Source organism: Salmo trutta, chromosome 6, assembly GCF_901001165.1.
Source record: "Salmo trutta chromosome 6, fSalTru1.1, whole genome shotgun sequence".
Classification (NCBI taxonomy): Eukaryota; Metazoa; Chordata; class Actinopteri; order Salmoniformes; family Salmonidae; genus Salmo; species Salmo trutta.
In genome coordinates, this window is record NC_042962.1 from 44,708,935 (window position 1) to 44,781,023 (window position 72,089).

The 72,089-nt window shown below is 42.3% G+C and overlaps 1 protein-coding gene across 1 annotated transcript; it reads right to left on the bottom strand.

The window, feature by feature from the left end:
• Positions 1-6,788: 6,788 nt before the first annotated feature.
• On the bottom strand, positions 6,789-29,883 carry LOC115196000 (cAMP-dependent protein kinase catalytic subunit PRKX). Its single transcript, XM_029756431.1, has 8 exons — positions 29,120-29,883; positions 25,768-25,936; positions 24,217-24,480; positions 19,879-19,998; positions 13,798-13,893; positions 10,702-10,759; positions 9,093-9,170; positions 6,789-8,898 (listed from the first exon to the last, which is right to left on the bottom strand). Exons 1-8 carry the CDS (start codon positions 29,283-29,285, stop codon positions 8,773-8,775), a joined length of 1,077 nt encoding a protein of 358 aa, XP_029612291.1. The 5' UTR covers positions 29,286-29,883; the 3' UTR covers positions 6,789-8,772.
• Positions 29,884-72,089: the final 42,206 nt, after the last annotated feature.

A 72,089-nucleotide genomic window follows, 5' to 3' on the forward strand; every position in this document is an offset into this window, starting at 1 on the left:
TAAGGGGTTAAATATGTGTCCAAAAAGTATTCCCTGAGGTTTTTATATCTCCTAGACATAGGACAGACACTTCAAAACCTTATTCCTTATGATTTATTTTTTTCACTGTCTTTTTTCCCATTTATGAATGTGTTATTCAGTGTGTTTCTATGGGCTACAGTACTAAATTTCCAAGATGGCGTAGCAGTCAGATATCTTTGTCTTGTCATGTACATATCTTTTTATCTTTTTTTTCTTCGCATATATTTTTAAAATAGTTTTCCTAACCTCAACTTCAACATACTCTCCTGCAATCCGCCTCACCCAATGTGGTATGGATCTGCTATTTTCTTTACTTTTGAACCGGAACCCCCAACAGCAGCTAGCCAGCTAAATAACTACTAGCTAGTAGTCAGCTAGCGGTCATCAGCTAACCTTTAGCCCGGACAACTCTTGCCAGTCTGTGCAGCACGATTCAAACCAGAGCAAATCGGACTTATTTTTCTCCATATCTCCGGATTCCTACCGCAAGCTCTGAACCTTTTCACCTGGATCATCGCAGCTAGCTAGCTGCTATCCGAGTGGCCACTCCTGGCTAACATTTCTGTCCCGAAGCAAGAACCAATTAACCTGGAGCTAGCCTTTGCTAGGCCCATCCCCTTGCTAGCCGAAGAGGTCCATCAGCCACTCCTTGGGCTACATACCTATTTTGCCAATTGGCCTGGACCCCTTTTACTGCCGACATGGAGCCCCGCCGATCCATCATGACTGGACTACCAACGTAATCTGCCCTTAGGATTTGTTCAACTGGTTCCTCCTTCATAACGTCCCCTGAATGCCCATCTGCTAGCCGCGGCCCGCTAGCTGTCTAGAGCATATCGGACTGTTAGCTGAAGAGGCCCATCGGACAAATTCTTTAGCCATTATACCTATTTTGCCAATTGGCCTGGTCCTTTTACCATACGGAGCCCTGCTGATCCATCACGACTGGTCTTCAGATGTAACAGCACAAGGGGGCTACAACAGACTTCTACCGTCACAAAGTCCCTCTAAGGCCCTTCTGCTAGCTTGCTAGCCCCGGCCCGCTAGCTTTCTGAATCGCCGTGTCTACAGCCCGTCGAGCTACTCACTGGACCCCTATGATCACTTGGCTACGCATGCCTCTCCCTAATGTCAATATGCCTTGTCCATTGCTGTTTTAGTGATTATTGCCTTATTTCACTGTAGAGCCTCTAGCCCTGCTCAATACGCCTTAGCTAACCCTTTAGTTCCACCTCCCACACATGCAGTGACCTCACCTGGTTTAAATGATGTTTCTAGAGACAATATCTCTCTCATTGTCACTCAATGCATAGGTTTACCTCCACTGTATTCACATCGTACCATACCTTTGTCTGTACATTATGCCTTGAATCTATTCTACCGTGCCGAGAAATCTGCTCCTTTTACTCTCTGTTCCGAACGTACTAGACAACCAGTTCTTATAGCTTTTAGCCGTACCCTTATCCTACTCCTCGTCTGTTCATTTCTTGTCATTTTTTTAAAACATTTTAGTCATTTAGCAGACGCTCTTATCCAGAGCGACTTACAGTAGTGAATGCATACATTTCATACATTTTTCTTGTCTTTTTTAAAATTATTTTTATTTTTTTCCCGTACTGGTCCCCCGTGGGAATCGAACCCACAACCCTGGCGTTGCAAACACCATGCTCTACCAACTGAGCCGCCCTGGACACCATTTGTGAATTGATTGCCCCCCATCTATCTTCAGAGCTCGTGCTGTTAGCTGACCTGTTCCTCTGGTGATGTAGAGGTTAATTCAGGCCCTGCAGTGCCTAACTCCACTCCCACTCCCCAGGCGCTCTCATTTGTTGACTTCTGTAACCGTAAAATCCTTGGTTTCATGCATGTTAACATTAGAAGCCTACTCCCTAAGTTTGTTTTATTCACTGCTTTAGCACACTCTGCCAACCAAGATGTCCTAGCCGAGTCTGTATCCTGGCTTAGGAAGACCACCAAAACCCTGAAATTTCCATCCCTAACTATAACATTTCCCAACAAGATAGAACTGCCAAAGGGGAGGGGGTTGCAATCTACTGCAAAGATAGCCTGCAGAGTTCTGTCATACTATCCAGGTCTGTGCCCAAACAATTTGAGCTTTTAAAAATCCACAAAAAATTACTTGTGTCATGCACAAAGTAGATGTCCTAACCAACTTGCAAAAGTACAGTTTGTTAACAAGAAATTTGTGGAGTGGTTGAAAAATGAGTTTTAATGACTCCAACCTAAGTGTATGTCAACTTCCGACTCCAACTGTGTCACTCGTGTTTAATTGCTTTTTGTATTTATTTAGCCAATATGGCCTATTTAATGCCTCACCTCCCTTATCCTACCTCATTTGCACACACTGTATATACACTTTTTCTATTGTATTATTGACTATGTTTGTTCCTTCCATGTGTAACTCTGTGTTGTTGTTTGTGTCGCACTGCTTTGCTTTATCTTGGCCAGGTCGCAGTTGTAAATGAGAACTTGTTCTCAACTTGCCTACCTGGTTAAATAAAGGTGAAAAAAAGGCTAAATTCAATATTTTATCAAATAATGTTTTTTTATCTATTTTGGGGATACCTAAAGGGATCCTAAAATTCTAAATCAAACAGCTAAATGATCCAAAATCAAATAACTAAACTATCCATGGTATGATCATATTAAAACAATGTCATATGTTAGCTTAGCTTGAGAGAGACAGCGGTGGAGGAGAGGGGAGAGGGAGAAGACAGTAGGCAGAAGAGAGGCCAGGCAGGCTGTGTTTGGACCTGTTCCTTGCCTGAGGGATGATACATTTCACTGCTGTCTTCCAGCCATCAGGCTCTGTTTAATGTTTCTTTCCTCCGTGCCAGAAAGATGTATCTTGGAGATGATTCCAAATCATGCTTGACATTTATACATTGCACCGATGCCAGGGCGGTAGCCAAAACTGCTCATTTAGTGTGTCAATAGGTTAAAAAACTACATAGCTTTAACTCGCAACAAGCATGTATGAACAACCAAACATTTCTGCAGTCGCTGTCTGAGCACCGTCTAACGTAAGAACTGATAAAAATAACCAATCAAAACTATGAAAGTAGACCTCAACTAATAAGGATAACTGTGCTGGAATTATATGCCAATATTTCAAAACACATTGAGATTCGAGGTATTTGGGGTTGTGAAGGATTTAGCGCCATTGTGAAGCGCTCCAATATGGGCCTTCAGCACCAGAGGACGTATCGTAGGGACAAGACTTTGTGAGACACAATCACATCCAGCTGTTCAGCTGTTATGTTGATGAATGATTGATTGAATGAAGGATTCTTTTGTGAAGCATATGTATCCATTTACTAGTGAAAGATTTATGGCAAAATAGTTACACATATGCTCTCTATCTCCTCTACCCCTCTCTCACTTTATTAGGATAGGAATAAACTTGAAGAGAGAGTGAGAGTAAATAAATGCCACTAAATATGGTAAGATTTCAAACTATGTAGCAAGCAAAAAACACAATGTATATCTACTGAACAAAAATATAAACGCAACATGTAAAGTGTTGGTCTCATGTTTCATGAGCTGAAGTAAATAATCCCAGAAATGTTCCATTCCCACAAAAAGCGTATTTCTCTAAAATATTGTACACAAATTTGTTTACATCCCTGTTAGTGAGCATTTCTCCTTTGCAAAGATAATCCATCCACCTGACAGGTGTGGCATATCAAGAAGCAGATTAAACAGCATGATCATTACACAGGTGCACCTTGTGCTGTGGACAATAAAAGGCCACTCTAAAATGTGCAGTTTTGTCACACAACACAATGCCACAGGTGTCTGAAGTTTTGAGGGAGCGTGCAATTGGCATGCTGACTGCAGGAATGTCCACCATAGCTGTTGCCAGAGAATTTAATGCTCATTTCTCTACCATAAGACGCTTCCGACGTAATTTTAGAGAATTTGTTAGTATGTCCAACTGGCCTCACAACCGCAGACCTCGTGTATGGTGTCGTGTGGGCGAGCTTTGCAGATGCCAACGTTGTGAACAGAGTGCCCCATGGTAGCGGTGGGGTTATGGTGTGGGCAAGCATAAGACAATGAACACGATTGTATTTTATCGATGGCAATTTGAATGCACAGAGATACCGTGACGAGATCCTGAGGCCCATTGTCGTGCCATTCATCCTCCGTCATCACCTCATGTTTCAGCATTATCATGCACGGCCCCATGTCGCAAGGATCTGTACACAATTCCTGGAAGCTGAAAATGTCCCAGTTCATCAATGGCCTGCATACTCACCAGACATGTTACCCATTGAGCATGTTTGGGATAATCTGGATTGACGCATACGACATCGTGTTCCAGGTCCCGCCCATATCCAGCAACTTCGCACAGCCTGTTCAACTCTATGCGTCACGCTGCATGAGGCAAATGGTAGTCACACCAGATACTGACTGACTGGTTTTCTGATCCACACCCCTACTTTTCTTTTTTTAAGGTATCTGTGACCAACAGATGCATATTTGTATGCCCAGTCATGTGAAATCCATAGATTAGGGCCTAATGAATTTATTTCAATTGACTGATTTCCTTATATGAACTGTAACTCATGAAAATCTTAGAAATTGTTGCATGTTGAGTTTATATTTTTGTTCAGTTTTTTTTTTATCCACCAACCTCTGAATAGTGATACTACCTGGGTGGTGAATCCTTATACATTTTTACATTTTAGTCATTTAGCAGACGCTCTTATCCAGAGTGACTTACAGTAGTGAATGCATACATTTCATACATTTATTTTTCTTCCCTGTACTGGTCCCCCGTGGGAATCGAACCCACAACCTTGGTGTTGCAAACGCCATGCTCTACCAACTGAGCCACACGGGACATATGTCATGTAATTCAAATTCAGACCCTTCTTAGGCCATTAACTGCTTGGCTATTGGCCCAAACATACGCTTCCTCTAAAATTAAAGTGGTTCCTGCTCCGTGCTCCCACTAAAAGACCCCTGTAATTAAGGTCATTTGCTAGCTCAGTCCTCCGTCTCAGGTATTCTTTCACAACTGGCTGACTCTGCATTCATCCACCACCAGGAGACCTAGCAGCCATCCTAAACTGCCGGCTAAGTCATAGTGAGTGCACCGCCTATAGGCTGCTATCACCAGAGACACAAGACCTAGTCTTCTTGCTGCGTTCATTCAGTGGTTAACTCAAGTATAGCGTTGACGAGGGTACATGTACTTGCTAGAACCTCTCAATAAGGCAGTGTCACAAGGCAATGCTGAACTGATGACATGTGACGTTGACAATCTGACATAACAACAATGTTTAAAGTGCCGTCAGAAAGGACCTCTGCTTGTCATTAAGGGGTGGGTGGGGGATGCTTTGAGGAGACTCTAGTCTTTTACTTGGTGGTCAGGCGTCCAGGCGGGGCTCCTGTTTACGACCGCCCGGAGGCGATAGGTTAACACTAAAGTGTGTTGTTAGGGCTCTAGCATTGTATCAATGACAGAGCAGAGGTACCTCACAGCACTTACTGTCCTAAGGCTTGAATTTGCTGAATGTAATGGTTTTTTTAAGGGTTTAATTCAATTAACTTATTCTCAATCATTCGTAATGAAGGAATGATTCAGAGAGTTAATTTCCTTCAATGCCTTATGGGTGTCTACAGTAAGACTGTGATATGGTTGAGTCGTTGTGGTCGACTGGATCCCCTCGCCCCAGTCAAACACGAGACACCGTTAGCATCTGCTGAACAACACAGAAACATAAATGGTAAACACAGATGTACAAACATCTTCACACATCCATTACAGAAAATAACAGGACATGAGCTGCACTGTGCAGCGGGTAGAAGGTGTGATATTCACTGTGGAACACACACAGCTTTCCTGGGATGTCAGGGAAAGAGTGTCAGTCTCTCAATTGGCACCCTATTCTCTATATAGTGCACTACTCTTGACCCAAGCCCTATGGGCCCTGATCAAAAGTAGTGCACTATATAGGGAACAGAGTGCCATTTGAAAAACAGCCGCGGAGTCTCAGTGGAGTCTCTCTGATCATAAGGGATTCATTAGTCAGTTATTACCGAGGCTGCTCCACTCGGCGTCTCCGCAGCAGCCTCAGATGTCATGCAACACAAGGAGGTCCAGACAACACGAGTCACTTTCCACTGTTATCACTAATTACTTTCTTGAAATTATACCTTTTAGATTCATTTGGATGAATGAGAGCCTTTAAGGGAGGGGATAATGAAGCTCCAAAATCGATGACTGCTGTGCGGTTTAAAGTGTTCACGCACACACAACTCAATTACAATGTTGGGTAGATACAGACTAGGCCGGTGAACTTGTAGACAAATTACCAACCGACGGAAACACTCCGAAGCTCATTTGTCTGATGACTTGAAATAGTGGTAGCTAATACTTCTAAGGCCAGCTAAGAGCTGTTGAATCATAGAGAAGATTAAAGGTTTTGATATTCTAATAGTGTTTGGCCAACCAGACAACCGTCAGTCACATGACTTACATGTCACCTACAGTACATACAAAACCAATGTGGAAATAGAAAATCCCATCCTATGCTGAATTACAAATCTAACCCTGGCTCCTACCACCCGAAGTACTCTGATACATCTGAAACGATTACATAGATGTAAGCAATATGGAGACAATTCTACCGAGCCTATCAGAAAGCAAAGTATAGCAATTACCAAATTGTTAACACTATTAATACATCACAATATGTTATAATCACACTTCTGAGAGGAAAGAGAATCAGTTGTTGAGTCAGTGGATAGGAGGTGTTTTTAATCCTGGTTGTGTGGATCTTTTAAACAGTATCTCAAGAAGTTAAATACAGTACTGCAACATTAACCATATGAAAAGGCCATACAAAGTTTGTAAGGTAGGCTGTTAAATAATAATAAAAAAAATCTAGACACTTTGACAAAAGGCATTGGTAAAATGGTATTGGGTATAAAATATCATATGCTTGTATTGACCTAAAAGTACAGTATTTCTTCTTTCATATTCGTTTTCTTTTTGCTAATACATAAACTAAAACAACATCTTAAAAAAAGGCAAAAGGCTGAGGATTGTAAAGCAAATTCCCTAGATACACACTTAGATCCCTAGATACACACAAATTCCCTAGATACACAAAAAAGACGCAAAAAAAACAATACATGCGTTGACCAAAAGTCCTAATTATTCGGTCCATTTAGTGTAAACTCACACTGAGTATTGTTTCATAATTGGTTATTAAGAAAACTACATAAAACATTACATACAAGCAATCAAATTGTTCAATTCAAATAATTTAAGTTGACTAAAAGGGACACGAATGACTTCAGTGTTACTAAGTAAGTGTGAGAGACAGTTTGTGATTGTACTATGATGTGTCTAGTCATGATGTGCTTTCTACTGGCCAGTGATATGATTGGTGGAGAGAAGACAAGTTTATTGGCTGCCTGAAGCAAATGGCCAAGCATCTTGCTGAGACAACTTCCTGCTTGGCTATACATGAAACCAGCTGGAGATCTGTATTCTACAGTTCTTTATAGTACGTGAAAGAGACCTAGAGAAAGATAGACATACCAGTCAATATACAAGGACAATTTTTGTTATTGCGTGAACAGCAAAATAGGACAAAGTGGACGGAAGAAAAAGATGGGAGAAACCCCGATTCCACATATAGCAACTAGCTACACTTCTTCCGCACAACAACTATTCCACGTATATTATTATTAACAGTCAACGTTTTCAACAGCACAGCTCAAGTATAAACAGTGTGTGTGATATAAATAAAGTTGAAAAAGTACCACTAGCTTGTCAGGAGAAAAGAAGAAGACATACAATATGTCACATCCAAAGGCACCGTTTACAAGTGCTTTCTGGTCTGGCCTTGATGCACACGTGCACGGAAGTCTGGCCGATAGATAACCAAGTACTTACAGCTCAAAATGACAAGTTTAACAGCCTATTTGACTAGCGGCCACTTGGCATGATATTGTACTACGTTCCTGTACAAGTTTTCTACTTTCTCATTGACACATATCCTGTACAATCTACTAAGTAAGGATATAGTAACCACATATCTAAATTCCATTTACTGTACAGCTCAATACTGAGTCTACTGTATGCGTGATAATTTTTGGATCATAAGCTTTGCTCGGTTGGTTGAGTCCCACAAGTTCCAACAAAGAAAACTGGAACCTTTTTGGCCCAACAAAATATAAAATTCCTGATTATTGCATTTTAAACATATTCATTTCAGTAACAATGTCCTTTGGTTCAAAGAGGACCATAATTTTATTTTTTGCATAACAGGAGAAGGCTCAGAGAAACAAAGAAACTGAGGACAGAGGATTGAGGTTTTAGTTAAGTGAAAAAAAACTCTTTCAAACAAAAATAAATTAATGATAGATAAATATTGTGGTGATATGATGATGCTTTTAGTTCTTTTTTAGGTCAATTCTGTCCTGCTCTTCCACCCAATGTGGAACACATCAATGTCTTCAAGCAAGATAAAGTTCTGGGACTTGGAAGCTTAGAAGTTCTCTTGCTGACCATACAATGGTGACATCTCAGATGATTTACCAGTCGTTCTGTTATTCAGCAAGATCCAGAAGTCTTTCTATATTTTTTCAACATCTAGAAGTTGGACTCACCTTTTCCAAGATCTAAAAGTTCTTGAGTCTTTCTCTACAAGACCTATATGTTTTCGAAGTATTTCTCTCGTTACTTCCGCCTTTTAAAATTTTTTTTTAGAAGTTCTTGAAGATTTCTAAATCCTTCGCAGGCACAGGTGCATCTTTCTTCCACTCGTCCTCGGGGTAGGCATCAAAGTTCGACGTGTCACCTTCGTGGGACACCTTGGGAACTATGGGTGGCTGAGGGAACAAAAAAAATGTGACGCTGGATACATCAAAGAGCTAAAAAAGCAGGCGTTTTCAAAAAAGTATATCAACTCTAAATGGTGAGTTTAATGAAAACAGTATATGCTGAAAGTAAAGTGTATGTTTTACGAGCGTTCCCATTGATGTGTCTGGATGATCGTGTGTGTAATATAGCCAACGTGACAGACCTTCAGTTTTCTCAGAGGTACGCCATCCCAGTCTATAGACTTGAACCATCTGTGCTTTTTCACATCGTCTGCTCCGTTCTGCAAGAGAAGACATTGTGCATCAGAGCCGTCTGTGGGCGGTCTACTCGACACAATCTGGAATCAGGATAAATAAGGTTCTTCTCGTCTGGAATAAATGGTTTGAAATAATAATAATTAGAGCAAAACACTTCATTCTTTCTAAACGCTTTGTGGTGTCTGTGGCGATTCACCCTGTATACTGGGAGTGTGTGGCTAGACCACTCCATGAGTCAGCTAGCTAGTCAGCTAACTAGCACATTTTCCTCAGAAAACCCTTTGAGGAACAAGTCAATAACAGACTGTGTGCCAAATTATGTTTATTTAATCATTGTGCTTACCAACAGTTGTTTTATTGAAAAGAGCCTTCATATACTCCCACATTGACTCTTATGCCTTTGAACAGTGTAATTCAAAACACTCAGACATTATCCTTCGATTGAACGTGAGTGCCAGATACATACATGATTCCAATGAATTAATCATAAAATGTCGGTAGACTACAGGGAATAGAAGTCTGAAACAGATAAATACAAATTTTGTTTCTTTCACTCTGTCTTTCCATCTTAGGTGGATGAGTAAAAACCAGGCCTGCAGTGTTCCTGAGGCATACATATACTGCACACAACGGTGGCAAGCAAACAAGGAACAATCAGCTCGCCATTGAGAGTTAAGATGTGCATGGCGCCTACTTTGGACCGCTCAGTGTCTAGCAGAATGGGCAGTATTGTGCAGTTCAAAAATAAAATCCCTCCTGTTATGACGGAGAGCCAATTCATCACAGTGGTGTAAAAATACATTATTTCACGCAAGAGGAATTACAGATCACTCCACTGAGTGACACAGCGACCCAAACGGAACCCTATTCCCTACATAGTGCACTACTTTCGGCCAGAGCCCTATGGTCCCTGTTCAAAGCTAGTGCACTATAAAAGGGAATATGGCGTTACCAAGAGACCGTGTTCATTGTGGAGGGAGACTCCATTTCTCACCGTGCAAACACAGCTTCTCTGTTGCCTCCTATACATTTCCTGTGCAGATGGCTTGTGCATACTGGCTTCACTCCTACTACTACAGTGGACATCCTGGCTACCAAAGGGGGCATCTTTTCAGCAAGATATAATTCATATTTGCATAGAATGCCCAGTCATGCTGAAATGGCAGGACTAAGTAATGAACTGACTGACTTACTGACAGTGCATAGGAAGGGGAAATAGGTTTTTCTGTGATCCACCCTAAACCCCTGCCGTCCCCTCCCACCCCTTCAACGGTGCAAACTACCTCTACAACAACTTCCTCTATGTATCCAGCTAATTGGAACCAAATGCAGACATTCAGTCACTTCCTAGGCTTTTTCCTTTCCCGTCTCAGTGTTGAGAGTGTGACGTCAAACTGCAAAAGACTCACTCCACAACCTACCGAGTGAACAAAATACTTGGAATTCTGTTTAATTAGTACTGTGTATCTGTTCTCATGTAATGTTTTAGTATAGCTTGGGACAATAAACATTTCTGAAATGGAATCCCAATAATTATTTGATCTTGAAACTCACCTTCATATTGCCTAACCTCCTGGCTCGGTCAATGACGAGGAACTTCTTGATGAGATCTCTGGAAAACAATAGAAAGACAGTCAGAGAGAGAGAGTTACAATGAGTTCACACTGACAATCTATCTCCAGACAGCAGTGTGTGTGTGTGTGTGTGTTCAGACAGCAGATCTACTGCAGGTCTGCAGTTTCAGTCAGAAGCCAAGAAGTCCGTTTCCATCCAAAAGCTGACAACAAGATGGAGGAGCTTGGCAATTGGAACAATAGATAACCTGACGGACTCATAAAGGTGCCATCGGGTAACAGAGCGGTACATCCTGTGTGTGTGTGTGTGTGTGTGTGTGTGTGTGTGTGTGTGTGTATGTATATATATATATATATATATATATATATATATATATATATATATATATATATGTGAGGTGCATCCTGACAGAAACATCTCTCTCGCTCTTGCCCTTTCACTCCCTCTCTTTTAATTGAGGGAAAGTGACAGGTTTTAAAGTGAAACTTTTCACAACTATGAAGATGCTGGAGTAAGCATACTTTAGGGATGAATTCGTCTTTAAAATGAGTGTAAGTTTTCCGATGATATGCGGCCGGCGCTGACAGAGTGAGCTTTCAATAAAGCTGACGTATATCTCACAACCAACGAGATGCCAGCACAGACGTAAATATACTATCCGATTATCGAAAGTCTGCATTTTAGTGTCTTAAACCCTCCCAACTAACAACAACTTCACAATCCGACAGCCTCCGCTCTCATTCAGTGCCCTCTTTTACAGTTCCTAGGGCAAGGACTGAAATGGGGAAACAATCCTACTCCTATAATACTCCTTGGTCCTGGAACGAACTACAAAAGACTTTAAAGACTTTAATCAGAGTTTAAAGCAATGATTAAAAGAAAATGTCAATGACCATTGTAATTGTATGTACACACTGGCTACTTCCTGCTGACTTCTCGCTAGGTCTCCCTCACAAAAGACATTTCTAACATCAACAGTTTTTTTTCCTGGGGAAATGCAACTTTCCTTAACCCCAATTGATTGCCCAATCTGAGACAATTCTATTTTATGCAATATGCAAGCGACAAACAATGTCACTGTACATTTCTATGGAAATATACCACACAGCAGGGCTTTTTTTCTGGATCAAAATGGGGCTTAGGTGGTGGGAATGGCCAATGGTGAAGTCACCGACCAACATTTTTGTGGAATTCTACACATTTTGCCTTGTGGCGGAGATCATTTGTTTTGTTGAAGTTTTAAAGCACATTTCCTGCAAATTTACACGACTTAGGCTGAGTGACTCAAACATTATAACAAAATCAAATGGGGGCCCCATGCCATGACAAAAATACTCCTAAATGCAGTGTTTTGGGAATTTTTGATTCTCGTTTTTATTTTGGTGATTGTTAGTCGACAGTTCTCTTATTTAAAAATACATAGGCCCATTATCTTTTCTTCATAGTTTATATCTGGTTTTAGTCATTTAAGTTTACACTGAAAACATTTTGTATCTTTCTTTCTTTCTGTCTGTTTGGATTAAGGCGGCCTGAAAAAACACTTTGCACCCCCCCAAGACTTTTCTATGCAGAAAGCCCTGCACAGTGACGTTACTAACTACAGCATATTTAGAATGGCGTATTTGAACGGCATATAACACTTTACAATAAGTTGGTCTTACACCTGTTCAGTAATACTGTAACACGTCTTATCTTCTCTGCGATAGAAAAGAGTTACTGCAATGGACAGACAAACAGAGCCAGAGCCACGCAACTCTGCCTCAGGTTCTACCCATCGGTTCTGATGGATGGATGGGAGTGGGTCAAAGTGACTGTGATATAGCTGGAGGGAATATTAAAAAAAGAAAACCCTTCTGTCTGTCTGGTGGCCAAAAGATAGACGGCTTAAGTGTTTGGGGGCTCTATTGTTAGTGTGTTATGTAGCAGTGGGACTGTGTGTGTGTGTGTGTGTGTGTGTGGTAGCAGCGGGACTGTGTGTGTATGTGCGTTAGGTAACACTGTGTGTGTGTGTGTTTGGTAGCAGTGGGACTGTGTGTGTGTGTGTGTGTGTGTGTGTGTGGTAGCAGCGGGACTGTGTGTGTATGTGCGTTAGGTAACACTGTGTGTGTGTGTGTGTGTGTGTGTGTGTGTGTGTGTGTGTGTGTGTGTGTGTGTGTGTTTGGTAGCAGCGGGACTGTGTGTGTATGTGCGTTAGGTAACACTGTGTGTGTGTGGCCTCTCCCAGGTATCCGGTTGGGCCAGTGTGTCAGGGCTGATTGAGTGCGTCCCAGGACCTCTCCTCCTAAAGCTGGTAATCTCCTCACATTACTCCAACCCCCAGCTGTTCTGAGGAGCAGTGTGACGGTTGTGATGGGTTTAAAAGGACGAGTTCCAACTCAGCAGGGTGTGTCATTAGTGAGGGTCCACACCCCACATTCAGCGTAGCTAGCTCTTCATCTTCTGCATGGGAGGCTGATTGACCTGGTCGTTTGGGAGGATGGTTGCTCTGTGTGACGCAGCCGTTAGCGCACACACGTAGATCCGTTGTCTGTGTGCGCGGGCAGGCACACACACGGTCTCACACACACACACACACACACACGTCTACACTGGAGAGATAGGTTAAATATAGGATATAGTACATTCCCAGATGCACATACACAACTAAAGGTATTCACAATGCACCTCTGACAAATTCCAATTGTCAGGTCCTAATCATGAGTATTGGTAATAATGCATTTCCAAAACACACTGTTTGTTATGGGTAGAGAGAGTGTGGTGGATGCGGTTGTTTCCAATTACAGTCTGGAGAAGGACTTATCTCAGGAACATTTTGTTTCCTGCATGCCAAGACCTAAATCTAAAAATCTGATTGAAATGTGATGTGAAAAACAACTTCCATAAATTCTCCTCTCACGTTGAAATGATATAAGATGGCTTATCGTATATTATGTATCATAATGGAATACATTTGTGCCGAGGTAGTGGTAGACTTTGGGTACTTTCCCTACATTATTTCACGCACAATCCCCTGTGCTTGGGTGTGTGCTTGTGCGCGTGTGTGTGTGTGTGTATGTGTGTGTGTGTCCGACTTACTTTACATAGAAATCCAGATGCCGCGGGAATTCCAGCTTTCCGGCGAGGATCTTCTGATAAATACCAAAAGGATTGTCATCAAAAAATGGTGGGTACCTGGAGGGAAAAATAAAAGAACATGTCAGAAAACAGTCATCTCTCCTCAACCGGTGATTACTTACAAACTCCTTCAAAATGTTTGCTCCTATTGGCAAACACTAAAAAAAACGTAATCAAATGAAATCACCAGGTAAAAATAGCATCAAAAGCCAGGTTTCCATCCAACCTATTTATGCGAGTCAAGTACGTCAGATTAAAATGTCACGACAGGCTTGATGGAAACGGCAAATTTGTCGGTAAACTTTCTAAATGTCCGCCAAGCAAAATACGCTATACAAGATGTGTCTGTTAAATTGATTGGGCGAGAAATGGCAGTGGAAATGCATTTATGCGCAAATATTGACAACCATTATGCTGAAGTAAACTTAGTGTCACACGTTGATATTTTGTGTGGTTCCGTGTGGCTCAGTTGGTAGAGCGTGGCGCTTGCAACGGCAGGGCTGTGGGTTCGATCCCCACAGAGGTCCAGTATGAAAGTTTATGTACCCACTACTGTAAATCACTCTGGATCGTCTGCTAAATTATGTAAAATGTTGAAATGTCCTCCCACTACGACATGGGAAAGCATGCAGTTTATTAGGTTACAGATGAAGTAAGTTATGATGAACTTCACAAGGTGGTGATGCTTGGCTGCTGTTTGACAAATAATCTATTTTTTTGTCCATTACAATCTCATCATTTTGTTGCCTACCCGCCATCTGTGAGCTGTTGACTAGAGCCCAGCTGTCAAGACCAGAGTAGGCACATTTGCTATATAAAACAATTTTTTTTTGTGACAAAACCATCAGTAGGGTTGAAAATGAGATGGAAACCCATTTACCGGTATTTATTTTTCGGTACATGGGAATTTAACCGCAAAAGTTATTTTGATATGTCCTACGTCACCACACACAGCTTTTTATCCGCAACAAATCAATTTGATGGAAAAACATCTGTGGTGGGAAAATGCCTATATTATTTTGATTCAGATTTTTGACGGATAGAAACCTAGCTATAAACAGAAAATTGAAAGGGCTGCACTAAAGTACACGACAACACAAAGCATTGAAACACGTGACCCTACAGTTTAAATAACTCATCTGGTGACCTGTGTGTGCCGTTTGACCCTGTGTGTGTGTGTATGTAGTGTGTCTGCGCACATGTATGAACACACTCGCCTACGTGTCTCTGTGTAGTACAGAGCTGTAGTTCCTCAGACAAAATCAACTGCATTCTGGTGACTCCGATGGTTTAACGGTGAATGCTTCGCCAGCACTGCTCCAGCCTGGACAAGCCATTAACCGTGCAGACCGCGTTACATAATGGGCCAGGCTAGCCTAGCTAAATACATTACACATGCAGCAGACAGCCGGATAATCACACCAGTTTGTCACAGGGGGCTGCCGAGGAGTCAGACACCTCTGCCCGTGGAATGGGGGCCTGGAGGCTGTTAGATGTGTAACACAGACCAAACGTAAACGCAGGCCAACTAATGTTGAATACCTATCGTTACTAGTGAGATTCCAGTAATCAAACACATTATACTATATTGCTATGTTTAAGTTGACAGCGATTACAAATCAGCTGCCGGAAGCTGCATGGCGAGCAGTTTATTGTGAGCCTATCAAAACTCAGTATTCTCTTAGTCCCTCTCCTAACCTCACGCTATACATCAGTTGGCCCCAATATGCAAAAAAAAAAGAAAATAAAAAAAAGAAAAGAGCTAGAACGGAACGTTCTTCCATTCCATGGAAGAAAAACTACGTTTCAAATTCTGAACTAAAAAGAGAGAACTGGATATTAACACTCACTTATCTATACGAACGTGCTGTGAAGGGATTGAGGGAAAGATTGACGCCAGGATTTGGTCAGGTTTTTTTGAGTATGGATTCAGTTCCACCAAGGATGGCGAGCCGCCCGAACCCAGGACATCAATAAGAAGATTTGCATGCGAATATTTCTTTTCCTTGGAGAACACTGAATTTGCACTGCCAACTATAGTGTGGTAGGATTTTTCTTGCAAGACATTATTGCATCATACATTGCAGTGGGATTGTTATAAGCACATGCTACACTCTGATAGGCACAGTCACATTTCATTCCATGTCATAGTGGTTTATAAGTCAGTATTTGTGAATTGGGTTGTGTTTTTCTGTGGATTCATGTTTATTGTATTTCTATTGAACAATGAAATCGGAGAGACCCTTGGGTGGGCCCTAGTAAACTATAGGCAGGATGTATGGCCGATATCTACGTCTATTGTACTATAGATGTATTTCATTCATATTGAGCTCATCGTACAAATTTCACAGATCAATATTTACTTAAGGCGATTGATTTTTTTGTAAGCATTTTTACTTATACAAGCCAGCATTCTTTTCCTAAATTATTCAGTTGTGTGGTTTTCATTTCTCCGTACTGCTCCAGTAGCAAACCAGGTCCAATAGAGTTTAAGCTTAAACATACAGTAGCCCATCGTGTTAAGCAATTGTTAAGTAAGACGGTAAGACATATTACCAACGATCACGGTCAAAGGTGAACTGCATCAGTGGATGACGGCACGCATCAGTCAAAACCTGTCAATAAACTGAAATGACTAATACGGACAGGATAAGGAAGGGATAAATAGTGCCTGGTAATGATTTTTGGTCATGACCTGAGATCAGAATAAAATCCTCGTTGTCAAGGGGAATGTAATGTCTTTAGCAGGGACAGGTCTCTACAGTGAATGTCAGAGCAGAAGGGAGGGGGGGGGAAAAAAGAAGAAGAGTCTGGGCGTTGGTAGAATACGAGGGGAGCCAAAGGATGAACCAACAGAGAGCTGCTGTCCTGATGGGTCCTCCTCTTACTGGATGGTAGAGAGGGAGGGAGGCCAAGTGCAGACTACTCCCCCCCCAGGCTACCACCCCGCTCCCCCAGGTACCCCCGCCAGTAGATTAGTGGTAGAATTAAACTAGCACAGCTACAGCAAGAATGGACAAGAGTACTCTCAAGAATATCCATCTTCCATATGTTGTAGAAAAACAGTTAGGCCTATAAGTTCAGAAATTAAAACTGTTTCCGGTTCACATGGAACTGGAATCGGCTACATTGACCAGATAAGATGTTGCGATGTGAGTGGGAGGGAGGGAGGGAGGACCACACACAAAGACAGGGCTGTTGTCATTAAGGAGAGCAGGCTCCCCCTCCAGGCAGGATTAGATACATGATGATACAAGCCTACTGGCCTGTCTATGTGTGTCGGTGTGTGTTAGTGTGTGTGTCGGTGTGTGTATGTAAGACACGGGAGGGCTGGACTGAGTGTGTGTGGAGCTAAGTGCACAGGTGAACTCACCACGATTACTCCCAGAAGTCAGGACCCTGGGGCGGATGGATGTCTGAGTGCGTAAACCTACCCCACCGCGTAACTTTCAGTAGCCCCCCCCTCTACATTCTTCCACTACGGAAGCTACAGGACCTTTGACAAAACAGTTACGCGGCAGTCAACCTTTAGGTCGTGTTGTTCAGAAGGGAGCTTTGTCTCCCGGAGCGCCGAGTGTGTGCGCACACTTCAAAGGCCAGTGTGACGAATGCTATGGAGAAGGTCACATTTTTCTTCACTAGAAGCCAAAGCCACTGAATTCTCCACTGGCAGATGAAGACTAGAGTGAGGTGAAGAGGCACGTACAGAAAGACCTCTGATTCACTGACAACTTCACTACCACTCTTGTCCAGTCGCACGTATCTATATTCCATATAGATTTAATCAATATGTAAAATACAAAAAACATTTAATAAAATTAACATTCTAGGCCTATCAACTTTGATTTTATTCGAAAGGCGTAGATATGAAGTCTAATCTCAGATTTAACATTTTGACCCACTCTGGGGGATAAGGGCTGTGCTACATTTCCATAGCAAAACAAAAACACACACCCAAACCCATCCTGTGTACTGTACCAAGGTCATAATAACTAGCGCCCTCTAGGGGCGACTAATTCACATGATCGAAAAAAGGTTGGGAACGACTGCCTGTTACTGTACCACCAACTGAATTTTGCTCTGCTGGAGTACACGTGATTTACCTCCTCATGTGCATTTTACCAGTATGCCTACGGTCTCCTGAGTCTTCTTAAGTACCCCCCGTGGATAGGCAAAGTACCCCCAGGGGTCCTAGTACCCCTGGTTGGGAACCTCTGTGATAGTGTTATGTTCAGTACGCTATCAGAGCCCTTCTCGCTTGCTTCCATGGATTGTATGAGCCAACGCATTGTCTATGTAATATTATAAACTGGGTGGTTCGAGCCCTGAATGCTGATTGGCTGACAGCCATGGTATATCAGACCGTATACCATGGGTATGACAAAACATTTATTTTTACTGCTTTAATTACGTTGGTAACCAGTTTATAACAGCAATAAGGCACCTCAGGGGTTAGTGATATGGCCAATATACCACGGCTAAAGGCTGTAAGAACAGCCCTTAGCCGTGGTATATTGGCCATATAGGCCATATACCACACTCCCTCATGCTTTATTGCTTAATAATATGGCACTTGGCAGACACTTATCGACTCACAGTTCAGTGAGTGCATACATAGGCTAGGCCCTACATATTTAGCCTAGTATATGTAGCCTTTGTGATGCCTGCAGAAATGCATGTGGATTATAAGCAAAAAGCAAGCACTTAACTCATGTGTAGGCTGGGCTCTATAGAACAAATCATTTAACTTGGTGCACTCGTCTCAAAGAGGAGTGGAAGAGCAGCCGGCCACATGAGTGATGCTATATGTTGCTAGCAGACATCCACTCAGTCAGTGAGTCATTTATTCATTCATTAATTCAAGGCCAGTGTACTCTACAGAAGCACTGCTGAATTAGGATTTCTATAAACACCAGGCCGCAGATGTACCATAGCTAAACGGCCCAGCGCCACTGTCTGTGTTCCAAAGGGCACCCTATTCCCAATGTAGTGCACTACGTTTGACCAGGATTCTGTTCAAAAGTAGTGCACTACATAGGGAATAGGATACCATTTGGAACACATTTCCGGTGTCGTTAAGCTATGGTACAACTACGGTCTGTCTATAGAAATCCTATTTCAGCAGTGCTTCTGTAGGCCTTGAATTAATGAGTGACTGAGTGGGGTTCTCAGACGAGAGAGCATAGCTTTAAGGCACCAGAGTTTGTTATTATGAAACCTTGGTCTCCACAGATCAGACACGTGGGAATGTGTCAGAATAAGTTACCTTTGACCTTTCTTCAATCTGTAACCTTCCTTTCATCCTTATGACCGTCCACCTCTGTCATCACAGAAACACAAGGCAGACTGGTCTTGGAATTGAGCCCACTACAGAGTGACGTAACCTCATGAGGTCAACTCTCTGAATAACAGCACACTTGTCTCACCATTGACTCGCCACAGACATTCTGCTGGATACTACCCAATGTTCATAGACAGAGCCCATTGTCCATAGATGATAGCCACTCTTCATACATACTACTACACTAGGAAGGGGTCAATTCTATTTCAAATTCAGGAAGTAAACTGTAATTCCGATTCCAATATTTTTTATTAAAAATCAATGAGGAGAAATGGAATGTTAGTTTACTTTCTGAATATAAATGAAATTGACCCAAAACCCTGCTACTAACACCCAGTCATCTTGTCCTCTGGTGAACAGGGCCCCCCTGGTGTTGAACCCTGCTCTGTCAGGGGACATTACAGTATTCAGTTAAACCCCTGCTACTAACACACAATCATCTTGTCCTCTGGTGGACTGGGGCCCCTGGTGTTGAACCCTGCCCTGTCAGGGGACATTACAGTATTCAGTTAAACCCCTGCTACTAACACACAGTCATCTTGTCCTCTGGTGAACTGGGGCCCCCTGGTGTTGAACCCTGCCCTGTCAGGGGACATTACAGTATTCAGTTAAACCCCTGCCCAGTCAGGACTCATGACACTAGTGTCCAGCTCAACACCAGTCCTTCCCTTTCAGTCATAGGACAGGACACTACTACTCACCCAGCCAGCATCTCAAAGATGAGGATCCCCAGGGCCCACCAGTCCACCGCCCGGCCATGACCTTTGCTCTGGATGACCTCTGGGGCCAGGTACTCCGGGGTTCCACACAGTGTCCACGTCCTGGATGGAGCGATGGAGAGAGACCGAAAGAGACATAAAAGAGAAACAATACCAGTTTGAACTATTTCAATTCTAGATGTTACGTTACTACAACAGAACACAGGAACACGCGCACACATACAACGTTTATTTTGGCTGTGTGGCCAATCATGTCTGACTGATGATCCTTCTAAGCCTAGGTTTCCCCAAGGGTCACCCTGTACGCAGCACACACTGCACATTCCAATGAGTTTACCCTAGAAGAGGAGACTTCTGTTACATACAGGGAAAGAGTACCCCAGTCTTGTAAAGTAATCACCCTGCCGTTTATAGTAGTGTCCTGTATGTAGGTTGCTCTCATAATAGTATCAGCTGTCAGTCGACTGGTCCTTCAGTCAGTAGTAGTGTAGCTTATGCAGGCTGATCTCAAAGTAGTATGTACACTGATATGGTATAACTAATAAAACGTGTGTAGCCCGATCTCACAGTACTATCGGATGGTATTTGGATCCAACAGAGTGACGGAGCTTTAGTTTGCTGGAAGTTCTGGTTGTGTTATAGGTAGATCAATGTCTTTGGTTCAATTGTATACAGCTGGTTAACACTGTATGGAGGACATATAAAACCCTTGACCACTATTGTCTGGCCAGGGAGAAAATCTGAAGTGGGGAGCAGAATATGACACAACAAATTATAATTTTTATCAGATGTTTTAATGTTCTGAATAAAAAATGTATAAAGAAATGGCCCTCTGGAAAATAACTCTTGTTCAGTTGCCGTGGTGATGGTTCATTTGTATGCAAATGGTTACTCTGTTTAAGGGGCAGGCTCAAGGTCCCTGATTTCATTTCCATCTTTATTATACATTTTGAAGTGAACGAGAACGGGACACTTTGGTTGCAATGTGGAAAATGTAGCTTGCATTGTAATTGTAGATTTTTTGTCGCATTGCAACCTTTATCAGATAGGCATACAGTACCTACCTCAGACTCAGAGTACTCTCTGGACAGAGTGCTGCTCTACGACTGGAAAAGTTAGTCTAATAAACCAGTAACCTCTGAGCACATCCTAGAACCTAAAGCAGGTCCATTCTATTGTGCCACTAGGTGGCACTGTGGAAGCATCAACAGTGTGGTGTGATAATGTTCCACCTTCTAAACTAATCACACATACGCACGCACGCACGCACACACACGCACGCACACACGCACACACGCACGCACGCACACACGCACACACACACACACGCACACACACACGAGGAACCCCACCAGTGGCAAGGCAGCCAGCTCGCTCATTCGTTTGTTCTTCACACTCTCGCCGCATTCGAGGCAATTTCTTTTGCCGTCCATTTCTTTAAGTGGGTCACAAGTTGCACATCAGAGACACATCTACTCGAACTCTGTTTTACTCTCCCGGCCAGAGAAAATGTAATCTTAGTCCATTCTGTTTACATGTCAGTGGGTCAGGTTTGTGTTCAGCGAGGCTCCCTGCAAAACACCAGCGCTACTGCAGTATCACTACACTACTGCACTGCAGATACAGAACTCTTTTAATCCGAGTGCTGCAGCTTTCCAATCCTACGGAGGTTACCGAAGAGGACTAGCTGCTTGTAACGCTAATTTAAAAACAAAACAACGGCAATTTCATCTCAGCTTTGCATTTTTTTCCTCATGTTTTGGGATTCCGTCTTAGATAGAGCGAGGATTCCCCTCCATACATTCTGTGAATATTATATGGACGTGTAATATGGCAACTCCCGGAAGGATATCTATATCCCTACTAGAGGTCGACCGATTATGATTTTTCAACGCCGATACAGATACACCGATTATTGGAGGACCAAAAAGCCGCTACCGATTAAATCGGCCGATTTATTATTTATTTATTTGTAATAATGACAATTACAACAATAATTAATTAATATATTTATATATTAATATAATACATCAATAAAATCAATTTAGCCTCAAATAATGAAACATGTTCAATTTTTTTAAATAATGCAAAAACAAAGTGTTGGAGAATAAAGTAAAAGTGCAATATGTGCCATGTAAGAAAGCTAACGTTTAAGTTCCTTGCTCAAAACATGAGAACATATGAAAGCTGGTGGTTCCTTTTAACATGAGTCTTCAATATTCCCAGGTAAGAAGTTTTAGGTTGTAGTTATTATAGGAATTATAGGACTATTTCTCTCTATACGATTTGTATTTCATATACCTTTGACTATTGGATGTTCTTATAAGCACTTTAGTATTGCCAGTCTAACAGTATAGCTTCCATCCCTCTCCTCGCTCCTAACCTGGGCTCGAACCAGGAACACATCGACAACAGCCACCCTCGAAGCAGCGTTACCCATGCAGAGCAAGTGACGTTTGAAACGCTATTAGTGCGCATCCCACTAACTAGCTAGCCATTTCACATGGGTTACACCAGCCTAATCTCGGGAGTTGATAGGCTTGAAGTCATAAACAGCGCAATGCTTGAAGCATTGTGAAAAGCTGCTGGCAAAACGCACGAAAGTGCTGTTTGAATGAATGCTTACGAGCCTGCTGGTGCCTACCATCGCTCAGTCAGACTGCTCTATCAAATCATAGACTTAATTATAACATAATAACACACAGAAATACGAGCCTTAGGTCATTAATATGGTCGAATACGGAAACTATCACGTTTATTCTTTCAGTGAAATATGGAACCGTTCCATATTTTATCTTATGGGTGGCATCCATAAGTGTAAATATTCCTGTTACATTGCACAACCTTCAATGTTATGTCATAATTACGTAAAATTCTGGCAAATTAGTTCGCAACGAGCCAGGCGGCCCAAACTGTTGCATATACCCTGACTCTGCGTGCAATGAACGCAAGAGAAGTGACACAATTTCACCTGGTTAATATTGCCTGCTAACCTGGATTTCTTTTAGCTAAATATGCAGGTTTAAAAATATATACTTCTGTGTATTGATTTTAAGAAAGGCATTGATGTTTATGTTTAGGTACATTCGTGCAACGATTGTGCTTTTTTCACAAATGCGCTTTTGTTAAATCATCCCCCGTTTGGCGAAGTCGGCTGTCTTTGTTAGGAAGAAATAGTCTTCTCAGTTCGCAACGAGCCAGGCGGCCCAAACTGCTGCATATACCCTGACTCTGTTGCAAGAGAAGTGACACATTTTCCCTAGTTAAAAGAAATTCATGTTAGCAGGCAATATTAACTAAATATGCAGGTTTAAAAATATATATTTGTGTATTGATTTTAAGAAAGGCATTGATGTTTATGGTTAGGTACACGTTGGAGCAACGTGTACCTAAGCGATTATATGCAACGCAGGACAGGCTAGATAAACTAGTAATATCATCAACCATGTGTAGTTAACTAGTGATTATGATTGATTGATTGTTTTTTATAAAGATAAGTTTAATGCTAGCTAGCAACTTACCTTAGCTTCTTACTGCATTCGCGTAACAGGCAGGCTCCTCGTGGAGTGCAATGTAAAGCAGGTGGTTAGAGCGTTGGACTAGTTAATGGTAAGGTTGCAAGATTGAATCCCCGAGCTGACAAGGTAAAAATCTGTCGTTCTGCCCCTGAACAAGGCAGTTAACCCATCGTTCCTAGGCCATCATTGAAAATAAGAATGTGTTCTTAACTGACTTGCCTAGTTAAATAAAAGGTGTACATTTTTTTTATTTTTTTAAGAATGTATAATTTTTAAAAATTATAATAATCTGCCAAATCGGCGTCCAAAAATACCGATTTCCGATTGTTATGAAAACTTGAAATCGGCCATTCCGATTAATCGGTTGACCTCTAATCCCTACTGTACCAATCAGGCAAATATGTCTGTATGGCTACAATTCCTAAACGTGTTATAGTCTTACAATGAGACAGAAAAACAAACAGCATTCACTCCCACAATTAACATGGCAATCTAATAACATCTTGATTATGACTTGTTAGGGGGCATAATGCCTAACAATTAAGGATGTCCTGGCTGTGCAGTACACCTGCTCCCAGATGGGATGATACCTGTAGGGACGAACAGCTCATACGGGACGCTGCTCTGCGGCTGACCCTGTGCTGCTTCCAGTCTCTAGTGTGTGTTTCTCTGTGTGTGTGTGTGTGTGTGTGTGTGTGTGTGTGCGCGGTCTCAGGGAGGTTGGAAATATAATAACACAGTCCAAAGAGACATTTCCGTTTCGACGGACAACAAAGTTGCACTCTACGGCATTACATCATACCTGTCCGAGAGCTTCTTAGCGAAGCCGAAGTCTGTGAGGCGGATGTGTCCCTCGCTGTCCAGCAGTATATTCTCCGGCTTCAGGTCTCGGTAGACGATCTCTTTGGAGTGGAGGTACTCGATGGCACACACGATCTCCGTGGAGTAGAAGAGGCCCGTGGTGTTGCTGAAGCGCCCGCGGCTACGGAGGTAACTGAACAGCTCGCCACCTGGAACGTAGTCCATCAGCATGTATAGTAAACAATCGTCATGGTGGGTCCAGAACCTGGAAGGTATAAACAGGAAATAAACACACCAGTACATTTGAACAAGGTGACTCTATTCAAACACAAATATTTGTCGGGCAACAGTGGTTGGATGTAGAGAGTTAAACAACATGGTAGTCTGGGCAGTGTTTGCTTAGCTTACAGTACGTGGCATTGGCCTTGTCAAAACAGTTGTAGAGGACAAGTGGAAAGTGGCGTGGAAAGTGTTTTCTAATTAACAATTAGCCTTTTAAAATGATAAACTTGGATTAGCTGCGTAGCACCATTAGGTGCAAAAACTTGACTTACCCAGTTGCGGCCCACTTTTTGGAAGCAAACCACTCGATTTCGTCTCTGCGTTATATTGGCATCGAACATGTCACCCTCCCTGGGAGAGGAGGTGACCTTGATAATTTATTGTTAAAACGAGAGGATGCCTGGATCTTTAATTTAAAGACCCTTGCACTCTTTGGTCTCAACATAGACTTTGATCTTAAGCCATTCTTGTGATTATTGTGACTTTGCCATTGTAATTGTTTGTAAGCTTGTGTAGTCTAAAATGAATCTATGATCGTATGCTATCCATTTGTTTTTTTGTATGCTGTTCTTTGTATGCCATATTTATATTTGAGAATTAACCAATGATATTAGGCCACACTTGGCCATGATTACAGACACCTGCGTGTCTTTTGACAATATATAAACGAGTCATCTCGCAGTGTTTGTGATCAGACCCTGATGAAGACAGCTTGGCTGTCGAAACGTTGGATATTACATTTTTGCATCTGAGCTCCTAGAGTGTGCGGCTCTCCCTTATTTTCAAGTTTTCTACTCCGTTAGCCAGCACCTCGCCTTAAATAGGTGTGCGTTTCTTTTTCTTCTAAACTTCGATTAGCTAACACATCTTTCCATTGGAAAACAGGGGTGGGCCTCTGTACGCCTATGTACATATTCCATAAAAATCTGCCGTTTCCAGCTACAATAGTCATTTACAACATTAACAATGTCTACACTGTATTTCTGATCAATGTGATGGTATTTTAACGGACACATTTTTTTTGCTTTTCTTTCAAAAACAAGGACATTTCTAAGTGACCCGAAACTTTTGAACGGTAGTGTATATTTCATCCACCTCCAACAGATCTGTGGCTGATGATGGCGGTAGTGTTGAGGTGATCAGACACTCACAGTCTAATGAGGAAAGGGAGGTTGACTTCGGTCAGGACTTCCTTCTCTTTATGTTATGATAACATAACTTAAAACATAGCATAAATGGCTATGTGGTGTTGAGATGATCAGACACTCACAGTCTGATGAGGAAGGGGTGGTTGACTTCCGTCAGCACTTCCTTCTCGTTGTGGACGTGCTGCTCCTGCTTCAGCCGGATCACGTCGGGGATCTTCATAGCCTTCAGAGCGTAGAACGCCCTGCTCTTCTTGTCTTTCACCAGGAACACCCTGCCAAAGGTCCCTGTGCCTGAAGCAAGGAGAGAGGGGAACAGTCATTAGACAAGGCGTTAAGTTCTCTGTCACACACACCCACATGTCATAGAGCAACATTCAATTCAGATTATTTCTGCAACAAATCAACCACAATTATTTTTTACTTAACACTTATTTTTCTTAATACTGCATTGCTGGTTAAGGGCTTGTAAGAAAGCATTTCACTGTAAGGTTTACACACCTGTTGTATTCGGCACAAATACAATTTGATTTGATAATCAAGAAGAGATCTGTGGTTAAGTCAGATCATGAAACCAGAATGCTATATTTGCGTTGTTTTTGACATTCAATTATCTCTGACATGTCTTCAACCCTTCCATCAATTAAAGAGGTCGAATCTGGAAGAACTGTCCAAGATTCCTTGAGTTGTCTTCTCACTCTTTTACAAGTCTGAGGTCATTATTTCGGTCAACAATTCAAATTATTTCTCTATTCCCATCTCCTGGTCAAGAGGAGTACAAAATAACACCCTATGCCTAGTCATATTTCACTGTGAGTAAGGAGAGAGGGAGTAGACAAACAGAGAGAACAGAGAGATGGACTCACAATCCCCCGATAGAGTCATGGAATGTTGGCTTCTAGCACATTTGGGCTTACTTCATACAAGGGATCTGTGTCCTTCCCTGTTCTCAGTCTCCATGGTAATCTAATAGGAGCAAGCAAGCAAGCAAACAAAGCCCAAACCCTTTGTCTTTTTACTCATCATATGATAACACAGAGGTTAGATAACGGTCAGGTTTGACTCTGAGCTCAGCTGCACTACCATATCTGAAAACATTGCTGGTGTAATATTTCGCCTCAAGGCAGATATGTTCTAGTACACTCAGCACAATCAGATGGATATTCTATGGATTTTTGTCCTCTCCTCGTGGGCCTAGTACTACTTATCTAGAGATTCCCAACAAGCAGGCCTTAGGCCTACACTACTAAAGCATGAAAAACAGCAAAAGAAAATCTTTTGGCAAACATAGTGAGCACCTTGCTCAATATAAATGAGCTAATAATGACATGTGCGTCGTCTTTAGGCAACAGCTCTATCAATATTTTTTTGTATTCAGAAGGAACCCTTGCTGCAGAAGCCAACTGTCTAGAGAGATTAGGCCTAGTACCTGTCAGCACAGTAAAGACATATGGTAATGTCCTTTTCCGATCACCGTTTGTTGTTCCCTCAAGTAGCCTAATCTTCTTGTGGAAGCAGCAAACTGACATTTTTCTTCCTGCTGATTTTGTAGCTCCTGTTGCATTTTTAGATGTGTGCATGTATATACTATTTTCATCATATTGAGTGATTACCACCAGAAATGTCCCATGATTTAATTTGGCCATGTGACATAGGTTTTCCCCTGCAAGTGGGTCAAACCTGATTTGTCCTTTTCTCCCCAATAGAGCAACGCCTGAGGTAAAGTGATATGCACCAAATACTGCACTGATTACTTTGCATGGTGTACTGAATACTGAATAGTGTTTCCAAAAAAAGAAAAACAGCTAGGCTATATGATAACAAATGGCACAAAATGGATGCTTCTCTCAACACCAACGTGAGGTATTTTTCATGGAAACAAACCAGAGATCTAGCTAACTTGGAAAAGAAGGGTAAAATAGCTGACCTATTTTTGCTCCAGACCTGAATTGAATCAATTAGAGTGAGAAAAAGTGACACTTATTTTCACAGCTAAGGTGTTTAATTTTGTCAGATTCTTGGTTTGCTGGATGCTAGCCTACATGTATTTGAATAGAATACAGAATGTTTCTTGTTCTAATTTTGTGGGAGCAGAACTAGATAGGCCCGTGTTTTTATTTGATTTGACTGGCACTACATATTTGATGGAACAAGGCCAGACGTGGAATAATAAGAGCCTAGCTAGTTGATGCTACTCAATGCACTTGGCCAGTGGCCATGTATCTTGATGTAGGCTTAGGACCCACCATTTCTGCCTCGTCACCAGAAAACTTTTCCTATGCACGAAAGATGGGCAAAATGCCTGTAAGCGTCAAATGTCACGTGAGAGCCAGGTGCCTCATTATTTCAATGACCATTAGACAAAAGCAGTCGTCAAGACATGTAACTGATTTGTCATAAGCAGTAAATCCCTCTCATCATCATCTAACAAAAGGCTTTGCAAATTGGATGATTTTATCTTGGGATTTTAAGCTTCATGCTTTCCCTGATCGCGTGGGCTTAGAATGAGATGGGAATTCTCTATTAGCCAAGTGTCCGTCTCGTCATGAATCAAATATGAGAGCGCTGTAAAAGATTAAGTGGTTTTCGTGATCAGTAGCCTGTGTTCAGTCTTGAAGTAGTGCATGTTGTTTTAACATTCTTGGTTTCTGGCATTAGACTCACCACAGAGTGGACTCCACCCATGTGAAAAAAAAACAGTTCAACAGCTGAGTCTGCTGAAACATTACCCATGCAGTGAAAGGACTTACATGCCCAGACAAGTGAGCAGGACCAAACATGAACTTTGACATTCACAGGGCACTGCTCACAATAACAACAGGAACATCTGACACCTCACCTTACTAATATAGCTAGTTCCTTTTTACAAAAAAATATATACTCACCCTCTCTAGACTAGTGCAAAGGGTTTCAATGTAGCAAAATCTGATAAGGGAAGTAAGAGTTTAATCCATTAAGCTTTCACTTCTCAAGCTGGTTATTTCATGTATGCAATGCAACCATTAATCCTTCTTGATCCCTTAGATGTACACAGATATTTCCCCTAATACCATGTCAAGAAAATGTTGAAGAGCCCAGCAACCGTGTGGGATTATGAATTCCCCAATGATTGGCCACAGAGCGGGCAATAAACCTATGGGTGAGCTTGACTGAAACCGAGAACACCCTTGTCCACTTCCGGTTGACAGATTAAGTAGCAGACCGAACAGAGTCATGACAGCTATCTTCTGACTCAAGAGTTGAATGATGTTTCATGGTCAGCATATCACCATGTCATATTCCATGGAATGGCTGATCACATAGTCGCCTTGGCTTTCATTGCTTGTGCTGTTCTGCACGAGCCACACATGTACCAGTAGTAGTTTATGCCCTATATTGCCTAGTTGATAGGCAGGATAGTGTGAGAAGCCCTGTGATAGACAGACCAGTTTCACCAGTGCGTGTACTATAACATACTGTCTTGCTGCCTAAACTTACCAACTGTGGAAATGGTGTCCAGGTCATCGAGTGAGTATGTCCTGTTGTTCAGTGTTAACGATGCTGCTCCGGCCAACAACATGGGACTGCTCGCGCAGGTCTTGGCACTCTCACGAATGGAGTTGCTTTCATTAATTATCCCAACCTTTGCCTTTGTTGATGCCATTTTCCGTATGCATCCAAATGTAGCTATGCTAGCAATCACTTTAGCCACTTTACCAAACCGGTTTCGCCGAGGATAGATAGCCAATGACGGCTACAGTAGCCAATTCTCAAGATCAGTGTCCGCCTTATTCCCTAATACCAACTACGGTTTTAAATCAAATGTGGCTACTTCCCTTGGACAAGCGAGCATCTTATTTGTCTTGATAGCTAGAAAACAGGTGAGGATCGTATCCTTGCGGAATCGCATGATGTAGCTCGAGCGGTCACTGCTGTCAAATGCAGAAGCTAGCTAGCCATAGCAAACGGAGTAGCTATCAAGCTATAGCTAACACAAAAGAAAACCATCCCACACCTTGCGTCTGAATGAATGAATGACCAACGTTAGCTAGCTAATGTCAAACTACAAACTCATACTGCCCGTTTCCGTACGAGCCTCCGCTTGAGTAGTTAGGGGGTCTCGTGTTGTCTCGCTAGCTTAACTTCCGTCCTAGGAAGCTAGTTGGCTAGCAAGAAAGATATGAGACATTTAAATTATTTACTTCTCTCCTTCGTTCGCAAGTAGAACCTCACCCAGTTCAACAACACACAGACAGGGCAAGGGAGAAGTGGGGAATGCTTTGTGTTGACAAAAAACAGACCAATGACTAAACACCCCATGTGCAAATTAAACCAATGGTATGATTAAAGGGGCGTAGACCCGTTTGACAGACAGCTGGAAAACGGCCGTAAATGTTCTTTCCACATGTACAGTTTGAAGACATGCCACTCAAATGAAACACGGTTTCCACTGTGAGATTAGACTGATACAGACAGTAAAGAGTACCAGTACACAGCACTAGCTAAATGTAGCCTAATCTCAAATTGCAAGGTTTTAGATCGCGAACTAATCTCCACTCTCTCTGTAAACCCTTGACACAGTAAAACCTGAAAGCTCTGAGTAATGGGGTGTGTATTATTTACTCATGGACTGCGGTGGGGAGGGTTGGGATGAGGTGGTATGGGGAGTGGAGTGCTTCACTGCCTTCTCAATTTTCAGAGGAAATGACCAACTCTCTAAATACCCAAATTAGAACAGCTGTTTCCGGCCCTCAGATGATTTGTCACTAAGGGACACATGACACACTAAGGGGCCAGGCTCAGGTTGGCTAACACACACACACACACACACACACACACACACACACACACACACACACACACACACACACACACACACACACACACACACACACACACACAGTTATGTATGATACACCTCTACCCACAAGTAATATAGGAGCCATAAGTGTCTGCACCTACCTTTTCCCCACATAAAAAATACTACAGTTTAACTATAGAATATTACAGTTTAATATATGATACTACAGTTTACTATAGAATACCACAGTTTAATATAGAATACTACAGTTTACTATAGAAACTACAGTTTAAAATAGAATACTACAGTTTAATATATAATACTACAGTTTACTATAGAATACTACAGTTTACTATAGAATACTACAGTACTTACTATATAATTATATAGTATACTGTAGAATACTATAGTAATTACTACAGTAATGTCCGCAAAAACACTACACTTTTTATCCGAGGTAAATACTGCACTATTGAATGTGCATATACCTGCCAATTCCCCTCCCCATATCGCAATTTGTGCCACCCATAAGTGAGAAACCTACAGTACACGTCAAGTATAGACCATGAATGTTGACCTGTTTAAAGGTCTTACTCACATCAGCTGCAGAGAGCGTGATTCACACAGTCGTCCGGAACAGCGGGTGCTCTAATGCATGTTTCAGTGTTATTTGCCTCGAAGCAAGCATAGAAGTAGTTTAGCTCGTCTGGTAGGCTCGTGTCACTGGGCAGCTCTCGGCTGTGCTTCCCTTTGTGGTCTGTAATGGTTTGCAAGCCCTGCCACATCCGACGAGCGTCAGAACCTGTGTAGTACGATTCGATCTTAATCCTGTATTGTCACTTCGCATGTTTGATGGTTCGTCAGAGGGCATAGCAGGATTTATTATAAGCTTCCGGGTTAATGTCCCGCTCCTTGAAAGCAACAGCTCTAGCCTTTAGCTCAGTGTGGACGTTGCCTGTAATCCATGGCTTCTGGTTGGGGTATGTACGTACAGTCACTGTGGGGATGACGTCATCGATACACTTATTGATGAAGCCAATGACTGACGTGGTGTAGTCCTCAATGCCATAGGAAGAATCCCGGAACATATTCCAGTCTGTGCTAGCAAAACAGTCATGTAGCTTAGCATCTGCTTCATCTGACCACTTTTTTATTGACCTAGTCACTGGTGCTTCTTGCATACATTTTTACTTGTAAGCAGGAATCAGGAGGATAGAATGATGGTCAGATTTGCCAAATGGAGGGCGAGGGAGAGTTTTGTAAGTGTCTCTGTGTGTGGAGTAAAGGTGGCCTAGAGTTTTTTCCCCTCTGGTTGTACATTTAACATGCTGATACATATTTGGTAAAACAGATTTAAGTTTCCCTGCAATAAAGTCCCCGGCCACTAGGAGCGCGGCCTCTGGATGAGCGTTTTACTGTTTGCTTATTGCGGAATACAGCTCATTGAGTGCGGTGTTAGTGCCAGCATTGGTCTATGGTGGTATGTAGACAGCTACGAAAAATACAGATGAAAACTAGGTAGATAGTGTGGTCTACTGCTTATCATACAATACTCTACCTTCGATCATCCTCTTTTTCTTCGTCGTCTCTTCACGCAAATGACTATGTCGTTCACGTCGAGCTCGTCGGACTCGTTAAAGGAAAAAAAAGCTTCTGCCCTATTTCTCCTCTCTTTATGTCCAGGAGTTTTGCAAAAGTGTCCTCTTCTCTCCATCTCCTCAACATGGGACTCCGGCCCTCACCCTCTGCTTCTCCTTCCCTCTGTCATCTCCTTCTCTTTTGCTAGCTGTGCTCTCACCTTCTCCATCTCCTCTCCCTTCACCTCAGTCTGAGCATTCTCATTCTCCTCCCTGACAGCCATCCTCTCTTCCATCAATCATTCGCTTCTCAGAACGATCTGATCCCTCTCCTTATAATCTTCTATTTTGTTCCCACAGTCTTCTCCCTCCTCTCCCCCTCCACCTTCTTTCTATCGAATGCCACCTCCTTCCTCTGCCAGTATATGAAATGACTCCAAATAGTATTTGAACCCAGGTCTGAACCCACTACACCAACAACCCATAGAATAAGAATGAATAGAAATCCATACATTTTTGCCATTTAGAAGACACTCTTATCCAGAGCAACTAGGGTTGAGTGCCCTGGTCAAGGGCACATCGATCAATTTTTCACCTAGTTGGCTCGGGGATTCAAACCAGCGACCTTTCAGTTACTGTCCCAACACTCTTAACCGCTAGGCTACCTGCCGCCCTACGAATCATTCTCATTCTATGGGTTGATAGTTGTAGTGGGATATAATATAGAATTGTAGTGAATAGAACCCATATAATGAACTCTACCAATTCTATGGGTTGATTGTAGTGGGGTAGAATATATAATTAAAAAGAAAACAACCCATAGAATGAAACAATCTGACCTGGGTTCAAATCTGTGCTTGATTAAGCTTGCCTGACCCATTGGAACTAATTAAATAGTCTCAGAAGTGCAAACCCCACCCATCTGGCACTCCAGACAGGCTGAAGTAAACGCTTAAAGTATTTGAAAATTTTTTAAAGATTTAAAATACTAGACCTATTTTAACCCAGGTCTGCTACCAACATGCTTCCACGATGAGGAACATGCCACCATTAGTCTAGGAATATAATGGAGTAGTTTTACAAAGTAAATAGAGTAATTGTGTAAATAGAGTAATTTCTATTTACACAAAGTAAGACACTTGACACTCACTTTAGAGACTGTCTGCCTCCGCGACCTCCCCTTCATGGTCAAGACAAAATACCATACAAACAAAATACACTGAGTGTACAAAACATTAGGAACACCCTTTTGCCCTCGGAACAGCCTCAGTTAGTTGGGGGCATGGACTCTACAAGGTGTCAAAAGTGTTCCGCAGGGATGCTGGCCCATGTTGACTCCAATGCTTCCCACAGTTGTGTCAAGTAGGCTGGATGTCCTTTGGGTGGTGGACCGTTGTTGATACACACGGAAACGGTTGAGTGTTAACTCAGCAGCGTTGCAGTTCTTGACGCACTCAACCCGGTGCGGGTTGAGTGCGGGGTACTACCGTACCCCGTTCAATGGCACTTAAATATTTTTTCTTGCCCAGTCACCCTCTGAATGGCACTCATACACAATCCATGTCTCAAGGCTTAAAAATCCTTCTTTAACCTGTCTCTTCCCCTTCATCTACACTGATTGAAGTGGATTTAACAAGTGACATCAATAAGGGATCATATCTTTCACCTGGATTAACCTGGTCAGTCTATGTCACGGAAAGAGCAGGTATTCTTAATGTTTTGTCCACTCAGTGTAATCAAACAAAGCAAAAAATCAACAAAGCAAAACATTCTAAGCAACAAATAAAATAAACAATATCAAGTAATAAAAAGAGAGTAAAATAGAAATAGAGTAGGCTAAATAGTATTCTGTTTATTATCTATCCTGTTGCCTAGTCACTTTATCCCTACCTATACAGTATGTACAGTACATACTGTATCTACCTCAATCTACATGCTCATCGACTCTGTACTGGTACCCTGTGTATATAGCCAAGTTATCGTTACTCATTGTGTATTTGTTCCTTGTGTTATTATTTTTCTATTATAAAAAAAATTAATCTCTCTGCATTGTTGGGAAGGGCCCAAAAGTAAGCACTTCACTCTTAATCTGCACATGTTGTTTACGAAGCAAGTGACCAATAAAATTGTATTTGAATATTTCGTAGGCTTTCGCAAATAGTAGTAGATAGTTTTGGTAGCAGTAACATTGGAATGTTTACACCATCCCTTGCCAATTTAAAAGGTCATGTCATGGAGGTAAATCAGGATAGATTTATATCTGTGACGTCATCACAGTTCTGGAATTGCAAATAATAATAATTCATTTAATTTGTAAAGCGCTTTTCGCAGACCCAAGGCGCACAATAAATAAAAAATGAATCAATAATCCAAAACACAGAACTTAGAACACAGACAACAATCAAAGCTGTATACAGATGTCACCAGATCCGGAGGACATGAGAACAGAACTGGCAGAGGTTCTTGAAAGCTTTTCTGAAAAGCACGGTCTTGAGCAAATATCAATATGCCAACATTTTAGATGATGTAATAATGATAGGCCTACATCAGTGGCCTCTACAATGATAGTACTAATACATAAAACACGCAAAACAAACAAAGAAAAAAAGCAAAAAAAGCCCACTAAGAATCAACACAGTTCAGATCAGCTTTCTCTTCCCAATCCCAACCTAATCGGGAAAATGCTAAACTGACCACAGATCAGCGTAAGAAGTTCTATTAATTTAGTATACCCTGCAACAGCTTAAGGATAACATCCAGGTAACTTGGCACATGAGACATGAACAGTTGTCATATTTGTCCAACACATTAAACTATTGGCTTTCTGACAGACCTATTTTCTGACAGCCTACAGGCTTTTCTTCCTCATACTACTACGCAGATACAAACTCAGAACGAAAGAGGACAATAGACATTACTGTATTCCCAAGTGTGTTTGCGTTGGTGTAGTAAAAGCAACAATGTAACAACGATTGCATCGTAAAAGGGCGTGGTGAGGTCATTCTGGAGCTAACAGAGAGACCCTGTCATCATAGCTATTGTAGAGTAATTTTCACCCTTCAGGGACTGGAAAAATACAGCGCATAGCAAGACAGCACACTGTGTTATTGTATAACAACGGTGACACTTCGACTGGGCTCTGGAATGGAGAGCGGAATGCTACAGTAGGTAGCCTTCATACATGCAAGCATGGGCAGGAATTTGATAGATAAAAAAACACAGTATAAAACTTTATAGGATCAAAAACTGGTGGGGGAAAAAAAATAGGGTAAAGGAACGACCTTGCATGTCTAGAAAGGGCGCTAACCAGCAGGAAAATTGTCTACTGTAGTGTCACGATTGAGGTTTGTAAAAAGACTCCTGCAAGCACAAGGAAGCAGAGGAGAACCACTTCGCCCGATAACCGTAGTTGTTTGAGTTATCTTCACCCGATGAATCTTATTAAGAGTGGAACACATGTTGACAACAGTCTGTTACAGTCAACAGTAGTGAGCTGCGTCTAAGGTAACTAGAGAGAACTGGGATCTCCCTACTCTTCAGGGCCTCATATCCTGCAGGGGATAGAGCTTTTTTTCCAAAACAAAAGGCCATGATACAGTAGAACAGGGGCTGCATATATGAATCATCTTAGAGTAAGAGTGCTGATTTGGGATCAGTTTTTCATAACTAATAAGATTGCATGAACATGGGGACCTGATCCTAGATCAGCAGTCCTACTCTGACCAACACTAGCACTAAGAACAACTTGTGCGTTTGTATCGAAAGTGGTGGATGGCTCTCATAAATACCCATAAGATTAACTATAATATTCCCAAAGGGATTTTTAGGACAGCCACCAGTGTTTAAAATTACTGCAATTAATCCCTCCTCTCTCAAATCCCTCTCCCATCTGCTGGAGTCACTGATAATATAGCCAATCGACTGTGTCATTTGTCATCTTAAACTAGCTTGCTGTAAGTCTGTGAGTCTATGTGTGTGAGTCTATGTGTGTGAGTCTTTGTGTGTGAGTCTATGTGTGTGAGTCTATGTGTGTGAGTCTATGTGTGTGAGTCTTTGTGTGTGAGTCTTTGTGTGTGAGTCTATGTGTGTGAGTCTATGTGTGTGAGTCTTTGTGTGTGAGTCTTTGTATGTGTCATTGTGAATGTGTGTGAGAGAGATAAAGCGTCTTAGGAGTGTGTCTCCTGGATTGTTCAGACTTGGTTGTGTCTGGAGGAAGCCATCTGTTAGTTTAGTTATGTAACTTGTGTTGTTGTTAATACTGTTACCCCCTAGCTGGAATATTAGAAACTGCAGTAATGTGCTGCTCTTTTCATCCAATGTAATCAAGCATTGATCTGAGTCAGAACTCTGTTATGTGTCCAACTATGTGTCTGTATTGGCCACGGTGTTAGAGTTACCTGCAACACTTCTACCTCCAGTTCACCTTGCCTGCCCTCCCATAACACACCAGTCTGTCTGTAGAAACAATGCGTACCAAACCAGTCTGTCTTCTTATCTCCCCATAGACCTCCTGAGGTTATGATTGGTTGCTGCAACCAGTGGCTGGAACTGATAGAACGGATAAAGCTTCATGCACTCTGTCTGACTGTATATGCTCTAGTCAGAAGGAAAGAGTCCCATATGGTGTATTTCAAGCTTCGGAAGACATCTTATTCATGTGATTATGTGTAATATGCAACGTCAGATCCCTCATATTCGTGTGTGTGTGTGTGTGTGTGTGTGTGTGTGTGTGTCATACATAGCATCACCTTGCAACATTCACTCCTTTAACTTCTAATACATTAAACCAAGTTAACATTGACAGTTCAACCTCAGTAGACTAAGTAGGCAGTGAGGCTGATATGTACGTTACAGCCAAAAGGTCTTCTATCATTCAAGGTTAATGGGTAATAAACATTTGCCAATGGACTGGTGCTGGGTGCTCAGTGTTTGCAGAAGGTAAAGATGTTGACTTTACTGCACTGGCTCACGTAGAGTTCAACATTTGCTTATAACCAAGGGTTAAGGATGAGCATTAGTATTGAAGGTTGAAGTCCAGGCCACAAGTCTGGCCACATTAGCTTTTCACCTTCCAAATGCACTTTACAATGTAGGCTGATGACATTTGCATAACATAGCCTATTCACTGAAAACGGATCAAACACACTGCATTCCAACTTCCACGAGTTGTGCCGTGGCGGAGATCTTTGCGGGCTATACTCTGCCTTGTCTCAGGATGGTAAGTTGGTGGTTGAAGATATCCCTGTAGTGGTGTGGGGCCTGTGCTTTGGCAAAGTGGGTGGGGTTATATCCTGCCTGTTTGGCCCTGTCTGGGTGTATCTTCGGATGGGGCCACAGTGTCTCCTGACCCCTCCTGTTTCAGCCTCCAGTATTTATGCTGCAATAGTTTATGTGTCGGGGGGCTAGGGTCAGTTTTTTATTTTGTTTATTTATTTCACCTTTATTTAACCAGGTAGGCTAGTTGAGAACAAGTTCTCATTTGCAACTGCGACCTGGCCAAGATAAAGCATAGCAATTCGACACATACAACAACACAGAGTTACACATGAAATAAACAAAACATACAGTCAATAATACAGTAGAACAAAAGAAAACAAAAAGTCTATATACAGTAAGTGCAAATGAGGTAAGATAAGGGAGTTAAGGAAATAAATAGGCCATGGTGGCGAAGTAATTACAATATAGCAATTAAACACTGGAATGGTAGATGTGCAGAAGATGAATGTGCAAGTAGAGATACTGGGGTGCAAAGGAGCAAGATAAATAAATAAATACAGTATGGGGATGAGGTAGGTACATAGATGGGCTGTTTACAGATGGGCTATGTACAGGTGCAGTGATCTGTGAGCTGCTCTGACAGCTGGTGCTTAAAGCTAGTGAGGGAGATATGAGTCTCCAGCTTCAGAGATTTTTGCAGTTCGTTTCAGTCATTTGCAGCAGAGAACTGGAAGGAAAGATGACCAAAGGAGGAATTGGCTTTGGGGGTGACCAGTGAGATATACCTGCTGGAGCGCGTGCTACGAGTGGGTGCTGCTATGGTGACCAGTGAGCTGAGATAAGGCAGGGCTTTACCTAGCAGAGACTTGTAGATAACCTGTAGCCAGTGGGTTTGGCGACGAGTATGAAGCGAGGGCCAACCAACGAGAGGGTACAGGTCACAGTGGTGGGTAGTGTATGGGGCTTTGGTGACAAAACGGATGGCACTGTGATAGACTGCATCCAATTTGTTGAGTAGAGTGTTGGAGGCTATTTTATAGATGACATCACCGAAGTCGAGGATCGGTAGGATGGTCAGTTTTACGAGGGTATGTTTGGCAGCATGAGTGAAGGATGCTTTGTTGGGATATAGGAAGCCGATTCTAGATTTAATTTTGGATTGGAGATGCTTAATGTGAGTCTGGAAGGAGAGTTTATAGTCTAACCAGACACCTAGGTATTTGTAGTTGTCCACGTATTCTAAGTCAGAGCCGTCCAGAGTAGTGATGCTGGACGGGCGAGCAGGTGCGGGCAGTGATCGATTGAATAGCATGCATTTAGTCTTACTTGCGTTTTAAGAGCAGTTGGAGGTCCACGGAAGGAGAGTTGTATGGCATTGAAGCTCGTCTGAAGGTTAGTTAACACAGTGTCCAAAGAGGGGCCAGAAGTATACAGAATGGTGTCGTCTGCGTAGAGGTGGATCAGAGAATCACCAGCAGCAAGAGCGACATCATTGATGTATACAGAGAAGAGAGTCGGCCCGAGAATTGAATCCTGTGGCACCCCCATAGAGACTGCCAGAGGTCCGGACAACAGGCCCTCTGATTTGACACACTGAACTCTATCGGAGAAGTAGTTGGTATACCAGGCGAGGCAATCATTTGAGAAACCAAGGCTGTTGAGTCTGCCAATAAGAATGTGGTGATTGACAGAGTCGAAAGCCTTGGCCAGGTCGATGAATATGGCTGCACAGTAATGTCTCTTATCAATGGAAGTTATGATTTCGTTTAGGACCTTGAGCGTGGCTGAGGTGCACCCATGACCAGCTCTGAAACCAGATTGCATAGCGGAGAAGGTACGGTGGGATTCGAAATGGTTGGTAATCTGTTTGTTAACTTGGCTGTCGAAGACCTTAGAAAGACAGGGTAGGATAGATATAGGTCTGTAGCAGTTTGTGTCTAGAGTGTCACCCCCTTTGAAGAGGGGGATGACCGCGGCAGCGTTCCAATCTTTGGGAATCTCAGACGATATGAAAGAGAGGTTGAACAGGTTAGTAATAGGGGTTGCAACAATTTCGGCAGATAATTTTAGAAAGAGAGGGTCCAGATTGTCTAGCTGATTTGGCTGATTTGTAGGGGTTCAGATTTTGCAGCTCTTTCAGAACATCAGCTATCTGGATTTGGGTGAAGGAGAAATGGTGGGGGCTTTGGCGGGTTGCTGTGGAGGGTGCGGGCAGTTGACCGGGGTAGGGGTAGCCAGGTGGAAAGCATGGCCAGCCGTAGATAAATGCTTATTGAAATTCTCAATTATAGTGCATTTATCGGTGGTAACAGTGTTTCCTAGCCTCAGAGCAGTGGGCAGCTGGGAGGAGGTGCTCTTATTCTCCATGGACTTTACAGTGTCCCAGAACTTTTTTGAGTTAGTACTACAGGATGCAAATTTATGTTTTGCTAGCCTTAGCTTTCCTAACTGCCTGTGTATATTTGTTCCTAACGTCCCTGAAAAGTTGCATATCACAGGGGCTATTCAATGCTAATGCAGTACGCCACAGGATGTTTTTTGTGCTGTCGAAGGCAGACACGTCTGGAGTGAACCATGGACTATATCTATTCCTAGTTCTACATTTTTTGAATGGGGCATGCTTATTTAAGATGGTGAGGAAGGCACTTTTAAAGAATAGCCAGGCATCATCTACTGACAGGATGAAGTCAATGTCATTCCAGGATACCCGGGCCAGGTCGATTAGTAAGGCCTGCTCGCAGAAGTGTTTTAGAGAGCGTTTGACAGTGATGAGTGGAGGTCGTTTGGTCGCAGACCCATTACGGATGCAGGCAATGAGGCAGTGATGGCTGAGATCTTGATTTAAAACAGCAGAGGTGTATTTGGAGGGCGAGTTAGTTAGGATGATATCTATGAGGGTGCCCGTGTTTACGGATTTGGGGTTGTACCTGGTAGGTTCATTGATATTTTGTGTGAGATTGAGGGCATCAAGCTTAGATTGTAGGATGGCCGAGGTGTTAAGCATGTCCCAGTTTAGGTCACCTAGAAGCACGAGCTCTGAAGATAGATGGGGGGCAATCAATTCACATATGGTATTGAAGGCACAGCTGGGGGCAGAGGGAGGTCTATAGCAAGCGGCAACAGTGAGAGACTTGTTTCTGGAAAGGTGAATTTTTAGAAGTAGAAGCTCGAATTGTTTGGGTACAGACTTGGATAGTAATACAGAACTCTGCAGGCTATCGTTCAGTAAATTGCAACACCGCCCCCTTTGGCAGTTCTATCTTAGCGAAAATGTTACAGTTAGCAATTGAGATTTCAGGGTTTTTGGTGGTTTTCCTAAGCCAGGATTCAGACACGGCTAAGACATCCGGGTTGGCAGAGTGTGCTAAAGCAGTGAGTAAAACAAACTTAGGGAGTAGGCTTCTAATGTTAACTTGCATGAAACCAAGGCTTTTACGGTTACAGAAGTCAACAAATAAGAGCACCTGGGGAGTGGGAGTGGAGCTAGGCACTGCAGGAGCTGGATTAACCTCTACATCACCAGAGGAACAGAGGAGAAGTAGGATAAGGGTACGGCTAAAGGCTATACGAACTGGCCGTCTAGCACGTTCGGAACAGAGTGTAAAAGGAGCAGGTTTCTGGGCACGATAGCATAGATTCAAGGCATAGTGTACAGACAAAGGTAAGGTAGGATGTGAGTACATTGGAGGTAAACCTAGGCATTGAGTAATGAAGAGAGAGATATAGTCTCTACAGACGTTTAAAGCAGGTGATGTCATCGCATATGTAGGAGGTGGAACAACATGGTTGGTTAAGGCATATTGAGCAGGGCTAGAGGCTCTACATTGAAATAAGACAGTAATCCCTAACCAGGACAGTAATGGACGAGGCATATTGATGTTAGAGAGAAGCATGCGTAGCCAAGTGAACATATGGGAACATATAACAGTCTGTTATATCTGGAATATTTCTCCTGTCTTATCCGGTGTCCTGAGTGAATTTAACTTCTCTTGGCTAGGGGGCAGTATTTTAATGTCCGGATGAAAGGCGTGCCCGTAGTAAACTGCCTGCTACTCAGGCTCAGAAGGTAGGATATGCATATTATTCGATTTGGATAAAAAACCCTCTGAAGTTTCTAAAACTGTTTGAATGATGTCTGTGAGTATAACAGAACTCATATGGCAGGCAAAAATCTGAGAAAAATCCAACCAGGAAGTGTGGAAATCTGAGGTTTGTAGTTTTTCAAGTGATTGCCTGTGACTTAGGGTTCATTTTGCACTTCCTAAGGCTTCCACTAGATGTCAACAGTCTTTAGAACATTGTTTCATGCTTCTACTGTGAATAGGGCGAGAATAAGAGCTCCTGGAAGTAGACGACTGAGAAAATGACATGAGCTCAGTGGCGCACACTCACGTGAGAGTTAGCTGTGTTCCTTTTCTTTTTTGAAGACACTGGAATTGTCCGGTTGGAACATTACTGAAGATTTCTGATAAAAACATCCTAAAGATTAATGCTATACATCGTTTGACATGTTTCTACGAACGTAAACGTATTTTTCGTCGTGACATTTTTCCCGCGCTTCCTGTATTTGGAGTAGTAGACTAAACGCGTGAACAAAAAGGAGGTATTTGGACATAAATGGACTTTATCGAACAAATAAACATTTATTCTGGAACTGGGATTTCCTGGGAGTGCATTCCGATGAAGATCATCAAAGGTAAGTGAATATTTATGTCATTTGTGTCATTTCTGTTGACTCCAAAATGGCGGGTATCTGTATGGCGTGTTTTGATATCTGAGCGCTGTACTCAGATTATTGCAAAGTTTGCTTTCGCCGTAAAGCTTTTTTGAAATTTGACTCAGCAGTTGCATTAAGAAGTGTATTTATAATTCTTTGAATAACTGTTGAATATTTTATCAACGTTTATGATGAGTATTTCTGTAAATTGATGTGCTCATTCACCGGAAGTTTTAGGAGGCAAAACATTTCTGAACATTACACACCAATGTAAAATGGGTTTTTTGGATATAAATATGAACTTTATCGAGCAAAACATACATGTATTGTGTAACATGAAGTCCTATGAGTGCCATCTGATGAAGATCAAAGGTTAGTGATTAATATTAGTTGTATTTCTGGTTTTTGTGACGCCTCTCCTTGCTTGGAAAATGGCTGTGTTTTTTCTTGTCTAGGCGCTGTCCTAACATAATCTAATGTTATGCTTTCGCCGTAAAGCCTTTTTGAAATCAGACAATGTGGTTGGATTAACAAGAAGTGCATCTTTAAAATGGGATATAATAGTTGTATGTTTGAGAAATTTGAATTATGAGATTTTTGTTGTTTTGAATTTGCCGCCCTGCTATTTGAATAGTGTGTCCCGCAGGTGGGACACTAGCGTCCCACATACCCCAGAGTTAAGTATGCTCTCTCTAATTCTCTTTCTTTCTTTCTTTCTTTCTTTCTTTCTCGGAGGACCTGAGCCCTAGGACCATGCCTCAGGACTACCTGGCATGACAACTCCTTGCTGTCCCCAGTCCACCTGGCCGTGCTGCTGCTCCAGTTTCAACTGTTCTGCCTGTGGCTATGGAATCCTGACCTGTTCACCGGACGTGCTACCTGTCCCAGACCTGCTGTTTTCAACTCTCTAGAGACAGCTGGAGCGGTAGAGATACTCGCATGAAAAGCCAACTGACATTTACTCCAGAGGTGCTGACCTGTTGCACCCTCGACAACTACTGTGATTATTATTATTTGACCATGCTGGTCATTTATTGTCACGGTTGTCGTCGGGAAAGGAGGACCAAAATGCAGCAGGATTGTGGATGCTCATCTTGAAGTTTATTTTAACTCAAAAGTGAACACCAAAATAATAAACACAACGAACTCACGATCAACAAAACAGTCTTGTCAGGCTCACACACGCTAAACAAGAAACAATCTCCCACAACTACAAACACAAACACACCCTAATATATAGGACTCTCAATCAAAGGCAAATAGACAACACCTGCCTTCAATTGAGAGTCCCTACCCCAATTAACTAAACATAGAAACAGATTCACTAGACTAAACATAGAAATACATAAACATAACACAGTGCCCAAAACCCCCCGGAATACATAAATCAAATGCCCTACTAAATCAACCACCACCCCGAACCACATAAAACAAATACCCTCGGCCACGTCCTGACCAAACTACAATAACAATTAACCCTTATACTGGTCAGGACGTGACATTTATGAACATTTGAACATCTTGGCCATGTTCTGTTATAATCTCCACCTGGCACAGCCAGAAGAGGACTGGCCACCCCTCATAGCCTGGTTCCTCTGTAGGTTTCTTCCTAGGTTTTGGCCTTTCTAGGGAGTTTTTCCTTCTACACCTGTATTGCTTGCACTTTGAGAAATCAGATGATGTAAGAAGGGCTATATAAATAAATTGGATTTGATTTTGATTTGATATTCATATGCTATAAGAGCAGGAGACAATAGAACATACCCGTCCCTTTAATCAAAACACAATGCAAAATCATTAACATTTTGTCTCAGTTCTTCCCTTACGTATGCTTGGTTACTACAGTACCACACCTCCACACTCCTCTCCCCCTGCCGTGCCCACTATGTGGGTGGCAGTGTCACCTCTGCTCTCTGTCTGCAAAAGACTGCAGACAAACACCAACACAGTGACATAGGCTACAGTACATAGTTGGAAACACTGACTGGCTCACTGCTACCAGGAACTCAAATTGCAGCATGTTACACAATGACGACCTGTGTTTCTGTCACTCTGTAGACACAACATGACTGGGCTGTCAGGGCTGCATAGAGAGAGCACCACACCTGTTTGGCTGGTGTTTGAAATGGGGAAAGACACTGAGTTATTGTAGAAAATGTCAGACTTCACATTGCACCACAGTATTGTGACATGAGAAAATGGAGACCATCTGACCTTATGGCAAACACATGTATGCATGCTTGCATGCATGCACCGGCACCCACAAACAGACAGACAGACACAGATAGACAGATGCACACACACACACACTCATGCATGCGCACACACAAACAAACAAAAAACAGATATTCCGTGAAAAATATTAGCATGTCTCTGAGGCCAGATGGTCATAAAACACTATGAGCAAACAAAATTGATAGGCATATCTTCAAACAAGATACTTCTGGTTTTAATGAAAAAATCCAAGATGCATCAATAAACAGAGTCATAAAGCTGGGATAGAAGGCTCCGGAGACTGTGTCCCTATCCGCTATTTAGTGCACTACTTTTGACCAGGGTCTATAGAATATGGTGCCAATGTGGACACAGTCACAGACAGATATACTCTTCAGAGCACACAAGTGCAGAGCAGACGACCCCTCGAGACCGGCGTTACTGATAAGCCTGAGCATTTGATGGGTAAACGGTCTTCCTGCCTTTATCAATCTCAAACAGAGAGCTTTTTCCCTCCGTTATTTTGTGGCAAGTCTAACTGATAAGAGGTAGATCCCAGAGTGCCCTGAAAGACTTTCCACTGACCAGCGTCCACCGAGACAAAATGTGATTGCAAAGCTAAGACGGGAGCAGGAGGACGCATGGCTTGTGTGTATGTCCTGCTGCTTTGTATGACTTCCTTATTCTACAGTATTGAATTCTACTCAGCCTCTGATGCTTGTTCTAAGTGATAGGGAGCGTTATGGGTTAGGTAGGGCCTTGATGTTCTTTTTTTTATCCTTAATCTCCCATGGAAGAGACACTCTTCGATAAAATGGACCTGTTTGTACAAAATCTATTTGTCAGCTGCATTGGTTATCAGCTGCCATTGAGCTGCCATGTCTTTGAGATACCAAGTAATAAACTGTTTGATAATGGAAACAGTAGTAAAATAAAATAAAACTTTATTTGTCACATGCGCTGAATACAACATGTGTAGACCTTACGGTGAAATAGTAGTAGGCTAAAAGACAGTTAAACTGTGCACAAACAAACTCCTTTTCTGGTTCTCCGTAAAGGAGAGAGAGAGACCTAAACTGCCCTCTTGGTAATTAGCATCTGCTTTCTGTAACAAAACAGAATCTTATACTCAAGTTGTAACCTCAATCTCATTTACAGTTTAATGTTTTGTAGTATAAAACAACACCATCTCCAGGCCTCTCTCTGGAGGATCTCGCTTCAAGTAACGTGGTGATTATTTTGTTCACACTGTTCCCCATTTTACTCTTACTACAGTGTCTACTCTTCACACGAGTAAAATGCTGTGAGAGAGAAAACTGAGCTGCTCAGATGAGAGGGCGACGATAAAGATATCCAAGTGTTCTGGGGGGGGGGGGGAATGACAGTAATCCGGCAGAATACAGCTCGATACAGGAATCTGTCAGAGCCAGCTGAAGATGAGTAAGATATGAAGCAGGTCTGAAGTGTTTTTATCCTCTCATCGTCTGTCAATGAAAAGACAATAACAAGTTGATAAGTGTCTGGTGCTAGAGCCTAGTGTCGTCGTGCTCAGTTGTCACCATGCAGGGATTGGGGTTAATTACATTTCAATTCAGTTAAAGTGAAACGACAATTCAAGAATTGAATGTGTATTTTTGGAATTGTAGTTTCAACTCACTTCCTAAATGAACGGAATTTAAATGAAACTATACACCAACCCTTGAGGACATAATGTTAGTTTTACACATTTGCATTTACCAGCTAGTTAACACTTTACTTGACACCCAGCGTCATAACCATGTCATGTCCCGTGTGGCTCAGTTGGTAGAGCATGGCGTTTGCAGCGCCAGGGTTGTGGGTTCGATTCCCACGGGGGACCAGTATGGATTTTTTTTTAATGAAATGTATGCATTCACTACTGTAAGTCGCTCAGGATAAGAGCGTCTGCTAAATGACTAAAATGTAAAAATGTAAAAAATATCATAATATGGTCATGACACATGTATTTAGACCTATTGTGACATATTGCGTTATTTTATGGCTGCTTATGACACCTACATAAATGTTTAACCTTTATTTAACTAGGCAAATCAGTTAAGAACAAATTCCTATTTACAATGACGGCCTACACCGGCCAAACCCAGACGACGCTGGGTTTGAAAAAGGGGGTACATTTAAAAAAATAAAATAAATAAGAGACAATCTCCAGAAAATGTAACAGTGAAAAAGACTTGTTTGTCAAGCTGTACCTGTCTCATTAGACCACAAAGGCACTGACATCATTCCATGCAGCAGTAGGCTAATCAGTCTTTCTCTTTCCCTCTAACCATGACCAAGACAAAGAAAAGTATTTCTCTTTCTCTCTGTCTGTCTCTGTAGTTTCCTGACAAGGGTTGGGGAGTAATTGATTACAATTGTAATATGTAATATGATTACAAAAAACACTAACTGTAAACAGTTATGTTACCAGCTAAAATATTGTAATCAGATTACAGATACTTTTTAAAAACTAGATGATTCATTCTTGGATTACTTTTAAATTCAGAAAGGATGTTTGCTAAAATAAACACGACACCTTTCTGTTTTCTCAATGTCATTCAATTCAGCATTGAAAATAAGCAAGTTTAGGTTTGTTTCACCTGAGCGAGTCTGACAACAAGTCAAAGACCACTATGATGACACACCAAATACATTTGATGTATCCTTTTTGTCTTCTTCTAATGTCTATTAACAGGGAGCTGAAAGTAGCTGAAAGTAATCAGATTACCTTACTGAGTTTGGTTAATCCAAAAGTTACGTTATTGATAAAAATGTTGGACAGGTAACTAGTAACTGTAAAGTATTACATTTAGAAAGTAACCTACCCAACCCTGTTCCTGACTGACAGTACATTTATATGCTAGCTGTCTGGGAAATGGATGGAGTGTGTTATATAGGAAGGCTTATGTAATAGCTTCTGAGATTCTGTATTTTAGCTAAACATAGCAAAACACCTTTGGCTATATGGCTGAGCTCGGTCTGCTTTAATAAACAGCCTGTTGCCATTGAAAATTCTGTAATGCTGCGTCCATCAATGAGACACTTCCCCAGATAACCAGTTGGGGGCACTGTGGAACTGTCACTGCTCCCCACAGCTTGTTGATTTTACTTTGCAGTGATGGTTTAAATTAAACATTGAAGCAAGTGAAAGAGAAGGGGGAGTGAAATAGCAAGACATAGAGAGAGAAGAGAGAGAGAGAGCAAGACATGGAGAAGGATGAGGGAGATATATAGAGAGAGATTAGGGAGCTAGAGAGAGCTAAAGAGAGCGACAGAGAGCAAGAGGGCGCTAGAGAGAGAGAAATTGAGAGATAGAGAGAGTGTGCAAGAGGTACCAAAGTAAGACTGATGCGCCACGTACCTTTATAGCCAGATCTCCAGTGAGTGTACAAAGAAGACATTCCTAATTATTTTTGCCTTCAGAACAGCCTCAATTTGTCGTGGCATTGACTCTACAAGGTGCCGAAAGCGTTCCACAGGGATGCTGACCAATGTTGACTCCAATGCTTCCCACAGTTGTGTCAATTTGGCTGGATGTCTTTTGGGTGGTGGACCATTCTTGATACACACAGGGAACTGTTGAGCGTGAAAAACCCAGCAGCAGATCTTGACACAAACCTGTGCGCCAGTTACAGTTGAAGTGGGAAGTTTACATACACCCTAGCCAAATACATTTAAACTCAGTTTTTCACAATTCCTGACATTCAATCCTAGTAAAAATTCCCTGTCTTAGGTCAGTTTAAAGAATTATTTATTTCAGCTTTTATTTTTTTCATCTTGTTCCCAGTGGGTCAGAAGGTTACAAACACTCAATTAGTATTTGGTAGCATTGCCTTTAAATTGTTTAACTTGGGTCAAACGTTTTGGGTAGCCTTTCACAACCTTCCCACAATAAGTTGGGTGATTTTTGGCCCATTCCTCCTGACAGAGCTGGTATGACGGAATCAGGTTTGAAGGCCTCCTTGCTCACACATGCTTTTTCAGTTCTGCCCACAACTTTTCTATAGGATTGAGGTCAGGGCTTTGTGATGGCCACTCCAATAACTTGACTTTGTTGTCCTTAAGCCATTTTTCCACAACTTTGGAAGTATGCTTGGGGTAATAGTCCATTTGGAAGACCCATTGCGACCAAGCTTTAACTTCCTGACTGATGTCTTGAGATGTTTCTACAATATATCCACATAATTTTCCTGCCTCATGCCATCTATTTTGTGAAATGCACCAGTCCCTCCTGTAGCAAAGTACCCCCGCAACATGATGCTGCCACCCCCATGCTTCACGGTTGGGATGGTGTTCTTCGGCTTGCAAGCCTCCCCCTTTCCCTCCAAACATAACGATGGTCATTATGGCCAAACAGTTCTATTTTTGTTTCATCAGACCAGAGGACATTTCCCCAAAAAGTGCGATCTTTGTCCCCATGTGCAGTTGCAAACCATAGACTGGCTTTTTTATGGCGGTTTTGGAGCAGTGGCTTCTTCCTTGCAGAGCGGCCTTTCAGGTTATGTCGATATAGGACTCGTTTTACTGTGGATATAGATATTTTGTACCTGTTTCCTCCAGCATCTTCACAAGGTCCTTTACTGTTGTTCTGGGATTGATTTGCACTTTTCGCACCAAAGTACGTTCATCTCTAGGAGTGAGAACACGTCTTCTTCCTGAGCGGTATGACAGCTGCATGGTCCCATGGTGTTTATCCTTGCGTACTATTGATTGTACAGACGAACGTGGTACCTTCAGATATTTGGAAATTGCTCCCAAAGATGAACCAGACTTGTGGAGGTCTACAATTTATTTTCTGAGGTCTTGGCTGATTTCTTTTGATTTTCCCATGATGTCAAGCAAAGAGGCACTGAGTTTGAAGGTAGGCCTTGAAATACATCCACAGGTACTCCTCCAATTGACTGAAATTATTTCAATTAGCCTATCAGAAGCTTCTAAAGCCATGACATAATTTTCTGGTATTTTCCAAGCTGTTTAAAGGCACAGCGAACTTAGTGTATGTAAACTTCTGACACACTGGAGTTGTGATACAGTGAATTATAAGCGAAATAATCTGTCTGTAAAGAATTGTTGGAAAAATTTCTTGTGTCATGCACAAAGTAGATGTCCTAACCGAGTTGCCAAAACTATAGTTTGTTTACAGGAAATTTGTGGAGTGGTTGAAAAGCAAGTTTTAATGACTCCAACCTAAGTGTATGTAAACTTCCGACTTCAAATGTACCTACTACCATACCCCGTTCAAAGGCACTTAAATCTTTTGTCTTGCCCATTCACCCTCCTGAATGGCACGCATACACAATCCATGTCTCAATTGTGTCAAGGATTGACGTGGATTTAACAAGTGACATCAATTAGGGATCATAGCTTGGTCAGTCTATCTCATGGAAAGAGCAGGTGTTCTTCACATCTACGGGATCGGTGTCCCTAAACCGGGACGGTTGTTGCTAACGTGCGCTAATGTGTTTGGAATGACGTTGTAAGTAACAGCCAAATTTCCAGGACATAGACAGGTCTTATATGGGCAGGAAGCTTAAATTCTTGTTAATCTAACTGTACTGTTGAATTTACAGTAGCTATTACACAAAAAAATACAATTTAATTTTTTGAGGAGAGTGCACAACAACAAAATGCTTTTATCACGGCGACTGGTTTGATACATTCACCTCTGAAGGTAAATAATGTACTTACATTCAGTAATCTTGCTCTATTTTGTCATCCTGAGGGTCCCAGAGATAAAAGATAGCATAGTTTTGTTTGATAAAATCAATTTTTATATTGAAATGTAGGAACTGGGTTCTACAGTTTGAACCCCTGCTGAGTTCAGTTCACGTAACAGAGTTGACCTTAAAATTTGGGACAGAAGTAAATGAATCGGGGCAGCAGGTAGCCTAGTGGTTAAAGCGTTGGGCCAGTAACCGAGAGGTTGTTGGATCGAATCCTGAGTTGACAAGCAATCAGTTGTTCTGCCCCTGAACAAGGCAGTTAACCCACTGTTCACTGGTAGGCCATCATTGTAAATAAGAAATTGTTCTTAACTGACTTGCCTTGTTAAATAAAGTTTAAAAAAATCACTAATCACATGAAATAAATGATGTTCAGAAATGACCGTCAAAGCAACAAAATAACTAGGGCTTTACAATGAAGGTGACATGTTGGGGTTAAATGTCACGCTCTTCTTCATCATCCGATATAACGAAATCGTCGTCTCATAGTGTGGACCAATACGCAGTAGAGTTGACGCAGCTCTGGTGACTGTTGACTGGCGGGCAGCTCTGGTGACTGTTGACTGGCGAGGCTGGGTTTACGCACTTGAAGCCTGGTGCATGGTGCTGGTACTGGGCGTACCAGATTGTGAACACGCACCTCCAGGCTAGTGCGGGGAGCGGGAACAGGACGAGTCGGACTGGGTTGACGCACTTCCAGGTCCGCACGAGAGACAGGAGCTGGAAACCCAGGGCTATGGAGGCGCACAGTCTGTCTTGATCTTACCTCCTGCACAACCCGTCTTGGCTGGATGGAACTAGTAGCCCTGTACGAGCGGGGTGCTTGTACAGGGCAGACTGGGCTGTGCAGGGGCCTGATGGTAGCCGTGAGTAGAGCGGGAGTTGGGTAGCCTGGTCCTCGGAGGCGTACCGGCGACCAAATGCGCTGCGCAGGCATCCTCCTACCAGGCTGGATGCCCGCTCTAGCACGGCACCTGCGAGGGGCTGGAATCACGCGCACCGGACTGTGCGTGCGTATGGGTGAGATAGTGCGCTCCTCAGCGAAACATGGCGCTCTCCACCTAATACGCTCCTCCATATAACCACGGGTAGCTGGCTTCCGGCTCTTCCTATGCCTAGCCAAACTACCCGTGTGCCCCCCCCAAAAAATGTCTTGGGGGTGCCTCTCGTGCTTCAACGCCAGTCTTGATCCTCGGAAACGTTCCCGGTCCTTACCAGCCATACTCCATGGGCCTTCTCCGGCCATAACCTGCTCCCATGTCCATCTCTCCACATAGTCCAACTCATAATCCCACTGCTCCTTCCTCTGCTGCTTGGTCCTGGTTAGGTGGGAGATTCTGTCACGCTCTTCTTCATCATCCGATGATATAGCGAAATCGTCGTCTGATAGTGTGGACCGATACGCAGTAGAGTTGACGTTCATTTTTCTTAATTTATTAAAGAACGTTGAACACGAAAAACAAGAAAACAATAAGCACGACAAATGACAGTTTTGCAGGCTCACAACACGCAATGCAAAAACAATCTCCCACAAATCCCAAACACAAACACACCCTAATATATGGGACTCTCAATCAAAGGCAAAGAGAAAACACCTGCCTTCAATTGAGAGTCCCAACCCCAATAAATCAACCATAGAAACACAGACTACCTAGACTAGACATAGAATTACCTAAACATAGATCATAAACCAAAAAACCCGGAAATACTAAATCAAACGCCCTTTTCCCAAAACACCGCCCTGAACCACATAAAATAAATACCCTCTGCCACGTCCTGACCAAACTACAATACCAATTAACCCTTATACTGGCCAGGACGTGACATTAAATGTGTTAAAATCTTCCTGGATGTCAAAATGCTGAATTGTTTTCTCATATTATAAATCTCATTTGTTTAATTATCCATGTTGTCTATATTAAATGGCACTTCATTTAACATAACAGGCTGTCAAATTAAATATTGGTGCACAATTTCTACTTAAAATATCAATGGACACAAAAAAAGCACTCTTTTCATGGAACGACCTGTCTAGTATGCGGCTCTCTTTATCACAACATTCCACATCCACCACGTCCAGGATCACATAATGCATACCACATTCATTGCTGATTTGTTACAGAAAATGCAAACGATTTTGGCACCAACCACTGTAAAGTTGTACCAGATACATATTATACAATGCAAGATACATCCCCAAATTGAAGCAATCCTGGATAACATTAGATTCTCTTTACATCCAAATAACCTTCAGTGAACCTGATTGGTTTAGCAATAAGATCAAGCCTGCCTTCCCACAGTCTGTAAAGCCAAGACAACGTGGACATATATATATAAACAAATATTCAATAAAATGGACTTAAGTCTTCTCATTGAAATTATACAGTAATAAACCAAACAAATAATTGATCAAATGTATGACAGATGTGCGATACAACTGAGCTTCACACACAGCGAAAATGTCAGGAGCAGTTGCGGTGATCGAGGTGGCAGTGACTCGGTGAGGCAGTGTGGTGACATTGTGGATGGATTAATGCAGTGCTGGGAGGCACGCAGCCCCCTTTTGCTATCATGACCTTGCCGACTGACTGCCACTCCACTCGGCCCTCGGAGGGGTTACTGCTCCTTAGGTAGGGCCTCAGCCGTGTCTGTCAGTCCCAAATCCTGCTTTCTTCCTGGGCTGCTTCATGTAGCTGTCTGTCTGTCAGACTCTGGGGATCGGAAAACGCACTTTGTAGTGCTCTATGACAGAAGACTGTTTGGACTGATTGAAACTTGGCCAGGAGAACTTTGAGGAGTTGATGTGACATGTCATCCTGGAACGATAGATTAGGGACCCTGTACAATCTACCTTAAAGGTACAATCTTGGATGCGTTTTTTTTTTCAGCAAAATGCCAGGCCCACCACATACAGCTAAGTTTAGGGACTCTGTTCAAACAACCTTTTAGGAAAGGAAAGGCCTTTCCCTCCTGGAGGGAATCCGCCGCACTGGAAAGGTTTGAAGGACTGGTCTGGTGACACACATTGAAAGTACCTGACTATATGGAAAAGCAGTGCTTTTGAATGAAAGTCCTGCTCACCAAAATGGCGCTAATAGGCCTCCCATATTTTGACATACAACATGAGATAGCGCTTAAACACTTGACACGAAAACCCAATTAAGATCAGTTAGAAAGCACACAGTATGGGCTTTTACAACATATATAACGAAATGTTCTACTCTATGATAACCTTGTTTTAATTACGCAATTACATGGCCAACTCACAACCGCTCTCCCTCTCTTCGGTGAGTCGTTTAAACCAGCCCCCATAGTCAAGGCCATTTGTTCGGCATAGCGATCGCTTTGAACTTGCAGGGAAATGTTATGCAAAAATCTTCTGCTTTGAAGCGGAGCAAAGTGCGCTTATTGAACAATTAGCATAGTTATTCTGGTCCTAATCATCCGGAGACTACAGCTGGCAAGAGGGGGTTTTAAATAGAATAAAACATATATTTTACAAGCTGCATCTTAATACCTGATTACATGCCCTAAGGTAAATGCATTGATTACTGTGGTGTGCCCAAAATTACCCCATTGGGGGAATTGACTGTCTCTCTAAAGTCACTTTTAGGCGTTCCTGTAGAGCAACTAGTTAGAATAAAACCTTGCTTGTTGCACATCACTGTGGGAGAGAGTGGCTTCCATTATACTTTTGGATGTAATCTCATCCTTATTGAAAACAGTCACAAAAGGTACATATTAACATATATTCATGTGTAAAACAGTGGTTATATAAGCTATTAGTGGATATCATCTAATTTGACTAAACTATACAAAATCTAAAAACTATACAAGACAATACTCTCCCAACAGGGTATTTCAACCTGTATTTACCAAATGACAGTTCAATACTGCATGATGGCTGACTGCCTTGGTGGATAAATGACTGCTATAGAAAAGAGGGAATTAGAGATCGGAGAGGGTGGATGTTAGCTAGTCCTCTCACTACAGCTGTTGCAGAGAGGGGGGATAGGAGTCATGATGTTAATATGTCCTGTGTGGCTCAGCTGGTAGAGGATGGCAAATGCAACACCAGGGTTGTGGGATCGATTCCCACGGGGGACCAGTACAAACAAATATGAAAATGTATGCACTCACTACTGCATGTCGCTGAAATGTACAAAATGTTAGTGCTCTCATTTTAGTTTGTTTATGCGCTCCATATAAATGACATTTTTTGTTCTTCTTCATTCCCCTTCTCTGAGAGTGACTCATACAAGCCCTAGATCATTTTTAGAACATCACAACCCATTAGTGTCGTGGAAAACTACGCCCACCTGTCATTGACTGGCTAAAGAAGCACAGACATTCAGAAAGGACTTTCGAGTAGAGTGAGCTTCGGATGCGTATTGACTACAAATGGTGTGTAAATGGATGGTGGACAGTCAGTCAGAATATAAGAGAATACCCAGGGCCGTGATTATCAGAGCTCTGCTGCTGATGCTGAAATGGGTGCATCCGAGTTGACGTGTTCTGTTTTTATGAGTGCTAAGCTATTGCTGAGGATGACCTTGAGTTGGGGCAGAAAAGTGTGTGCGTCTGTGTGTCTGAAGAGTCTTTGGGTGTGTGTGTGTGTGTGTGTGTGTGTATGTGTGTGTGTGTGTGTGTGTGTGTGTGTGCGTGCGTGTGTGCATGTGTGACAGTGTGTGTGTCCAGTTTTTACAGCTTCTATCTATCCTCTTTTACATAAGCCTGCCATGTTTGGACTACATGCTCTTGTAGTCACGGCAACACAGGCAAACCGATGAGAAGTGCAGGCAGAATCCCTCATCATCTTTGGAGAGACATTTCAAAAACATGTATTGTTGTTCTACACACCTAGAAAGATGGGTTCCTAAAGGGTTCTGCCTGTGTCCCCATAGGAGAACCCTTTTTGGTTCCAGGTAGAACTCCTTTGGGTCCCAATGTAGAAACCTCTGTGGAAAGGGTTCTACATGGAACTCAAAAGGGGTTCTTCAAAGGGTTCTCCTATGGGGACAGCCGATTAATCCTTTTTGGTTCTAGATAGAACCTTTTTTTCTAAGCGTTTACATGCTCTTCTATTTACCTATCATTGTTCTTTCAGGTTACCAAGGACAAGGACTACGGTATGATGGGTTGAGCCCTTGTCAGTTATCTGGGTGCCTTAGGTAAGTCAACTATATTGTTAGCAGAGTAGTACAAACAGCCATTGAAATTGTACCGTTTGAAAAACCTGTTTACAATTCACGTTCTTCATTTTGACAACTCATCATAGAGACATAGTGTTGTTAAATTACAGTTAATATCTCTCTCTCCGGTCCATTGACCTGTGTTAGCTCCGTTTCATATTCACTACATAAAGCCTGATGTTTGCGAACAGTTAACTCATCACATCTTATCAGAGCGTATCTCCTGTAACTGAGATTAATTACAAGAGGCCCCTCGTCACCAAAATTAGCGAGCTCAACTTATAAGTGATACATCAGCTATATATGCCAAATACGGCACAGCCATGACGGCATAAATCGCTCTTGTTTTCTCTGTCCTACTTTCTTTCGCTGCAGCAGATAGAAAACAAGTCTTGCGACGCAGTCAGTAATCGTGTTGTCTGCCTCTGTGCTGGTGTGCCAGAGCCTGGTGCTCACACAGAGGGAGATGTACCTTCAATTATTGATTGCAGCTATTACCGACCAAACCTCTGCTGGGTTATTTTGGAACCAACATGGGATAAACAGGCTGCAGCCTCCAAAAGGACCCACAAGACCAGCTTGTTGTTTTTGAAGACATTAGCATTGTAGATTTGAGCTCGGAGTGCCACCCTAACACCTGTCTAGTAATGCATTAGCACCTTGAAACATTTTTTTTTTCTCCAGAAGATACATTTTCATGGGTTTCTCACTCAAAGGCAAGCAGCTAGGTGTCAGGGCTCAGACTCGCAGTAGTTATATATGCTCCAGCAAACACAGTGGCATCAGATATGGCTTTTCTTCCTTTCCTAACTTCGGATGCAAATGCTCCATTTTAATGCTCCATTTTAGACAATATTGTATACATTTTTTACTTTCTTACTCCTAGTTGCACGGGTTTGTTTAAGTCATGGCAGGAGATAGACTGTAGCAATTTAGACGCTCTCGTAGAGGATAATAAATTATTTATTTATTTCTGGTTAATAAATTATTTATTTATGATAGAACAAATTACTTTCTTTGAATGCCAAACAACAACAGTTCCAGCCCATTGAGGTAGCCTAGGTTTTTTCATTTTGCAGTTTATTATAGCTTAAGAGCTTCAATCTAGGTTTTTTAAAGGATGGGCCTGCCTGCTCTGCCCTGTATCCTCTGATGAATGGTGAATTGCAGGTTCGGTTCCCATAGGCTACCGTACCATCTGCTGTTCAGCCGTGGAGTGGAGTGGAATGGGGGATGGGGACTGTACTACATTTTGCCTGCCATCAGTTCAGGTCCAGCTTAGCACAGCACACACCCAACTCCAGTATGCCTATTAGGTGTGCACTGTGGTGTGAAACAAGCTTTTGCACCTGTCGAAGTGATGCTCCCCAACACCCCCCTGGGACGCGCCAAGGTGAGAGTCTCTCAGAGTCCCCCGGGAGTTAGCTCGCTCACAAAGAAAACATTTGGAACAGATGTGTTAAGTTCTTTCTTTCTACCTCTTCTCCACGCCTACTTTGCCACCGCCAGCATGTTGTACTCCTCTAGCCTACCACTTCCCTGAGTAAAGCAGCTTTGTCTATGTCTAGGCTACCGCAGCAAGGTACCACCAGACTACTGTTACTGGGCTCTCTAGCCCACCACCAAGCTCATCATGCAGTCATGATACACCACATATCTCTGACCCTAATGCCATCTTTGACTTGTTTAATCATTGAAAACAAAAGGCAAGATGGTTCAAAAGGAATTCCAGAAGGGTCGGTCCCCTCCAATCCATTTCTCTTTTTCTGCTCGCCAGACTGCTGGAGTAATGAGGAATATTAGTGGCTGTTCCAGATAAAAGGAGAACACTCAGAGAGCATTTAAGATCCCTATCTCATTGACGAGGGTTAGGGAGAAGAGTTGAGCCCAGATCTGGGATCAGAGATAAAGCTTCAGCTTTGATCTGGGGATGGGTCTGAATTCTCTAATCTCTAGCACCAGTCGTGGAACGAGTTAGCCATTTAGCGACCACCCCCACTCACAACACAAGATTCACGCCATGTTCCATTATACTGAGAATAACATTGCCAGCAAGAAGACAGCAAGAAAGGTGGACTTGGCAGGTAGTTACAGTAATTATTGTTTAACCCCACAACGTCTGTTACACTCTAGTATATTATGAGACTGATCTGACAGAGCTGTCGAAACGTGCAGTATCATTATTAGTGATTTGTGTGGTTTTTACCTGACCTGAGGCCATGATATTTATCCATCAGATCCTACCTTTGGTCCTTTTAATTACTATATGTTCCAGTCTCATTAGACCCAAACGATCTCACACACCACCGCACATTTGTATGCACACTTAGACACATTATTGAGTGGGATAGGGTAACACTGTCATCCTAAATAGGAATCAGAGTGCACCAAATGACACACTATTCCCTTTGTAGTGCACTACTTTCGACCAGGGCACATAAGGGTCTGGTCAAAAGTAGTGCACTATATATAGGGAATAGGTTGCCATTTCGGACACAACCCAGCGGCAAGAATTTGGTATTTAAAGTATTATTGATTTTTGTAAACCGCTGCTGAGTCTTTGATTTCGGGGCTTGACAAAAAATGCTGCAGAGGAAGTTTTTTCTTCCCCCGTTGAGCACGGACAAATCCTGCAAACGATGATCGAAGAAAAGCTCATTTATGCAAATAAGTCAGTGGAATGCCTCACCTTAAATACTGTGATTGAACCAGTCAGCGAACTTTCTCTCTTCACCGTCTTTTTTTTTGTGTGAGATGGCCACCATTGTTCCTGTACCCAAGAAGGCAAAGAGAACTGAACTAAATGACTACCGCCCCGTAGCACTCACTTCTGTCATCATGAAGTGCTTTGAGAGACTAGTCAAGGATCGTATCACCTCCACCTTACCGGCCAACCTAGACCCACTTCAGTTTGCATACCGCCCCAACAGGTCCACAGACGATCCAATCGCCATCACACTGCACACTGCCCTATCCCATCTGGACAAGAGGAATACCTATGTAAGAATGCTGTTCATTGACTACGGCTCAGCATTCAACACCATAGTACCCCCTGGGTCTCAACCCCGCCCTGTGCAACTGGGTCCTGGACTTCCTGACGGGCCGTCCCCAGGTGGTGAAGATAGGAAACAACATCTCCACTTTGTTGACCCTCAACACTGGGGCCCACAAGGGTGCGTGCTCAGCCCCCTCCTGTACTTCCTGTTCACCCATAACTGCGTGGCCACACACGCCTCCAACTCAATCATCAAGTTTGCAGACGACACAACAGAAGTGGGCTTGATTACCAACAATGATGAGACAGCCTACAGGGAGGAGGTGAGGGCACTCGGAGTGTGGTGTCAGGAAAACAACCTCTCACTCAACGTCAACAAAACAAAGGAGGAGATTGTGGACTTCAGGAAACAACAGAGGGAGCACCCCCCATCCACATCAAGGGGACAGCAGTGGAGAAGGAGGAAACTTTTAAGTTCCTCTGCGTACACATCACAGACAAACTGAAATGGTCCACCCACACAGACAATGTTTTGAAGAAGGCGCAACAGCGCCTTGATACGGCAATTGCAGCGCCCTCAACCGCAAGACTCTCCAGAGGGTAGTGAGGTCTGCACAACGCATCACCAGGGTCAAACTACCTGCCCTCCATGACATCTACAACACCCGATGTCACAGGAAGGCCAAAAAGATCATCAAGGACAACAACCACACGAGCCACTGTCTGTTCACACCGCTACCATCCAGAAGGCAAGGTCAGTACAGGTGCATCAAAGCTGGAACCGAGAGACTGAAAAACAGCTTCTTTCTCAAGGCCATCAGACTGTTAAACAGCAATCACTAACTCAGAAAGGCTGCTGCCTACATTGAGACCCAATCACTGTCCACTTTAATAAATGGATCACTGGTCACTTTAAACAATGTCACTTTAATATCGTTTACATATCTTACATTACTCATCTCATATGTATATACTGTATTTTATACCATCTATTACACCTTGCCAATGCCGTTCGGCTGTCGGTCATCCATATATTTGTCTGTACATATTCTCATTCCCCCCTTTAGATTTGTGTGTATTAGGTAGTTAGGTAGATTACTTGTTAGATATTACTGCACTGTCGGAACTAAAAGCACAAGCATTTCGCTACACCTCACATTAACATCTGCTAACCATGTGTATGTGACCAATACAATTTGATTTGATTTTGAGACGAGTGAAATATGTTTACACAGAGTTAATGGCAGGCCCTAAGACAGATCAGTGAAGAAGGGTATTATTAACCTGTAGGCTTCCAACTATTCATATCACTGGTCTAACTGCACCTTTTTGGACACACTCAGGGTATGCATCCCAAATTGCAGCCTATCCCCCATAGGGCTCTGGTCATAAGAAGTGTACTATTTAGGAAATAGGGGGATATTTGGGATGCAAACGTGGTCTTTTAACCCTCACGTGTGGGATATGGCTTGTTTTACTTCATCTGACATCACATTTCTGAAGGCCATTCCCTGTAACCTACACTTGCACTCAGTGAATACTCACAAATCCATTTAAATTGAGCTCAGTTCAAATTCAGGATCACACTCCCTCTGCCCCCACATCCTAGAGTCCTAGCTAGAACTAACAATAATGACAGTCTGTCTGCCACTTCAGTACACAGGATACACACATGAGTGCACACACACGCATGCATGCACACACGCACACACACACACGCACACACACACACACACACACACACACACACACACACACACACACACACACACACACACACACACACACACACACACACACACACACACACACACACACACACATTGCAAAGGGAGGGTATATTACTGGAAAGTTTACCAATAAACTACCAGAATTTTGGTTTTTGGGAGGAATATTGTAAGATGACATTTAATGGCCGTTTTGGGTACTTCAGATTATCACAGGTGTCTGTAATTAACTCCGACCCTCTGTGTGGCCTTATCATGTGACAATACAGAAAATAACAAAATAAGATTATAAAAAATATTTACAAAGCTGTAAAACATTATCTTAAATATAAACCATCAACTTAATGAATACCATTGGTGTTTAATATGTAGGTTTCAGCATGAAATGTCCTTTATATATTCTTTACACACTTTGATTTAATTTGACTATGCCAATATGTCTTTGTTGTTAATGTTTTGGCACCAAACTGGAGGCAGTTGTAAAAAAGGTCAATAGTTGGAAGAGTTCATTCAAAATAATGCCAACGCCCCCTGAAGGGAGAGCATAATATACAAGGAAATTCTCAAAGCTGCTAATGAGAACCTTGACGACCTTGTACCTAGCCGGTGGGGATTCCGGTGGGGTGCCCAGTGGCAGTGCTGGCAACACTAGCTGCAGTAACCCATGGGGGGGTTAGGGTTATGATGATATTTGCATTGCTACTAAGTAAACCTGCAATTGGTCCCCACTATTCCACCCGCTAAAAGCCCTCCTCATCCCGAGTTGGGTTGTCATCCCAATGCCCGGCAGATCACCCCCGACCCCCCGGATCCCATAGCCCCGGAGAGACTGGGATCCATCCTTTGAAAAGAACACACAGTGCCACCCACAGAACAGAAGCAGATCAACCACCAAATTAATTTCCATCTCCCTCACCTCGATTTGTATTATATATAGCCATTAAATATATATATATATATATATATATATATACAGTTGAAGTCCGAAGTTTACAACCACTTAGGTTGGAGTCATTAATACTCGTTTTTCAACCAATTTCTTGATAAAAAAACTATAGTTTTGGCAAGTCGGTTAGGACATCTACTTTGTGCATGACACAAGTAATTTGTCCAACAATTGTTTCAGACAGATTATTTCACTTTTAATTCAGTGTATCACAACTCCAGTGGGTCAAAAGTTTACATACACTAAGTTGACTGTGCCTCGGCCTACCTTCAAACTCAGTGCCTCTTTGCTTGACATCATGGGAAAATCAAAAGAAATCAGCCAAGACCTGAGAAAAGAAAATTGTAGACCTCCACAAGCCTGGTTCATCCTTGGGAGAAATGTCCAAACGCCTGAAGGTACCACGTTCATCTGTACAAACAATAGTACGCAAGTATAAACACCATGGGACCACGCAGCCGTCATACCGCTCAGGAAGGAGACGCGTTCTGTCTCCTAGAGATGAACGTACTTTGGTGCGAAAAGCGCAAATTAATCCCAGAACAACAGCAAAGGACCTTGTGAAGATGCTAGAGAAAACAGGTACAAAATATCTATATCCACAGTAAAACGAGTCCTGTATCGACATAACCTGAAAGGCCGCTCAGCAAGGAAGAAGCCACTACTCCAAAACCGCCATAAAAAAGCCAGACTACGGTTTGCAACTGCACATGAGGACAAAGATCGTACTTTTTGGAGAAATGTCCTCTGGTCTGATGAAATAAAAATAGAACTGTTTGGCCATAATGACCATCGTTATGTTTGGAGAAAAGGGGGGGAGGCTTGCAAGCCAAAGAACACCATCCCAACCGTGAAGCACGGGGGTGGCAGCATCATGTTGTGGGGGTGCTTTGCTGCAGGAGGGACTGGTGCACTTCACACAATAGATGACATCATGAGGCAGGAAAATTATGTGGATATATTGAAGCAACATCTCAAAACATCAGTCAGGAAGATAAAGCTTGGTCGCAAATGGGTCTTCCAAATGGACAATGACCCCAAGCAGAATGGCAAAATGGCAAATGATGGCTTAATGGCATAATGGCAAAATGGCTTAAGGACAACAAAGTCAAGGTATTGAGGTGGCCATCACAAAGCCCTGACCTCAATCCTATAGAAAATGTGTGGGCAGAACTGAAAAAGCGTGTGCTAGCAAGGAGGCCTACAAACCTGACTCAGTTACACCAGCTCTGTCAGGAGGAATGTGCCAAAATTCACCCAACTTATTGTGGGAAGCTTGTGGAAGGCTACCCAAAACATTTGACCTAAGTTAAACAATTTAATGGCAATGCTACCAAATACTAATTGAGTGTATGTAAACTTCTGACCCACTGGGAATGTGATGACAGAAATAAAAGCTGAAATAAATCATTCTCTTTACTATTTTTCTGACATTTCACATTCTTAAAATAAAGTGGTGATCGTAACTGACCCAAGACAGGGAATTTTTACTAGGATTGAATGTCAGGAATTGTGAAAAGTGAAAAACTGAGTTTAAATGTATTTGGCTAAGGTGTATGTAAACTTCCGACTTCAACTGTATAAAGATCCTGTCCATTTAAGGCTTTTTGTACTACAGTGTTGTGATGCAAAAATTCTAGCTAAATGCTTGGCGCATAGAATTAAAAAGGTATTGTTAGGTATTATTCATTCTAATCAGAAAGTTTTTTTTTACATGGATGATACATTGGAGATAATATAAGAGAAATTCCGGAAACAATAGAATACTATGAAATATCGGGGACACCAGGCCTGGTTTTGCTAGCTGATTTTGAAAAGGCTTTTGATAAAGTACAATTGGAGTTTATATATAAATACCTAGAATATTTCAATTTTGGAGAATCTCTTATTAAATGGCTTAAGGTTATGTATAGCAACCCTAGGTGTAAAATAGTAAATAATGGCTACATCTCAGAAAGTTTTAAACTGTCAAGAGGAGTCAAACAAGGTTGTCCACTATCAGCATATCTATTTATTATTGCCATCGAAATGTTAGCTGTTAAAATTAGATCCAACAATAATATTAATGGATTCGAAATCCGTGGCTTAAAAACAAAGGTGTCATTGTATGCTGATGATTCATTGTTTCTTTTAAAACCACAATTAGTATCCCTCCACAGCCTCATAGAGGATCGAAATACTTTTGCTAACCTTTCTGGATTAAAACCAAATTAGGATAAGTGTACTATACTACGTATTGGATCACAAAAAAATGCTACTTTCACATTACCATGTAGTTTACCAATAAAATGGTCTGACGAGGATGTGGACATACTCGGTATAGAAATCCCAAAATAAAGAAATTATCTCACTCCGATACATTTTTATTGAAAGTTATCAAAAACAGATAAGATCTTGCTACCACGGAAAGGAAAATACCTGTCTATTTGTGGAAAAATCACCCTGATTAACTCTTTAGTCATATCCCAGTTGACCTATTTGCTTATGGTTTTGCCTACACCTAGTGACCTGCTTTTTAAATGATATTATAATTATAATATATTATTTTTATTTCGAATGGCAAGCCAGACAAAATTAAAAGGGCCTATTTATATAACGAATATGAATTCGGTAGGGCAGAAATGATTAAATATTAAAGCATTAGACCTCTCACTAAAGGCATCAGTCATACGAAAGTTATTCTTTAATCCGAAATGGCTCTCTAGTAAATTGGTAGGAATGTCTCACACCATGTTCAAGAATGGCCTTTTCCCCTTTATTCAGATTTCAATTGCTCACTTTCAGTTGTTTGAAAACAAAATAATCTCCAAAATATTGTTATTTTTTAAACAAGCCTTAGAAAGTTGGTTGTAATTTCAGTTTAATCCACCTGAAAAGACAGAACAAATAATACAACAAATATTGTGGAGTTTTCGATAAAATTTTTTAAAAGGTAGAATTTTTTGTAAATGATATCATAAATAGGACTGGTGGAGATATGTCATACATGCAGCTAACACAAAAATATGGAAATGTCTGCTCTACCCAAAATTACAACCAACTAATTGCAACATTACCACAGAAATGGAAGAGGCAAGTAGAAGGGGGAAAAAGTAAGGAACTTGTCTGTCGGCCCTGCATTAAAGACCATAAATGGTTAAAGAAATGATGATAAATAAAAACATATACCAATTTCATTTACCAAACAATTGACAGCTGTGCCATATAAATTGCAAAATAGTTGGGAAGAGATTTTCGAAGAAACCCATTCCATGGCACATGGTTTATGAATTGACATGCAAAACAGGCTGGATTCAAAACTTCAAATTTTTCAATTTAAATTATTATTCATAATTCTTGCAACCAATAGAATGTTAAATATATGGGGGATACAATCTTCTCAGCTCTGCAGATTTTGCTGTGAGGAGGCAGAGTCATTAGATCATTTATTTTGGTACTGTCCATATGTAGCTCGTGTTTGGTCACAGGTCCAGGAATGGCTGAAGAATTGCAACATTTGCCTAGAACTAACGCTGCAGATAGCAATACTGAAAAGTTTTGAAAAGTCATAGTCAATCAATCAATAATATAATAATTATTTTAGAAAAAATGTTTATCTTTAATTTACAATCTGTTAAAACTATGAGAATAGAAAGGTTCAGTACTTTTGTGAAGCATCACAGCACAGTTGAAAAATATATGGCAAATAAAAATCCAAAATGGATGGTGTTAAGAGATAGATGGGAGGGGTTGACTGGAGATGAAGGGTGGAACCAATAACAAGATAACAGGTGTAAAATGTATATAGGTTGAGAAATGTTGTGAAATAGCACAGTTACAAATAGAGATCAAGCTGGATGGACATCAGAAACAGAGAAAGGAATAAAAACAAACAAAATATAACTATTGTCAAATAGATTGCGTCTGTAAAATGTGTATAATATATATATATATATATATATATATATATATATATATATATACTGCTCAAAAAAATAAAGGGAACACTTAAACAACACATCCTAGATCTGAATGAAAGAAATAATCTTATTAAATACTTTTTTCTTTACATAGTTGAATGTGCTGACAACAAAATCACACAAAAATAATCAATGGAAATCCAATTTATCAACCCATGGAGGTCTGGATTTGGAGTCACACTCAAAATTAAAGTGGAAAACCACACTACAGGCTGATCCAACTTTGATGTAATGTCATTAAAACAAGTCAATATGAGGCTCAGTAGTGTGTGTGGCCTCCACGTGCCTGTATGACCTCCCTACAACGCCTGGGCATGCTCCTGATGAGCTGGCGGATGGTCTCCTGAGGGATCTTCTCCCAGACCTGGACTAAAGCATCCGCCAACTCCTGGACAGTCTGTGGTGCAACGTGGCGTTGGTGGATGGAGCGAGACATGATGTCCCAGATGTGCTCAATTGGATTCAGGTCTGGGGAACGGGCGGGCCAGTCCATAGCATCAATGCCTTCCTCTTGCAGGAACTGCTGACACACTCCAGCCACATGAGGTCTAGCATTGTCTTGCATTAGGAGGAACCCAGGGCCAACCGCACCAGCATATGGTCTCACAAGGGGTCTGAGGATCTCATCTCGGTACCTAATGGCAGTCAGGCTACCTCTGGCGAGCACATGGAGGGCTGTGCGGCCCCCCACACCATGACTGACCCACCGACAAACCGGTCATGCTGGAGGATGTTGCAGGCAGCAGAACGTTCTCCACGGCGTCTCCAGACTCTGTCACGTCTGTCACATGTGCTCAGTGTGAACCTGCTTTCATCTGTGAAGAGCACAGGGTGCCAGTGGCGAATTTGCCAATCTTGGTGTTCTCTGGCAAATGCCAAACGTCCTGCACGGTGTTGGGCTGTAAGCACAACCCCCACCTGTGGACGTCGGGCCCTCATACCACCCTCATGGAGTCTTTTTCTGACCGTTTGAGCAGACACATGCACATTTGTGGCCTGCTGGAGGTCATTTTGCAGGGCTCTGGCAGTGCTTCTCCTGCTCCTCCTTGCACAAAGGCGGAGGTAGCGGTCCTGCTGCTGGGTTGTTGCCCTCCTACGGCCTCCTCCACGTCTCCTGATGTACTAGCCTGTCTCCTGGTAGCGCCTCCATGCTCTGGACACTACGCTGACAGACACAGCAAACCTTCTTGCCACAGCTCGCATTGATGTGCTATCCTGGATGAGCTGCACTACCTAAGCCCCTTGTGTGGGTTGTAGACTCCGTCTCATGCTACCACTAGAGTGAAAGCACCGCCAGCATTCAAAAGTGACCAAAACATCAGCCAGGAAGCATAGGAACTGAGAAGTGGTCTGTGGTTACCACCTGCAGAACCACTCCTTTATTGGGGGTGTCTTGCTCGTTGCCTATAATTTCCACCTGTTGTCTATTCCATTAGCACAACAGCATGTGAAATTTCAGTGTTGCTTCCTAAGTGGACAGTTTGATTTCACAGAAGTGTGATTGACTTGGAGTTACATTGTGTTGTTTAAGTGTTCCCTTTATTTTTTTGAGCAGTATATATATATATATATATATATATATATATATATATATATATATATATGTGTGTGTTTTGACACCAAACTGGTGGCAGTTGTAAAAAAGGTCAATAGTTGGAAGAGTTCATTCAAAATAATGCCATTGTTGATTAGATGATTTTTTTTATTAATTAGGCTATTTTGAATATAATAAATGATAAATATGAATGAATACTTTTTTTATTCAAGTATAATTTACCAAAGTTACATAATCATTACATGTTAATTACCAAAATTACTGAAAATGTAAGTAACTTTGGTAAATGACCACTGGCTTTGCAACCCTACACACGCGCGCACAAGCGCGCACACACACGCTCAAGGATAAACGCACTGGTGGGAAGAACTCCTTTGACTGTCGAGGTGTTACACTAAAAAGTTTGAAACTTGAAGGGTGTGTGTTATTGCACACCTCAGAGAGTTAGTACAGAAGCCAAGGCTGTCAGTTCAGACACCTTTTTTTACTTTCTATTGTTTCCACAGTGGCTGCCTTCACTGGACATCACCCAGGAAATTTATTTTGAACTCAACTTGTCTTGGCATATAGTAGGATGTGTGTGTGTGTTCGCACCCAATAAACATACCATCTGTGCTTCTATGAATTTCGACATTCAATTGTGTTTCCACAAGTGTAAATCAATGAATCATATGTACACACATTTTCTCCAAAGTGCCACTGCATTAGGTTTATCTTTTTTGATGTCAGTATGCGTTGGTGAGGAACACTCCGGCAGGCAGCGAGCCTTCACTTAATTCCTCCTGACATTCAGGCAAACAGGAAATTAATTCAGATTATCAATATTGCCATTGACGGCTCAGGAGAGACCTGTCGTAATGTATATGCTTTTTCCTGCTGAAGCCGCCTGCCACATAAGTATACAGGACACACACACACACACACACACACACACACACACACACACACACACACACACACACACACACACACACACACACACACACACACACACACACACACACACCATGTAGCAGCAGCGTTGTGTAAAGTTGACAGCGTGTTTTTCCCGGATGATGTGACAGACAGATTGCGTTCAATGCTGTAAATAGAAAGTGGAATAGTGCAGCCAAAGCAGGCCTGACAGCCAGGCCATCTTATCTAACTGTGTGGTAAAACACAAACACATCCAGGCACCACAGGTCAATATCAGCAATACATAACAATGTAGCGTTTCAGACCAAACCCACTCACTTCTCCTCAAAACAGTGCAACTGTAGGTGTATTAGAAGCATGTTCACCACAACTCAGATTGTAAGTCTTGTGGTTGAACGACATACGTTAAATGTGAAGTGACATTGCCTTGCAAAAGTATTCATCACCTTGGCGTTTTTACTATTTTGTTGCATTACAACCTGTAATTTAAATAGATTTTTATTTGGATTTCATGTAATGGACATACACAAAATAGTCCAAATTGGTGAAGTAAAATGAAAAAAATATTGTATGGAAAAGTGGTGCGTGCATTTGTATTCACCCCCTTTGCGATGAAGCCCCTAAATAAGATATGGTTCAACCAATTACCTTCAGAAGTCACAGAATTAGTTAAATAAAGTCCACCTGTGTGCAATCTTTGTGTCACATGATCTGTCACATGATCTCAGTATGTGTACACCTGTTCTGAAAGGCACAAGAATCTGCAACACCACTAAGCAAGGGGCACCACCAAGCAAGCGGCACCATGAAGACCAAGGAGCTCTACAAACAGGTCAGGGACAAAGTTGTGGAGAAGTACAGATCAGGGTTGGGTTATAAATTTTTTTTAAAACTTTGACCATCCCACAGAGTGCCATTAAATCCATTATTAAAAAATGGAAAGAATATGGCACCACAACAAACCTGCCAAGAGAGGGCCGTCCAACAAAACTCACGGACCAGGCAAGGAGGGCATTAATCAGAGAGGCAACAAAGAGACCAAAGATAACCCTGAATAAGCTGCAAAGCTCCACTGCGGTGATTGGAGTATCTGTCCATAGGACCACTTTAAGCCGTGCACTCCAACAGAGCTGGGCTTTACGGAAGAGTGGCCAGAAAAAAATCCATTGCTTGTTCGCCAAAAGGCATGTGGGAGACTCCCCAAACATATGGAAGAAGGTACTCTGGTCAGGTGAGAATAAAATTGAGCTTTTTGGCCATCAAGGAAACGCTATGTCTGGCGCAAACCCAACACCTCTCATCACCCTGAGAACACCATCCCCACAGTGAAGCATGGTGGTGGCAGCATCATGCTGTGGGGATGTTTTTCATCGGCAGGGACTGGGAAACTGTTCAAAATTGAAGGAATGATGGAAATTCTTGAGGGAAACCTGTTTCAGTCTTCCAGAGATTTGAGACTGGGATAGAGGTTCACCTTCCAGCAGGACAATGAGTCTAAGCATACTGCTAAAGCAACACTCGAGTGGTTTAAGGGGAAACATTTAAATGTCTTGGAATGGCCTAGTCAAAGCCCAGACCTCAATCCAATTGAGTATCTGTGGTATGACTTAAAAAATTGCTGTACACCAGTGGAACCCATCCAACTTGAAGGAGCTGGAGCAGTTTTGTCTTGAAGAATAGGCAAAAATCCCAGTGGCTGGATGTGCCAAGCTTATAGAGACATACCCCAAGAGACTTGCAGCTGTAATTGCTGCAAAAGGTGGCTCTACAATGTATTGACTTTGGGGGGTGAATAGTTATGCACTCTCAAGTTTTCCGTTTTTTTTGTCTTATTTCTTGTTTGTTTCACAATAAAAAATATTTTGCATCTTCAAAGTGATAGGCATGTTGTGTAAATCAAATGATACAAACCGAAATAGGAAAAATGCCAGGGGGGGGGTGTATATTTTCGCAAGCCACTGTACCTTACATTTGGAGAGCAAACTCATCTCGTATGCTATGTGGGCTGTTATGGAGTGTTTTTCACATGGGCTGAGGTGCGATGAGGAAAATAGTGGCTGACATGTTGCAATGACGTATCATTATGATACTTTCTGTGATAAATTAGTACTAAAAGCAAAACCAACAGAAACAAAAGCCTGCATGTTCATAGATTTTTTTATTGTCTCTCAAGATCTTAGGAGTAAAAATCTGTTTAAAACCATGAGGAGTATGGTGTGGGGGAGGAGGAGGGGTGGCAGGGAGGAGGAGGAGGAGGGTTGGAGGAGGTGAAGGTGTTGGAGGAGTAGGATGCTGTGCTATCTTGGCAACCTCTGAGATCACAAGCTAGCGAGGCCTTGGTGGACCTGTGTGCCCGACTGTTTCAGTTGCACCTACAGTTTGTCTCATGGGATGGGCTTCCTACTGAAGGACAAGAGCAAAGTAGAGGAAGGACAAGGAAAGGGATATAGCCTTCCTCTCTCTCTCCACAAATCTATATCTCTGCTTCCTCTCTCTCTCTCTCTCTCTCTCTCTCTCTAATTGATATTATATAATGGTATTGATCGTGTCTGGGGCAGTTCAGTATCTAGTCACATAATGATCAGCAAAATAAATCATTATTACTAGACTGATTTGGCTAATACGAAGTGTCTGGTTCAGTTAGTTCTCATTCTATTGTATTACTTAGACATCAGAAAGATGACTTGCACTTTCCTCTAATTGTTCCACCATGTCACGGTTCCCTCTGGAACTTTCATTGCGCACACCTGGCCCCTATTCCCACTGATTGTATTTGTACATATGTGCCCTTTGTTCACCATGGTGCTTCGATTATTGTTCCAATGTCCGTTGGTGCGTGTGAGTACCTGTGCTGTGTGTTTTGGGCTTTCGTGCCATTGTGGATTGCGCAGATGATTACGGGTCTCGTCCCGTGTGATAATCATTGTGCGCTAGTGTTATTTCTTCGAGGTACTCCTCGCTCTTTTGTTTGGGTTGCAACCCTGTGTTTGTTTGGTCTTCGTCCCCATGCCTTTACACAGCACGCCGTCATTTGGGGCTTAATAAAAAACCCTATTACGCATTCCTGCGCCTGTCTTCTGAATCATTTATGCGAACGTGACAGAATAATCGACCATTGAGGGAGACGGGAATGGCCCGTCCGCCGACGCTGCGACTGGGTCGTCCGATGTCGCCACAACGCGTCCATCCAACGACAACTTCAGCAGCCACAACTGGCCCGTCTGACGCCGCCACAAGCGGTCCATCCGACGCCACTGCTACTGGTCCGTCTGACGACGAGGCAACTTTGGCAGCTGCATCGGGTCCTGATCAACCCGCCCTGCGTTCCTGTGATTGTCCTCGAGACCGGTGTCGTTGCGCTGTTGTTGCAGGGGTGTAGAGGCTAATGCTAATGTATGGGGTTTGCATATAGAGTATTACATTATAATTGGATAGTTTATATGTATATATTTTTATTCCATTCCTTTACTTAGATATGTGTGTATTAGGTAGTTGTTGTGGAATTGTTAGATTGCATGTTACATTTCTCTACACTCACAAGAACATCTGCTAACCATGTGTATGTGACCAATAACATTTGATTTGATTTTATACATGCAGAAGGAGAGCGAGAGTTAATGTACCAAAGCAAGAGTGATGTTACGTAGAAGGATAACATAGACTGGTTCTGCATCCATGGCCAGAGAGATCAAACTAATGGCAACTATAAATGCAACTGAGATTCCTAGAGATTCCTTTATTATTGACAGAACTTAATTTATTCTGTTTCTACAGATCTTGCAGTGGAAGGGAAACCCTAGGGAGAAGAGTCCTTCATGTACTACATCATTCAGCTATGCAATGTTGTTGGCTCAGATAATCTGTCATCAAATATCTAATCATTGCCTTTTAATTCAGAGGGTTCATGAAATATGCATTGCGGCAACTTTGGAATGGAGAGTGAAATGGTGCTCCCTGTTCGGCTTGAAATCTGGCCCAGATTTCTACAGCCGTCTTGGCAAGAGACAAAATATCAAAATATTGAGCCTGACCAATGGACGTACTGTAGATGTCACCGATACACATTAGAACAGCTGTGCTTCCTTCCTTCCTTCCTTCCTTCCTTCCTTCCTTCCTTCCTTCCTTCCTTCCTTCCTTCCTTCAATTTGTTTGTAACACACACATGCACGTGCACACACATGCATACGCACGCACACACGCACACAATATTGTGTGCAGTGCGATGACATTTAATAAGGCACTGCTGGACTGACCTCCACTGATGGGCTGTGGCATATATTCCTGAATTAGCTGTCACCCCGACTGTAAATACGAACCTCTCCAAAGTCTGAGGGGGGATTATTTATCCATTCTCTGGGGCTCTGTCCCAAATGGCACCCTATTCCCTACATAGTGCACTACTTTTGACCAAAGCCCATGCGGCCCTGCTCAAAAGTAGTGCACTATACAGGGAACAGGGTGTCATTCGGGATGCGGCCCAGGTGTTACATGGCCCAAGGCCCAGAATATGGATGCTAAATGTTGTTTCTGCTTTATTGTTGAATGATGCATAGTCACCACCATGCACAGCAATCTGCAGTAAGCAGTGGTGTCTAACTTTATAGATTGCCCACTAGCTAGTACATTCTGCAATGTTCTCATTCAGTACTCTGAGGTTGTACAGAACATATGAAATGTAATTAGCAAACCGTGTGGCTGGTAATTGGTTCCTTTCTACGTGTATCTATGCCTCATACATGCCTCAAACTGCCCATGGCACGCGACTGTGATATAGCATGAAAACATGGGTATGAAGCTTTAATATTGCTATATAGTTCAAGGGAAAATATCCCCAATTGACTCAAATTGTCATTGTTAGATCCCTATTACATTAGGCTATTGTAAGTTAAGGAGGATGAGGATAACGATGTAC

Coding starts and splice junctions, on each gene's coding strand:
- LOC115196000 (XM_029756431.1), bottom strand. CDS start 29,285: ATGGCATCAACAAAGGCAAAGGTTGGGATAATTAATGAAAGCAACTCC. Junction 25,937..29,119: donor GGACACCATTTCCACAGTTG/GTAAGTTTAGGC, acceptor TCCTTGCTTCAG/GCACAGGGACCTTTGGCAGG. Junction 8,899..9,092: donor TACCTCTGAGAAAACTGAAG/GTCTGTCACGTT, acceptor TTGTTCCCTCAG/CCACCCATAGTTCCCAAGGT.